Here is a 72,089-nt window from a genome sequence, read left to right on the forward strand (position 1 = left end):
ATGTAAGTGTCTGAGAACATATTTCATCTTATTTTTCCGTGCCCGGGCCTTTCATCACAACAAAAAGACTACAGGCCGCTTAGTGGGGGATAGATTCCTTAAACCACCCAAACGAACCGTACGAACATCTCGCTTAAATCTTACACATTTTACACTTCAATCTTACACCGATTAAGGTAACATCACGTTCACTGCAGAACGGGCTAAACAGACACAAGTGGAAAGAATCCTTCCAACTGTACATTGCGCCGCTGTCCAGATGCTCGCTCGCACACACAAACACACACACGCACAGACATATTTGCTGTGGCCCAAGACTCTTCGTACCAGGGTATGAATGTGGAACGACTAACGCATCGTTGCTGATGATGTTCAGGCAGAATATGTTTGCCTTGCGATTACTGCACATTCTTCCTGGCTGAATTTTATCTTCAGTCTTTCAAAACCTGGCACAACCGAGGCATTTATTTTTGGTTTTGTTTTTTTGTGGGTCGGGGGAGGTAAATACAGAAGCTTCTCAAGTCACTTTCCTTCCTCTGTGTTGGTCATCACACACCCACACCCACCCAGCCCTTTCCCTTCAACCTGCTCCAGAGGGCAAAGAAATGAAGTGGGCAGGCCCCATTCCCGACGCGTTGACAGGTGTGCTGCAGGGCCAATCGCGGCTGCCGAACCCTAGTGCCGGCCACCAATAGTATTTCCTCCAGCCTCGGGGCCAATGGGAGCCGGATCTGAGCCTTCAAGTGAGTAGAGTTTGGAGCTGAGGTGCTTACTATCTGCCGAGAGACATTTTGCTGTGCTTGGCCTGGGGGGCTGGTCCTCCGGTCTCGGCAGAGCCCCGGCGCTGGGAGTGGGAGTGGGAGGGGGGCGCAGACGCTCCACGGGGCGCTGTGGGGTCGGGCGGGGGCTGTTTGTTAGGCTTATTTTATAGACGAAGGGAGGTGTTTTTTTTTTTAGAAACAATCCGATGGAAAAATCCAAAAATTTCCGGATCGATGCTCTCCTAGCAGTCGACCCTCCCAAAGCCGCCGCCGCCGCCTCCGCGCAGACCTCACCGCTGGCCTTGGTCACCTCCCTCGCCAACACATCTGGCCACAGCAGCAGCAGCAGTAACAGCAGCAGCTGCAGCCCCCCGTCCCCCTCCGAGCGCCACAGCGGCGGCTCCTCGGACTGCCTGCGGACCGAGAGCCCTTCGCCGCCGCGGATCCTCGCCGCGCATTGCGGGCTGGTGCCCAAGCCCGGCTTCCTGACCAGCACCAGCAGCGCCAGCAGCCATCACCACCACCACCACTCCGCCGGGGGCATGGCCCTGGGACTGCACCAGGGGGGAGCGGGCATCCCCACCCAGGCCGCCCTCTACGGGCACCCCATGTACAGCTATTCGGCAGCCGCTCTGGCCGGGCAGCACCCCGCTTTGTCTTACTCCTACTCCCAGGTGCAAGGGGCTCACCCTTCTCACCCTGCCGCAGACCCCATCAAACTCAGTGCCGGGACTTTTCAGCTGGATCAGTGGTTACGAGCATCCACTGCGGGCATGATCCTCCCGAAAATGCCGGACTTTAACTGTGAGTATCTCCTGGCCAAGCCCCGGTCTTGGGGGCGCTGGGTTTGTTACGATCTGTCATTTTCCTTTGCGCGTATCCTCGCCGCTTCCCCACCTGCCCCTCGGCATTGCCCGAGCCAGGCTGTAGCGGTCCAGGGGCCTACGGCAAGGGTACGCTGATTCTCCCAGTCTTTCCTCGTTGTTAATGTCCCACGCCATTCAGCTAGCGCCTGACAGGATTCGGTCAAGACTTCAGCCGGCGGCGTGTGTAATAATATATACGTTTTATTTGGTAATATTAGCACGGGGGCGGAAATCGCGATTAACAATGGGAAGCTGGAATGTGTTGCAGCTCATTGTGGCCAGCACTTTAGCAGTAAGTAATAGACTGATCTTTCTTGGGAAGTGAAATGTAAAGGTGACAAATCATTCATTGCGTTCTAAGTTCTAATTCACACTGTTCCGTGGGGGGAGTCGTGCTAAATAATGAATGAGAACCAAATACCGGTGTATATGAAAATCTATAAAAACTGACGGTAATTTTTTTGTTTGCTTATTTTTCTTCTGGATGGCAGAGCGATCATGCTGATATTTGTTAATATTACGGTATAAAGAGTATGAGGTACAACTTTACAGGGCTCTGTCAATTTCACGCAGAATGATGCTTAGTCAGATCCTGTCATCCAGGCAAATTTCACAGACCTCTTCCTCAGGAAAGAGTTGATGGTAATCAGAGCACACTCCTCCCTTGGATGGTTCCAGTGAACATTCTTTGCTATAATTAAATGTTTATTTGGTGTCATTGAAATAAGGCAGCTAAATAATTGCAATCACCTATATTTGAGCATTTTAAAAAACCGCTTTAAATAACAGAAACACTGACCTGTCCTAACAGCAGCTGGGCCGCTAGGCCTCAATGGAGATGGGGACATTTCTTGCATCTTTGTATTAGGCAAAGATCATTTTCTTAGGTGTTAGCTCTCTGTGGGAATTACTGGCTTAACAATACGTTAGGTGTAGTTTTACTTAAATCATGCCAGAAAAGAATTAGGGGTTTGGGTTTTTTTTTCATACACTCCACACACATACAGACAAAAAAGTCCATTGTTTTCTCTTAAATAGGTTTGTTTAGACTAGGACATTCAAGAAGAAAAATAATTAGAAAAGCTGTCCGAATTCTTGCCCTTTCAAACAAAACGCACTAGTGAATAAATAGCCAAGAGAAAAGATAATAGAGGCCTGGAAAATCACACAGTAGTGAGAAAATCTCATCTGTGTTACTGTTTGTATGCCGGACACTGTCTTTTTTATTCAGGTCATTTTAGCAGGTTTGCTCCAAATGAGGTAGTAAAGGCAGGCTCCTCCTCCCCTCTCTTTTACAGGCTTTTTAGTTTCTAAAGCAAACAACAACAACAACAAAGATGAAAGAATGTCCAAGAAATCACAAATCGTATGTTATAATCACATTCAAAATGATTGTGTTGCCTCTTAGAAGGAGCATATATATCATCTGCAGCTACGGAGACTGAATTGGTTGTTTAAGAAGGATTTCAGCTCGCATGCTTCCAAATTGATGTTCTCATTTATGTGTCCATTAAATATGACGGCAATATTTTAGGAGAACAATCTCCCCATCAGTTCTCTTTACTTGTAACTCTCAACCGAGTAATTTTTGACGCAGTCCTGATCTTTGAATCCAGAAAACGTGCGGAGATTATAACATCGAATTTTATAGTTCGAAAACATTGTTGAAAATGGATATTTCCTATATATAGTTACCTCGCGCGAATACGGAACAGTATTTCACGTCATGTTTCATGTCACATTTGTCTCCCATTGTCTGCAAACATAATAGACTTGCCAGCTGAGATAATGAAATAAAATAAATACAAACAAATGGAACTGATTGGAGAGAAACCTTTTTCTCTAATCTGCCGGGGGGCGGGGGAGGGGACATTGCTTTGCCAAGCTTCCCACTGCACATTTCCCCAAAGTCACTTTGGAGTCTGTTTTAATTAAAGTTCTAATGTATGGTCAAGCTGGGAATTCGGGAGACTTGTTTAACTAAAGCAGGGGGCGTTAAAGTGAAATGAAGCAAATTGCTGGTCCCCTGAGAGACTGATATCATTTCACCGTGGTCCCGGGTTCCTTTTATTGTCTAGCACTTGTCAGGCTCTTGGGAAATCAAGAAGTCCCTCTTTGGCCATAAATTTCCCTGTGGTGAATCTATGTGAAATTATGTAAATAGAGACGTCCATCTCCTATTGCCATCAGGCGAGTCTTGAGGTGTCTAATTTAGGGAACGAGAATGTTTACTTTAAAGTGCCTTTAATGGTGCAATAGTAACAATGTGAGGACGGGAGGGTTTCCTTAAACCAGGTGAGCGGTCCGAGGGGCCGATCCAGCAGCTCTTTCCAAACAGCGGCCCAAGGACTGCACTATTATCAGATCACTCTACTCCACTGCAGAAAAATTCCCCAGGATGTTACTCCGAGGTGCCAGTACATTTGCCTTCGTTGTGAGGGCGGGCCCGACGGAGACTTGTCCCCGAGCAGGGCCGGCTCGGAGCTGTGTGTGTGATAGATACCGGTCTGAAGCCAGGAGTGCGGAGATGCGGTACTAATTGGAAGTGGTCACCGTTTGGGTAGTTTTTCATTGTGGCATGTAGAAAGGTCACCACTGGGGTTAGCTATCGGAAGAATGCATGCGGCGGGGAGCTTTTAATCACTTGTTCCTCTTCCCTTGTCTCCATTTTTTTAAATAGGAATTTCGCACTGATGTATTTTTTCTAACCCCTCGCCCCCATGCTGCCTCCCCTCTTCTCTCCCTCGCAGGGGACCAGCAGTTCTCTTCCTTTCCCATTGGGTCTAACTTGCCCCCATGGGGGCAGGTGGACGCAGCCAGGGACACTAGAAGGATCCTCTTTAACGCTGACGGGAGCTGGGCCCCGGCCGTCTCAGCTCCAGCCCGTGAGAGCCGGCTGCCTTGGGAGGGTGGCGGGGCTCAGGCTGCTCCCCTCCGGCTGCCCGCGTTGTGCTGATGCGCCGTTTTGTCTCCAGCCCAGGCGCAGTCCAACCTGCTGGGGAAGTGCCGGCGGCCCCGCACCGCCTTCACCAGCCAGCAGCTGCTGGAGCTGGAGCATCAGTTCAAACTGAACAAATACCTCTCCAGGCCCAAACGCTTCGAGGTGGCCACGTCCCTCATGCTCACGGAGACCCAGGTGGGTGGCGGCTGCAGCGGCCCCTCCGGGCTCCGGGGAAGGGGCCCGGCGCTTAGAACCAGCGGCCCGGGGCTCTGCGGGCTCAGGAAAGCAGGCTCGCTCCGCGCAGCCCCAGCCCGCCCCGGGCCACCAGGGTGGGCTTCCCAGCCCCCCCCGGGCTCCCCCCATGCGGCCGCAAAGCCTGCCCCCTCCCGGGCTCCCCCCGTGGCCGCAAAGCCTGCCCCCATGGCCCCTGGGCTCTGCCTGGCGACCCTCGGCGCGAGGAGGCTGCGGGCCGCTCGGCGTGTTTCCAGCCAGGGCCAGCTGCACCGGGGGGTCGCAGCCCCGTGTTACCCCGGAGCGGTGGGGTCCCTTCTAACCAGGCCAGTGGGGGGTGGAGGCTGGCTGGGGGCAGCGGGGGCTGCAGGCAGGAGGGGTGGCCTCGGTACGGCCGAGGTGTTGGGCAGCAGGTCCGGGGGCAGAGACGTGTGTGTGTGTGCGGAGTGGGGGTGGGGGGTGCAGCGTGAGACTGGTGTGTGTGTGTGTGTGTGTCCCTGGGCCTGCGATCCCCCCTCAGCCCCTCTCTCGCTCCGCAGGTGAAAATCTGGTTCCAGAACCGGCGCATGAAGTGGAAGCGGAGTAAAAAGGCCAAGGAGCAGGCGGCGCAGGAGGCGGAGAAGCAGAAGAGCGGGCTGGGCGGGGAGGACAAGGCGGACGAGGAGCTGCTGCTGCCGGCCCCGGAGAAGAGCAGCGGCCGCCGGCTGCGGGAGCTCAGGGACAGCGACCCAGAGGAGGAGGAAGCCGGACACTGCTGCCCCTACAACTCCTCCGACTGCTCCGAGGGTGACGAGGAGGAGACACAGCCCCACAGCAGGCACGCCTCCCCGCTGCAGCCGCCCCCCGGCCAGCCCCAGTGAGCCAGCAGGCGGGCTCCCCTTCTCCCTGCTGCTGCTATCCGGTCCCAGACCTTTTAGCCCTACACCAGCCTGCCCACCCCCACCCCAGCAACCCCAGACAGATCACTCTGCCCACCCCAGCCACCAGACTCCTCTGCCCACCCCTACCCCATACACCTCCAGACAGACCCCTCTGCCCACCCCAACCACCTCCAGACAAAGCCCTCTGCTCACCACTACCCCAGCCACCTCCAGACAGAGCCCTCTGCCCACCCCAACCACCTCCAGACAAAGCCCTCTGCTCACCACTACCCCAGCCACCTCCAGACAGAGCCCTCTGCCCACCCCATCCCAGCCACCTCCAGACAAACCCTTCTGTCCACCCCTACCCCAACACCTCCAGACAGACCCCTCTGCCGGTCCCTACCCCAGCCACCTTCCAGACAGACCCCTCTGCTCACCCCCACCCCAGCCACCTCCAGACAGACCCCTCTACCTCAGACACCTCCTGACAGCCCCCTCTGCCCACCCCTGCCCCAGCCACCTCCAGACAAACACACACTTCTCTGCCCACCCCCGCCCCAAACACCTCACACATCTCTACCCACCCCATCCTACCCTTCCCCAGACTGCTCACCTTTCCTCTCCACTCCTCCTCCCCTCTTTTCTCCACCATCCCTTACTCCCTTCCTAGTGACACACATCTGCCCACTGCCCCATACCACCATCAACAATACGTACTCCTCTGCCCCGACCCTACACATCTGCTTTTCCTCCATCTCTGCAGCCTTTGGTGTCAGTGAAATGAGTCCCAAATGCAGCCATCTTCCTGCACTGGAGGAGGAACAGCTAATCTTATACCAGTACCTTTTATTCCTACATGGGAAGTATTCGGTCTTCAGCTGCGCACAAGCCCAGATCCATCATTGCTCTTTGGTGTCAGCATTTCAGCTGTCATGTAACAAACAAACAAACAGAGAAACCAAGCAGGTAATATTAGAGGTGAGCAGCTTTTGGTAAGGTTTGGATTTTTTTTTTTTTGAGGTACATTGACAAAAGGATTCTTCTTCCTACACATGGTAGAGAAGATTTACAGTTCACCACAGTGTTAAGAGACATTTTAAAAACTTGAACCTTACCCATGGAAACCCTATTCTTTTGCTGAGTATTGGAAATGTTTTGTGCTTATTATATATCTGGAAACCTGTTTGCCATGAACGTTAAAACTGCTGGAAATCTCAAGACTGGACTGTCTTTATTTTTGTATATTGTATTTATAAAAAGGGGCACCTCTACTTATGCATGCTAAATTATTATTCAGCTTCTCCATCGGCCATGATGGTATGTAAAATAAACATTTTGTACTTGAGCCTTATGTACATTTTTTTTTTTTTTTTTTGTAAAGGAATAGGACTGGCTCCCAGGGTCTGGAGTTTATAACGCGCCGGGAATCATATAATCTGTCACTTTATTGTACACGTTAATATGCATATTTCATGGAAAAAACTGGAACGAAAGGATGTCTCTGAATCCATACACTACCTGATAGGGGCTGGAGGAAGGACCCCAGATGTATAGTTAAATAAATCCACTAGACGTTGTACAATTTCCCATGAAAGAGGCTTTTGCCAGATTGTTTTCCGAACTAAATTTAATTCAATCTAAATACTCTAACATTCTACTAAATCAACAGTTCTCAGAACATCGAGTGGTTTCCTCATACTTACACCTAAAAATACACTTATGAGGACAACTTCTATTGAAAAAATATCTATTTTCTTCCTCGTTTTTGCCTGTTGGGCCAGATTCAGATCTCGGTGTAAATCTGGGATAACTCCATTAAGGTCTGGACTGGATACTGGATTTACAGAAACCGCTCCAGTTTGTTTTTTTATTAAGCAGACAATAAGAGGAGAGGGATTCATGCAAGGCGACTGCTGCTGTGTTTTAAATAGAGTGGCTTTATGATCTCTCCCTAGCTGCATTGTGAATCCAACTCTGTTTCTGATTGCTTGATGCTAAATACTCTTCCCTTTTGACTTTGATTCCTCCCTGCCATGCAATTCAGCCGACTTGGCCCGGCCCTACGGCCAGTTGGTAATGGCTCTCTCGGATCTGTGCAAATGTACAGCCGAGCAAACATTAGAAGAGAGTCAAACTGCGGAAACATTTCACAGGAGAGCTGCAGTGGCTGTGGATTAATAAACCTCTGCAATGTGGCTCATCAATCAGCAAGCTGCAGAAACTGTGAGCATGTGCCCTACACATGGAGGAAGGAATCCTAAGGGCTGGGGACAGAGAGGACCGAGCAATCTTCTGCATATCCGGGGTAGCTTTTCACCCAAACGTGCTTAGGAGACATGCACCCTCCGGAGCAAATCTGCAGCGCAGGATCCTTGCTAGACTAAACTGGGGGATTTATACACCTACTGCTCAACGCAGCTATTGCATATTTTAAAAACGGGCACACAGGCAGGGCTGACAAACGTGCTGAACGAAACCTGCTGTTTTCATGGTCGCTTTTAAAACTTATTCTCTCTGCGACATGCATCATTTATGTGAATGGACGAAAGAGGCGAAATCTTCATTCCTTCAATGGAAACACTATTTATACTGGATAGTTAACTTTATTATACACCCCTGCATTATAAGCACGGTTTATATTGAGGAAATAAGGATGTTCACATAGACTTTAAAATGATAAATATTGACTATCGGGTGAGATGGAGAACAACCGTCCTTCGATCAACAGCTGACAATAATTTTGCTATGAAGCCATTTTGCTTTATCTTACCCTTCCCTCCCTTCACTATTTTAAATGCACACATCTAACCCAAATCCGGGCCCATATCTTATTTGCTCCATCCCATACCCAGCACATATAAATCAGCGCCGAATGACTCCCCTTCCCGGTATATTGCCACGTACAGTACAACACCAAGGCGTGGGAACGATAGCGAAAAGATGGAGATGCGGCCCTGCAGCGAGCCGGATTGAAGTACCAATTCCATTGTGAACTGCCCCCAGTTAAAAGGAAGCAATTGGGTTATTAGTGTTCAAGTGGGAAAAATTAAAACCCAACCGTTTGAAAGCCCCGGCGCAGGAAATTAGAAAGCGGTGCTAATTTACAGGCATTGTCTTAATTCAAGGACTAACAATGTGGAAAGTTGTTGTTAGCCCCGGCAAGCAAAGTGGAAAGGAATAAAATAACCGACCGAAACAGCCCTTTCAAGAGATTTCATTATGAAACTCATTCCCACTAAATTGTCTTTAACTATTGAATAATGAAAAAGGTAGAACGTTATTTGCTATTTAAGCTTCCCACTTAGAGCCCGCCTGTTAGAATAGTGCTGCGTTTGGGAGCCTCCCGGCAGATTTCTGGTGGAGTCAGCATAACTGTCCTCATTCACACTCCTTAATAGCGGCGGAATTTATCTCTCTCATAAATTTAATGATCAATTCGTTCTTGTCACCGCAGCTCTTCCCCAAATCAATTATAGCAAATTTAAATATAATCACTGGCTCATCCTAACTAACTCGGGGCCACATCTAACAATTCATTCCCACTAATGAATTACTGTGCGTCTCTTCCCTCTTTTTAGTCTGATACCATCCTCCACGGGCAGCTTAGAGATGCAAAAAGAATATTAGCACCTGAGCACGAGGAGTAGCGACCAGCGGATTACAGGAAGGTAACTAACTACCCTAGACTAGATTCTACATTTCCCATTAGGCCGAATCCTGCTCTCCGTCACCCTGCTTTACATCTGGAGTAACTCTGCCGAATTCAGTAGAGTAACTCCGAATTTTTACATTAGGGTACCGAAGAAGAGAATATGTCTAGGGAAGTTTTGTTTACCCAGGATCAGAGTAGAGTAAAAGTAGTTTTATGGATCCTGCTTGCTTTTCTCCCCATAGGACCCCGATTGTGGTCTCGTTTACACTGGTGTAACTCCACTGATTTTAATGTAGTTACTCCCGGTTTACACAGCTCAGAATCAAGCCCCGTGATTTCAGTAAGGTAAGGAGGACTGGCTCACCAGGTCTTTGTTCTTTCTGTTCAACACCTTCCCCCCCACCTTTCCCCAGGAATGGAAAAGACAAAACAGGTCGTCTGAGCAGCATTCATCCTATCATCTGGTGCCAGCAAACCCTGCTCAGGTGCACAGACCCTCCATCCTGAGGTTGCAGACAGAACTGCTCAGCAAAATGACATCTTGGCGATCTTGCTATTTTTTGCTTCTTACCCAGAGACTCGCACCATTGTAGAGTTTTTAACTGTATCTGAATATGTAAATTCGGTCACAAAATTATTACTCTCAAGTATATCCCAGGTTGCACGGAAGAATAATAGCCTATAAAATATGGAGTGTCCCCACTCCCGTACACCTTTTTAAAAGTGATTTTTTTTACAAACCTGTGTTAACCTTTCAAATGAAAACAATATGGCCCATATAAATTACTTCTATAAAGATTTGGCCATACAAGGCGTGTGAAATACAGTCTGATGCATGGATGAGGTTGTTACTAATGATAATAAGAAAAACAGTTTTAGGTCACCGAGCTCTTCAGGTGTTGCTAAGTCGAAATATAATCTATAAAGCATATCGTTCATGTATTAGCTGGGCACTCCAGCACCCTCGCTGCATTGGAGGGATATTAAATAAGTATTACACTCTGCCATATACACATAGCTCAATAAAACAGAAATCTGTTCAATGCACAACCTCCTTACATACAAATATGGAAGTATTTTAATAGGTTCCAGGATATAGAATATGACTCCAGTTTGCACACGTATTTTATAGCATTCTCTATGCTCCAGGCAGTGGGATTTACAGAATTTATAGACACACTGGATTTAGGAATATATTTCTTAATTTTATATACTCACCATATCAATATTTGTGTGTGCGTATGTATATGTGTGTGTGTCTGATTTTTACACTCCAGGAAGTCTATGAGGGTAGTCAAGACATAAATTAGCAGTAGAATTTGTCTTTATGTTTATAGATAAAAACCCAAACAAATACAAACTTTTCCAAAACACACATAACAGAATAATTCCAAAGAACGAACAACCGATGAGATGCATATGAAAGTTTCCATCCCCATGACGTTAATTTATAGTTAAATACGTGATAATTAAACAGGAAAATAAAACTGATTGAGGCAGAAATTTACTGTTTGCCTAAGAGGTGTGTGTCTAAATGTGTTTCAAGAGTATAAAAAATAGCCTAGCACGCTACAGGCAGCTATTCATGGACTATGTATCAAAGTCCTACTGGTGTATTGTGTCTTTCTCAATAAAACTAATCTCTTTAGTCTCTAAGGTGCCACAAGTACTCCTTTTCTTTGTAAAGCTCCAGCGTCTCACAAGAATACCTTCAGTGTTCCAGACTACAAGGGCAAATATGTTTTTCAGATTCTGTTTTTATGGACGGATTAAAGTTTATTTTCCATAATAGGGCACCTAATAAAACCCATAAAGCTCTGTCAGACTTACAGCTGGTGGCCTCATTTAACACTTTCACTTCGTAAATCATTTTACAGCTTTCCAGGTGTTTCCAAAACTGGACGTGGGGGGGAAGGGGGAGTTAAACCTACGTAAAATACGTATCGAAGGGTTTCGGTGGGTGTGTGAATTTGCACTGTCATTGGGAAGGGGTTCAGTGAACGTGTTGCTCCCAACAGGAGAGAAATGGCTTTTATTAAAGATTTCCCCGGCCTGGCTTCAGGGTAACAATCCTTATCCCCATGTGCGGTGTGATGAAAGCCTCCGAGCGATTAACAGTGAATCCATTAACAAATGCGCCACGCTCCGCTATCCTGGCCTTAAACGGTCCCGCTGGACCGAGCAGCCGCACGACGGGAGCCACCGGTGCCTAGGAAAGCAGCGGCGGCCCCAAATCGGGAAAGCGATCGGCAGCCTGGCCCGATGCTCATCCCAGCGAGCCCGGGGTGCCCGCCCGGCGTGGCGCGGGGCGCGGCCCGCTGCGCTGCACGCGTTCGGCGCGGCGGATTTGCGCGAGGCCCGGGCAGCGCCGGAGGCCTGGGCAGCGGACGCCCGTCTCCCGGCGGGGGCACACGGGGGAGCGCCGGCTCCGAACGGCTCTCGCGGGCGGGGACCGTGCAGCGCTGCTTGCACCGGTAGGGGGGGACCCGGCGCTTGCCCCGAGGCGCGGGGCGAGTTAGGGCTTGGGCGGCTGCAGCGGGCCGCGGCTGGTTTACCCAGCTGGGCCGCCGCAACGGCGCTGCCTGCGGCGTCTTGTCGCCGCAGCTCCCCCCTTGGCGGGTCAACGCGGGCCCAGAGAAGGGTTCCCAACTCCCCGAGGCGAGAGGGCCGGGCCCTGGCGGCAGCCGGCCTGCGTGACCTCCAGGGGCAGGGCCTGGGGCGGCCCCCGTGGGAGGAAGCCAGGCCGTAGCGCTAACGGGGACACCCGCCGCTGCGCTTCCTTTGCCTCCCGGCCTGGCCCTCCCCTGGGTGTTATTTTGACATTGCAACTGGAGTCTAGCCCCAGGCCCGGGCGGGCTCCAGCCCTGAGTCGCTACAGAGTGCGGGGAAGTTTGGCTCCAGGGTCTCGGTTTGGCGGTGCAGGGCCAGCTGGGAACTTCGCGCTTCCCCAAAGCCGGCGGGTTTCCACCGGGCTTGTGATTCAGGCCCACCTCTGGCTAGAGCTACAATCCCGCCGTGCACGCAGGGCCGGTGAGGTAGAGACACAGGCGGCCTCTAGTCCTACCCCTCTCTGGTTTTAATTTCATTTTTTGATCAGTCACCATCTAAGACAGGATAGGCAACACGACTCTTAACATTTTCATTGCTGTACTTGAATATGAACAAAGACCTTTCATGGACATTTGATTTTAAACAACACTGTTTAGGCATGGATGTCATTAACCAACAATTTCATACAAATTAAGTGCTATAACAAAACAGTGAAAATAGAATCCATATGTTCTAGGTAACCTTGCTAAAAGTCTTCCAAGTGGGAAATCATATATATAATCTATACCATCCTGCCATGAAACCTACATGAACAAAGTACTTTATCAGTTAAAGGAATATGGATTATTTCTGAAGTTTCAATTTTTATACTCCACCAAGACTGTAACAGTTTATTATCTATTTCTTGTTTTCACCTAGTTCTCAAAAAGACACTTTAAATATATTTAATCTTTTTTCTCTTATAACCCTTTCCCTTTAAGCTTAAGGGATCACAACATAGGTTCCATTCCTGCTTTTGGATTTGTGCAGGCCCTTGCACCCGGGTGGATTCCATTGAAGGACCACTTCCGTTAATTCAGTTGCTGGACTGGGGCCTTACTATGTGGAGGGGTTATGGATTAGATCATAGGTTCTCAATTTAGGGGTTGGTGTGACACTCAGTGGGTCACAGTCACCCTGCCTTTTCCATATTGCTAAATGGGGGAGGGGAAGTAGATCTCTTGTAGATGGGAATGGACTACCAGCGAGTCCTGGTATGTTAAAGGTTAAGAGACACTTGAACTGGGTGACCTAATAGGTCTTTCCCAACTCTGATTTCTATGATTGCATGATGAGCCAACTCTGTGAAGATAATGCTTGCAATGTCATCACCCAGCATTCACAGTAGCTATTATGAAATTCAAGATGTTAAATGTTTTATTAAAACTCAAAGGAAAACCAAAGTAAAAATGGAAACAAATCCATTTTTAATTCCCCAGTTGTGCATAGCTGTTGCTGCACATATGGTATCTCTTTGGACCACTTTTTGAATTCCAACAGTATTGTGTCACAGGCACAAGAACTAGTGCAAAGGATAAAGTTCCAGCCTTCAGTCACAATATTGTCTCTCTTAGGGTGGCTGGATTGTTCAGATGCATGGCAAGGGGATATGGAACCCTTCACCTCTGGGTCATTGCCTTAGTTCCAGCCACAGTTGACAGTGCAGGAATGTAGCTATTTGTTAGTTATTCAAAGGCTTATGTGAAATGAGTATGGTGGTTTTAGTCGTTTGTTTATTTTTAAAGCAAGTAGTGATATAGCAGGTAAGTGCTATTTTATAACTGTTAATGAGTAATTACATAAGGTTGTCCACAGTCACTAACCTTTTGCCAGGAATAGTCAAAACAGGAATCAAATAGGTTAAACCATATGAGAGCATCTCAGAGTGTGTCTTTCTCTGAAGTTCATATGAATCTGGATGGATTGGATCTGGAAGACTATCAAGAGGAGCGAGTTCCAGGTGCAGGACCCTCTGATGAGAATGCTCAAGTGCTGCTTGTGGTGTGATTCAAAATAGGAGTTGAAGACCCTCCAATCCAGTGGTTCTCAAACATTTTTTTTTTTGCGGACCACTTGAAAATTGCTGAGGGTCTCGGTGGACCACTTAATGCTCTTTCCAAATGTTGTTTGTACCATTAGCTAACTATTGTAAAGTGCTTTGGATAAAAGCGCTATATAAAAAACAAAATAATAATTAACTTCTTTTGTTCTATAAATAAAAGCACACAACTCACATTTTAATATCCGTAATCTTACCTCTCTAATGCGATAGATGTGATCTCTTCCCCCCCGCCACAGCAGCCCGCGAGCTGGAGCTGGGAAGGAGGACTGTCTCTCCTCGGTAGCTGCAGCTCTGGAGCTGGGGAAAGTCTCCTCTTTCTCTGACCGCCGCAGCCCTGCGCATCCCAAATTCCCCCACCCCCTCTTCTCACCCCATTGCCCCCTCCCACCTACCCTTTATTCCCACTAATTAGGTGGGTGGCCCTTCATTCTCTTGTGTCTGGCCACCCAGGAACACACCTTAGAGGAAACTATCCGTGGGCCACCTCAATGGAGCTTGTGGACCACAGTTTGAGATCCTCTGCTCTAATCTAATCTTTCTACCCAGGTATGAAAACTGTAATGGGGCACAGGTGTCACTCTCAGGCAGGGCCTGATCCAAAGTCCAGTGACTTCAGTGGGAATTGTGTCCGTGATGGGCCTGATATCACTACTCTCCCTCCTCTTCTGAAAGCGGAGAAAGCTCCCTTCTCTTCGTGGCTTGGCTGAGCAGCCTTTTCCCCATCATCCTCCTGTTCCTTGGTTGGTGTAGGGAGAGCTTCCCCTCCTGTTTCCATCTCCTTTAACCTCTGAAGCTCAGTGTTCCAAACCAATCAGGAATTTATAGATGATCACATAGATAAATATACCAACGGTGGAACCCAGCATTCCACTTGTGTCATTTAAAAGGGTGGGGGAAGGTATTGTAAGTTGTCCGGGGGTATTGTCCTGCACGACACTGTTTTGAAACAGCTGCCATTTGGTGCAATCTGGCCCATTTCAAAGGCAAAAGATATTGCTCTTCATAAGTGTGTGTATGAGTCCCAGGGATAACTCATCTCTGGCAGGGATGCCATAGCCCTTTTAGGCCAGGAGTGCCTATCAGTGCAGTCCAACCATCTCTTCAGTTTGGCGGCAGAATTTCAACCTGACATTCCAGGGACAAGAATCCCCTGTAGAACATGATTGCTTTTAATCCTGGTTCTTCTACATGGTTACTATGAGACTTTGAGCAAGTCATTTAACCTCTCTCTGTCTTGGTTTGCACTTCACAGTGGAGATAATACTTGTTCACCTATGTCTAGTGCTTTGAGAGCCTCAGATGAAGGCAATATAAGTACAAAGTGTTGTTGTTAATACTATTTAGTAGATAGAGTTGAAATAGAACTGATAAATGTGTAGTGTAACAATGTAGATACATATTTTGGCAATTGAAAAATGTGTATTTTCACCTGTATCTGTCTTTGAAGTCCATATTCAGACACTGCTTAATGTGGTGGAGGTTTGAAATGAAGGTCCATAACAGATCATTCACACACTGATGATTAGAGCGGAAGGAGGATTTTTGTGCTTAAGATGCTGGACTAGGACGCAGGACCTGTGTTGAATTCCTGGCTTTCCCACGTATTTCCTGTGTGATCTTGGGAAAGTTTCTTAAACTCTCCGTTCCCCCATCTATAAAATAGTGATAATAATACTCCCTTTGTCTGTTTTATCTGTTTAGCCTGTAAGTTCTTTAGGATAAGGACTGTCTCCTACTATTATTATCATTATTACAGTAGTGCTGAAGGCCCAGCCAAGAACAGGGCCCCATTGTGCCAGGTACTGTACAAACAGCATGGCAGACTGTTCCTGCTCCAAAGAGCTTACAATCTAAATAGTCAAGACAGACACACACAGTGGGAGAATGGGTAGAACACACAAGCAGAGTAAACCATGTGATGGCAGCAAATGGCATGTTAGTTCCATGATATTTTGGGAGGTGGGGAGATGAGGGGTTTACTTAGAAGAGGATCAGCTAAAGAAAGCTGGAAGTGGGGAGCACAGATTGTGGCAACGCCATTTCTATATTATAGACCAGCAGTTTATATCATCAGCTTTAGAAAACAAAGCTGGTTAGCAATTGAATAATTGAAAAAACACCTAAAAGTTATTTTCCCGATCTCCTAACTTTAGAACTGCTGAACTGACTTAAAATGCTGCAATTAACTTGTGGACTAGGACTTGTGGGCTAAGAATGTATAAATCAAGTTTTGGAATGGAGTGAATTTTTGCAGCAGAGTGATGGAAAATTGTCTTGGAAAAGCTGATGGACTCTAGCACAGGAATAATAGACCCCCATAGTATGAAAGGAGTGGAAAGGGTTCTATCTAATTATTATAGGTGAGCTGCAAAGCTAAATGTAAACCCAAGGAACCTGTGCTGCAACCGAGAACCGATGCAAAGAACATCCTTTACTAAAAGGGGTGTGGGGGGAATGCAGCAAAGACATAACAGATCTTTTCAATATTAAAATCCTTTTCTTTCTCCATGAATTTCTTTGTTTTGGTAAAGGTGTCCGAATCAGGGGTTCAAGTGTAGGGGAGTAGAGAGGACTGCAGCGGCTCCCCCTTCTCTGCTAAAAGCAGAGGGAAATCTCCGCTTCCCCTGCTTGGCTTGGGGTAAGCAGCCTTCCTTCAGAGCTCCCCATACTCTTTGGCTAATGGAGGGAGACCTACCCTTCCTGTTTCAATTTAATTTCTTTAACCACTGCCCAGAATGCATCTTTCTGTGGCATCACCAATACTAAAAGTCACTTGCAATCCTCCAGCCCCTTTGGTATAAACCGAGAAATGCCAGAGCATTCTGTGGAAGGAAGTGTTGATTTTGTTGTTTGGTTGTGAAAACATCAAATTCCCCACCCCCAAAACCAAGCTAAAGAGGCATCCAGCAATGAAATCTTGGACTTAGGTCCATTTTCAAAACTTACCTTTATTGTAACTACTGATTTGTCTGTTTCTATCAAGTCTGAGTAGGGTTACCGTAAACAGGCCACCACGTGGAGCCTGCCCCAGCCACTTGCCCGAGTCCCCTGCAGGGCTGGACCCAGCTGCTTGCCTGAGGTGCCCCGCCCCCCAGACTGTCACTGGTCACTCAAACCCTACTGGGCCTCCGCTCGAGGCTGTCACTGGTCACTCGAACCCTGCCACGGGCCCCCCACTCGAGGCTGTCACTACTCATTGGTCGTTGAAACCCTGCTGGTCCCTCACTTGAGGTTGTCGCTGGTCGCTTGAACCATGCCAGACCCCCATGCACTGGAACCCTTCCTCCAACCCCCCACCCCTTCAGCCCAGTCTCCCCTCTGCAGGGGGCTGGCATCTCCGCTTGCCCCCTGCATGTTGCTCCGCACTGCACCCCACTTTTTTGACAAAAGTGGGCATTTGTCCCATTTGCTCTTGCCAACTTGATCCATTGTGATCAGCTCCATCTTTGGTGGGGGCAATAAAGTGAATTTAGAAAGACTTAATATGAATGGATATAGATTTATAATGTGAAATGAGTAAATATAGGGAAAAATTCCTGTAAACCCTTTGGGGGAGTAATTTTCTCTTGTGTGTGTTTATTCATCACCTAGCATAGTAGGAACCCAGTCGTAACATAAATATTTAATTATAATAATAACAAAGTGTAAGTAGGAAAAGGCTAAATTTCTTCCAGGACTAACTTATGTACATGATATTGTGTATGAATAATGACAGAACCTCAGTTACGAACATCTAGGGAATGGAGGTTGTTCGTAACTCTGAACAAAACATTATGGTTGTTCTTTCAAAAGTTTACAACTGAACATTGACTTAATACAGCTTTGAAACTTTACTTTGCAGAAGAAAAATGCTGCTTTTAAGCATCTTAATTTAAACGAAACAAGCACAGAAACAGTTTCCTTCCCTTGTCAAATCTTTTTTTTAAATTTTCCCCTTATATTTTTAATAATTTACACTTAACACAGTACTGTCCTGTGTTTGCCTCAGCATGGCAAGTCTCCCCTCCAGTCTCCAGCCTCAGGAGCGAGCAGAAGGAGTTTATCTTCTCTGGTGGCTGCAGTCCAGCTGAGCTCCAGGACCCCCCCCTTTATACTTCCTGTCCTGCCTCTTAACTTCTAATGGGAGGGGTAAGCATGGCCTGGCTCCACCCACCTGGGTTCAGGAAATGATTCTTCCCCCTCTGGCTAATGGGAGGCCACTCCACCATTGCAGTGCCCTAACCCCTGGACTGTAGAATCATTTTCTTCCTTGCTTTCTTTCTCTGGACCAATGACTCAAGTATTATCCAAAGTGGAACAGCTTCAGCAGGAGACACTGAGGGAGACTCATGTTACGATATCCCATAGCTCAATGGTTAGAGCAGTCTCCTGAATGGTGGGAGACCCTTGTTTAAATCCTTTCTCACCCCCTCAGACAGAGGGGAATTGAATCTGGGTCTCCCACATCTCTGGGGAGTGCTAACGACTAGGCTAAAAGTTATAAGGTGGGCGGTGGCACCACCATCTTCCTCTCACCCTGCCAGATTTTGACTTGGATCCCATCTGGTGGTCTCTGAGCACCCTACCCAATTGGGTCCCATGGGTGAGATAGGCAGAGGAAAACCTACCTTCCCCCAATTTGTGGATTGCTCTGGGGCTCAGGGGGAGATAGGCACCTGGATGTCTAGAGTGAGGCAGTAGTGCACGTGATCTGAGGCAGAAACATGGAAGCCTGGAGAACTTTTATTACAAAAGCTGAGACACTAAAGGCTTGTCTACACTGTACCGCAGTTTGGACTCCAGGGGTGTAAATTACAGCATGCCCCAAAGTGTTGCGCTGTAACTCCCCCCTGTGGACACTGCAGGCACAAACTAAGAGGTTCCTAGTTCACATTAATGTAGTTCTCTTCAACAGGACAACACTAATGTGAACTAGGAACCTTTTTAGTTTGTGTATGCAGTATCCACATGGGGGTGGGTTATAGTGCAGCACTTTGGGGTAGACTGGTCTTAACACCCCTACAGAATAAGCTGTGGAGTATTGCAGACATAGCCTAAGTGAGGTGAGACACCCCCGGAGTTGGAGGGCTGCCAAGTGGGGTTTTCGGAGTGGCTAACTCTAGGGTTTAAGCGCCTAAGTATCTTTGTGGATCTGGGCCCAAGGTATCACTCAGTGTAAATATGGGTTTGCAAATCAGGCCTTTGTGCTCTTAAAAAGAGCACTTTAACTTGCAGACCTGGGGATAATTTTTGAAGGAAATATATAAGCAGGTAAATACACCATTTTTGTTGATGGCTTACAGGAGGTGAAATCCTGGCCCCACTGAAGGCAGTGGTACAACTCCAGTGTTGCTGTAGCTCCTTCTTTCTTGCTGGTTTCAAACCTCAGATAAAACAATTGAACCAAATACATAAATAGCGGCAGCTTTCAAGCCTGCTTGTCACGTTCAGCTTACTGAGTGGCAAGGAGTTTGCAAGGTTTTCTGAGCAGGCCACCAGTCTGAATCTTTGGTGAACAGCTCCCAGGAGCTCCACTCAAAAGCTTTTATCATTGTAGGCAATGCTTGGAACTCATGATTGAGTAAAAAGCAATCTCCTGCTTCCTAACCTTTGCTGCCTGGCTCCTGCACTCAAACTACCCCAGACCGCATTTAAAACCAAAACCAAATGACCCAATCACACCTGCCTACTCCGCTTCATAAAAACAAACCATTCAACTTGGGTAAGAGAGAAACAAAACTAAAATATAATAGGTGAACTGAACTACACACACAAAAATTAATCCAAAAATGCTGTAAAATTCTGAAGCAGGAGGAAATATGATCTTGTGATTAAAGCACAGGACTAGGATGTGGGAGATCTGTGCGCTCTTCCTTGCGCTGTGACTTTGGGTAAATGTCTTAACTTCTCTGGCTCCATCTACATTAGCCAAATGCACTGTTCCATCCAGCTAAGCCTTCCTACCACCATTGTCTCTGCAATGGTTCAATATGTTCATATCACAGCTCTGTAATGTTTTGTAGAATGGCTGTGATGTATTTTCACACACAGCACTTTTTCCAATTCTTGATGCAGCAGAACAACAAAGTACCTAAGCCACAGTTCCCCGTACACCCCTGCCCTCCAGAACAGGTGCATTAAAATATGGCATAGCAATAGGTGAAGATAATCCAGCAGAAAAATGTTGGTTTTATTATGAGTTTATAACATCTATTTTTTTAAATCTATAAAAATATTAGTGATGGCGTATCCAGAGGTGGGTGAGGGATGCAGACAGTCATTTTCAGAACCTTTTGGTAATGACAGTTGTACATAACTTTTTGGGGAAAAATCAATCATTACAATTTTCTCTCATTTCATATTTTGAAAATGTTTTTGGGTGCAAAATGGGATGAAATTTTCATTAAAATTGTCATGGACAATGCTGTGCTCCCCTCCCTCTTTTTGCAGGAAATTCAAATTAGCAATATCTACATTTGCCTTGTCCCAGTGGGCTGGGCCAGTGATGGGTTCCAGCTTGGCTAATGATCCACACATGCATCCTGAAAAGCTCCACTCTCACTTCAGAACGGCACAATGGTGAAAGAGGCAGGGAAACAGGAGGCTCCCTCCAACCTGCTGTCCCTGAGTAGAGTGCCCAGACTCTCATTATAATGGGTGCTGCTACAACTGTAGGGGAAGGAGGCTGCTCAAGGCTGTTCTTAACTTTTTGTGCGTGTGTGTGTAATTTGATTAAATGTTTGACCTTTTTAATATTACTCATTTTCCTAAATGGACTGACAGCTTCCTTCACTGTGTATTTCACACATGGATGGATAGAATTCTCTTTGTACACAAGGCCAGGTGGAACCTTGCCGTTGACAACAGGATCCAGGCCCTGGCTAAACTTCAGGGATCTCAATCTTTGTAGAAGCAGCAAAGCCTGAACTCAGGTTCTGGCATTTAGGTAAAAGAGGAAATAATTTTAAAATACCTGTTCATCAAAGGCATTTATTTGTGATTTTTAACACCTACCTTTTTGTTTCAGTCATGATTTAGGATCTCAGACAAGTTTTTAGTATTTACTATTTATTTACTTACTTAAGTTATACTGGTTGAAGCCCTTGAAACAGATTTAAATAAAGTTAGGAGTTTGACAATCCAAGGACAAAGGTCCTAATAAATATATTTAAAGTGCATAATAGGATTTGCTGTCAGCTACCCATTCTTAAACTCCTTGCCCTTGGGTGGTTGTTACATTTCTTTCTATAACTTAAATGAGCTTAAGGAAGCCAAGTAATACCAGACCCTGACTTGTGCATGAATCCATCAGTGGAAAGCTTCTGTAATTCACATATTTTTAAAGTAAGAATGCAGACTGCAACAGGTTTTAGGTACAGAACAGCTGTTTTATAGGGGCAGCTGTGATTTGTATGCCTCTAGGCCTTGAGGTAAACTAAGCTTTATTGGAGGGAAAGAGAAAGTTCCTTCAGGAGATGAATCACAAAAAGTGACACATGGTAGAAGTCAGATACCTCCATCTACAATTTCCTGATAGGTCAATGCAAAAAAACCCAAAAAACCCCCAGAAAAATAGACCTAGATTAAACTAGACCCAGTCTTTGGAAAACCTACCATAAAGATCAGATTATCTCATTAAAACAGAGGACTAGACTCCAGTCATCCCCAATATCAAAAGATCCCATATTGGTTTATATACACAAGGGATGTAGTCAGCCATTAAGCTATACTGCATTGCGTGCAATAAAATGTTAGAACAACAGTTGTCAGTTGTATATTTATTTAGCTTGAAAGCCCTGTCACAAAAGAAATGTATTTGGCCTACTTTTCCTCCCAGGCAGTAACCTTTAACATATGAAGTTCACTTGAAGAACAATACAAATCAAACCATGCCAGATGTGTTTTAAGTGGAGTATTGAGTTGCATACCTTTGCCAAAGACAGATACGACAGCCAGGCTTGTGATTTCAGAACAGAATTGATATCAGCTATCATCCCCCTTGCACATGACAATGGAAAAACAGAAAGTTGAAAAGCCTGCAGAAACTTGGGCCATTCAGGTATAGTGTTAAAACCTGCCAAAGGGATTTGCGGATGATTTATCAGTGCAACACTCCAGCCAAAGCGGGAAAACAGACTTTATTGCCCTGTTAATTTTGATACAAAAACCAGGAAAGGGTTTAAAACCGCATTGTCTACTAAAAAAAAGGGGGGGCCGGGCCCTGAAATCGTGATAATAGATCTGTGTGGACTGTACTACCTAGGTTGAAGGACTGAAATATTCTGCAATATATCTACCAGTGAAACATCATGCTTATGGTTCGACTCAATCTAAAGCAAATCTCACAGTATTTTCCATTAGTTTTTCAGATATAAGAGCCCGAATTACAATAGCTGTATGGTTTTCCAATATATTGTATTTTCCATTACTCTGAAAATCATATTATATTCATGGAATAATAAAAACCCTAGCCCCTCAGAAAGGATTTTTGCCATTTTATAAAAAAGCAATTTTGTTTCATTCAAATGAGCAGGAAACATGGTTCAGTTTTTACTCTGACTAGAGATGAAAAAAGGCCAGCAGGTGTTAAATATTGTAATATTTAAAAATGAGCAAAGCTGTATTCTGTGATGCACAAAGTGGAAGGAAAGTTCTGAAGGACGTGTAACTTCCATAGCAAACTCCTGCTGGTTTCCAGTTTTGGAGAAAGCCACTTTCTTTCTGCAGTAATACCACAGACAACCCTGTTAGGAAGAAGAGGTGCCTTGGCACAGTAAGCTTTACTGGGAAGAAAAAGGTGTTCAATTTATTGTTGTCCAATGTTTTCAAAATTTCATTCCATACTTGGGACAGTACCACAACACAGAATTGGCAGCATGCAGCAGGTAAATGAATGTGTACATTCCTCGAAATGCAAATAAGACATCCCCAAAGTTACTCACCCCCAGCAGGTCATACCAGTCTTGCCTTGGGGACCATGCAAAACCATCGTTTAAACTGCATGCAACACACTGAATGCATCCGCTGAAGTGAGCTGTAGCTCACGAAAGCTTATGCTCAAATACATTTTTTAGTCTCTAAGGTACCACAAGTCCTCCTTTTCTTTTTGCAGACACAGACTAACACAGCTGCTACTCTGAAACAGAATTTAAGATATCAGATCTATATCCTAGAACTTTCAATCTCAGTTAATCTCTTTCACCAGTTCAGCGTGTTTGGTCAAATTCTCTGAAAGCAACTTTTGTTGCTCTCTGAGCATTGCAATGTGGAACAGCACCATATTTCAGCAACTTCCCTTGCAAATTCATATTCTCAAAAGATTCTTAGAATATGCCACATCAATATGTTTTTTGACAAAAGTCATAGGCAAAGTTGATTCTTGCTGGAAACAGAAGCAGTAGCTATGTTGTATGTCAGAGGCAAACACAGCAGGAAAGGCAAGTCTCAGTTATAAAAAGAATAAAAACTGATTGTAACTTTAAACTGTAAGGTTAAAGCCAGCACCCTTAATTGCAGTAGTAACTGTGCCTCTGGCAACTGCAGCAAATTAATGTATTCAGAACCATAAAACGCTAGGCAGAATTTCCATTGGTAATAGAGGATATTCCCTTTTGACTACAAATGGAAGCAATTGGACAAGGAAGTAACAGCCTGTCACATTTTGATTATTTTGAAGGAGGACATTTTAATTTTCTTCAAGAACAAGGTTGTCCCTGCCTTTCTGGCAAACTCCAGCTGGAATAATGTGTGTTTACATGTCTTGATTCATTACATATTAAACCACAAATATGTTAAAATAGCATCCCGAAGTCTCACTTTCCTCTCAGCCCACCCCAAAAGCAAAGAAAGTAATAGGCAATTGCTGTGGCCTAAATTGAGTGCTTTTGTACTTAGCTCGGTTCCATTCATTTCACAGCAGCCTGAATCTCTATACAGTTACAGCAGGTTTATGTCAGTGTAACTCCAGCTGCAGGAATGCGGATTTGAGGCTTGGCACAGTTACTCCCCAGGGAACTATCTGCATCCCAGCATTTGACAGTGTGGCTGTGTTAAAGGGGTGCCCTCAGCTTGAAATCAAGTAAACAAGTAGGTTAAGGTACTTCAGTGGCTCAAAGTTTCCCTGACAATTTTGTGGCTTCAGTTACATCTTCCTGGTTTAACATTTTTTTCCTCTCTCATCTGTTATTGCGTGAAAGACGCACACTAACAAAAGAGGAAATGGACTGATTATACAGGAAATCTCTATACAAAGTACTGCCAATAGCCTAAAGTAAACTGAAGAAAGCAAAAACATTTCTCTCTTTCTCCGATGGTAGGTGTTACCTGTCACAATACTAACTACAATATTTTCAGTTAGAGCTGAGAATTTTAAGTTGATTGTGTCTTATTTTCTTTGTCCACTGCTCCATGCATCTTGCCCTTCCCAAACGAAGGCAATAACAACCTCACTTATGGCCCCAATGGCCATTCTGGGTGGCATCACTTTTGCTGGGCCTGAATGCTACTGTTCAGTTGAGCTGGGGAGAATTTCTTCCAAATTTTTTTTTTAATTTTATTTTTCAACAAGACTGACAAACAATGAAAAAAAGAAATTCACCATTTTCTTGTTTTCAACCATTTCTACTGTCCAATGAATTGAGACTTTATTGGGAACTGACTGCAATGAAACATCTATTGCTGGGTTCTTAGCTAGAAACAAATTCTTTGGACAGAGGCAAATTTGAGGGAGCCTCACACACTGATATCAAAACACAGAAATCAAAGTGACTAAGCAATAACTAAAATATTGTGTCATGGATCCCAAAGCACTTTATCAAGCACCAAAGAAACAACTAAGTTTGTATTTCCAGGAGAGCTGGAAAAAAGTGCATTTTTTATGAGTAGGCCCAGTCCTTCCAAAAAAAGGGCTATGGGATCTTTTAACATCCATAGAGTAGAGAGAGTGCACCTTCAAACACCATCACCCTCTATGTACCTGAAATGGTCTGTTGGTGTATTTAGACAGTAGGCTCCTTGGGGGCAGGGACTGTCTCCTTATAGCACCAGGCACTATTGGTATTCAGAATAATTAATCAACAATATAAATGTCATAATGCATTCTTTGTTTACACCTGTAGGAAGATGAGTTAGGTTACCCCGCTGGGATTTATTGCGTATGCATTGGTATGGCATCTGGGGGCATGAACCTATGGTTTCAAGGAGAGTATTTCAAATGTATGTTTAGATCACTAAGCCATTGATGTGGCCTAATGATATCAGAATAATCTTTGTTTTTTGGCAAAAACAATGAAGAAATTTACTACAGGTGGCAAAAACAATCATGAAACTATGGTTTTATCCAATATAAGCGAGACAAGGTGGGTCAGGTAATATTTTTATTGGACCAGCTTCTGCTGGTGAAAGAGACAAGCTTTCGAGCTACACAGAGCTCTTTTCAGTGTCACAGCTAACCACAAGATAGAACAGATTGTTTATCATAAATAATTAATACATATTGTGAGAGATCATTCCAGGTGAAGTCGCCAGTTAACACCTTTGCAGTGATAGGACAAAAAAGGGAGTTGGGGGTTACAGATTGTTGTAATAAACCATAAATCCAGTGTCTTAATATTAAGACCATGATTTTTTGTGTCTAGCAAATTTATGAATTTAAGCTCCTACGCTCATCTTTTCAAAGTGTTGTGCAGGTTTCCTTTGACAAGAAGGACTGAGAGGTCAGATAAAGAGTGATCGTTTTGTGAAAAGTGTTCAGCAAGTGGTAGGATGTTTTTGTCTTATTTTTCTGAGAATTCATTTGAGAGCATAGTAATTGTCTGGTTTCACCCACATACTTGTCATTGGAGCATTTGCTGCACTGGATAAGGTAAACTACACGTTGTGATAGGCATGTGTAGGACCCATGGATATTGAAAGGTGTATTGGGGGGGTGGTATTGATCATTGTAGCAGCTGAGATATGTCTGTTGGTTTTGCATCTGTTATGGCAGGGTCTGATGACACTGAGTTGGTGGGTCCTGGTCTGTTCTACTTTGTATTTAGCTCTGAGTACCCTTCTCAGACCTGAAGAAGGGTTCTGTGTAGTTTGAAAGCTTTACTGGAACAACATAAGTTGGTCCATTAAAATATATTAGCTCACCATCTTGTCTCTCTAGTATCCTGGGACCAACATGGGTATAACATTGCAAACGAACAACATATAAATAACTGACTTCACCCAGTCCACAAGAGATGAGCTACTATGCAAAGAAAATTATAGGGACCTTCAAACAGCTGGATGGATATTAGAGTAGGTATTAACTGAAGTATTCTCTTTTGGAAGATAGCCTGATACTGAACTGATGGCTTTCAAACTACCACTTGCTCTCTATTAATAGTAAAATCTGAATTTAAGAGTTTCATTACATCTCAAACAGTAAACAGCTGGCAAAATTTTAAAACTAGAAGGCAGCAAAACAAGCACAATAAAATTGCACTAGGCAATTAGGTTAAAGTATTAGCATAAATTATGCTGTGATATTTAAACCCAATATAACTGAGGAAGTTAGGCCTTTAGTCAGTCCACCAAGGTTTATAATGGAAACATCAAAAGATCTTTTTCTGATAGAGATGCAGGTGAACAAGGCACAGAGTTAATCAATATATCTCTTCCAACCCATATCTTCTATGATTCAATTTTATTTAAAATTGGGGAGTAGTTACAAGACTTACTCCGCAATGACTGCACCATCTAGTGACCTGTTTTACAAGAGATAATACGATTATGTTATTAAAAAGTTTTCACATTAAACTCATAGACCATAATATAGCACAGAAACAAAATTCGATTTTATTTATTCTGTAAAAAAGTGAACAGGTCTGAATATCAAACCCAATCTTACGCCATGATCTTACAGGAATTAGGAAGGCTAGAACCTTGGGGTTGCTGAACACTACCACTTGCTGACTGATTCAGTGGTATTAACTAAACTTTAAAGGAAACTCAGTTATCTTGCCTGATGATAACTGGCAACATGAGGTATACAAAGTGGAGGTGGATGGGGGACGACAATACTTTTTAAAGCAATGAACAACGTATAAAGATATATACTTTTTTCCTTCTTCAGTATTCTATGTTTCTATTTTCCCCCAAAGTTGAAACCGTTTTTTAGGAGTGTACAATCCTACATCATCTCAAAACATGGGGTCCTTTGCAGCATTACAATCCTGCTCAGCATCTCAAGTCTTTGGTCTGTGAAAAACATTGCCAAGATCAGCTTTGTGCTTTCATGAAGTCCTTATTTTCCATGCAAGCTTATTTGAAAATAAAACTACAGTTTTAATCTGGATTCTCTGGCTTGCAAAGTCCTGCTTACTAGTTCAACTCTTTCTTTTATTAAGCTGGCTTCTTCAGCACTTTTGTGTGCTTGTACATTCTTCAGGAAAAAGTGGGAAAGGAAAAGCTTCAAACCTTCACGCAACATTCCTAATTTTGGGTTGTCAGTTAACCTGAAAAAGACAGACACACAAATCAGAAATAATTCCAGTTTCCTACTTTCCTACAATGTTATAAAGTCTCTTTTGCTATGCTGTCGGGTTTTGAGAAAAACCAAACTGAACATTTATCAGGAAAATCCCAACTTTTTTTAAATTTAATATTAACAAGTACAGGCCTACACTGGTTTGGCAAACAGTTGAACATACTTCACATGCAATCTGTTTCTCAAAAGGTAGTTTGGAATTTTAAAGTATTTTTTAAGAGACTTGACTTAAAATATTAGTTAGGGCATAGTAAAAAATGTAAGCAACATGTGGCAAACCTCCCCCACATTTTAATGGATAGAATAGAATTTGAAAGACAGTACATGGCAATACAGACTTTCCACTTTATGTGTAGTTCTACCAGTGTAAACATTGTCTTTTATTACTTTAGTATTTTTGGCAGATCTAATTCCACAGAATAAACACTATTATCTCTTCCATTATTAAATATTTATATAGCACCATTTCCATGGCTCTTTAAAAACAAACTAAAAAAGCAAAGTTGCTTCATGGAATAGCTTACAAACTAAGGCCCTGACTGCAGTACAAATATACAACATGTCAGGAGACCAGATTACCTGTGACCCTTATTGAGCATTGTTCCAATACGTAGAGTGGATGAGATCTTAAAAGCATTCTGACTGTAACCAAATTAATGTCATAGACACTTGTATACCCACAATGGACGGCTGCGTGTAAGTGAAAGAATCAGGTCTAAATTTTAGCTGCTTCAGCGTGATTAAGACATTTCCTCTGATTACCTCTAAAAGGTGTTCACTTAATAACCCTTGCACCTTTAATATGAAGAATGGAGATTTCTAGATAAGATCTGCAATGCTAGAGAGTTAACTTTCCCCTGATAAATTCCATTATTTCCTTTCTACAACAGGGAAATGTTGTAGCAAGAACAACTCTGCTGTGTGACTGAATTCTAGTTCCACACAAAGATTTTTGGGGTGGTTGGTAGGTCTGCTTTGTGCATCAACAGTTTTATTATTCTTGCTTGATAGCGATAGTTGATGTACTGATTATTTCAAAATTTGTATTAATGTTGTGTGTAAAATTCCATAATATATTTATAATGCAGTAGCACCTACAGACCACAATTAAAACCAGGGCAGCATTGTGCCAGGTGCTGTATGAACGTATAAGAAGAGATGGACCTTTCACAAAAAAGCTTGCATTGTAAGACGTGAGGTGTCAAAGGCTTCGTGTAAGCAATGGATAAATAAAATAAGCAAATCCCTTTTGTGTGTCCAATCACTACTCACCAAATGTTCTCTGGGAAGATCAATGATCACTTACCTTCCAAAAATGCTGGTAAGTTCTTCCAAGTCTGTTTTTATTAATAGTATATATAATACTTGCCGCAAGAAGTGGACTTTGCGTTTATCTAGTTCACTGAATTCAACTACCTAGTTAACAGGACCAGGGATGATAAAAAATAAATTATAAATCAAAAAAATGTGCCTTGCATAATTTGACAGTTGAGAGAGGAAAAGCTAAGACTAATCATGACCTCACATAGATATTGAACAAGAGTGGCAACACAACAGAATCTTGTGGAATCTGGCATGAGAGTGCACTCTGATTGCATGGCAATTGTCCAACACTGCCTTCTAAAACCTCGCAGGAAGGAATGAAGCCACTGAAAAACAACCTGGTCACCTCTACCTGATATACTAAGGCAACCAGATACCAAGGAGATAGGTATCTTCAAAGTATTTAAGGCAGAGTGGCCCCAAAGGTGAATCCAAGACACACTTAACGCACAGCAGTATTTTTAAATATATTTATTTATAGACATTACAACACTATCACTGCCATATCTGAGTGCCCCCAAAGGCTGCGGACAGATGCACTAAAAATCAGCATAGGCACCACACTTCTGTCCATATTAAGAATATTAATGCAGTGGCTATACCATACCCAGACTGAATGAATTAGGAGCTTAGGGCTCGTCTACACAAAAGTTGGACTTCTTTAACTATATTGGTACAGTTAAAGTGGTACAACTCCCTTAGTGTGGATACTGTTATACCAGTATAAAAGCTTCTTTTTCCAGTAGAGTTTGTTCCTGTAAGGGAAGTGGAATAAGGGCTTGTCTACACTGGCACTTTACAGCGCTGCAACTTTCTTGCTCAGGGGTGTGAAAAAACACCCCCGAGCGCTGCAAGTTTCAGTGCTGTAACGTGCCAGTATGGACAGTGCACCAGCTCTGGGAGTTGTGCTCCCAGCGCTGGTAGCTATTTCCCCCGTGGAGGTGGTTTTTTTTTACTAGCACTGGGAGAGCTCTTTCCCAGCGCGATGCCACGACTACACACATTGCTAGTGAAGATGTGCCCTAAGTTACACCAGTTTAAGGCATCTTTATACCAGTAAAACTGCAACCATGCTAGGGGTTGCACTGGGATAGCTTTCAGAAAAACCATCACTCCCCTGCCCCCAGCTGACAGTCACACCACTACAAAAGCTGCATGTAGGCGAGGCTGATGAAATCACTGGAACCTAGGTTCCACCCACAGCCCTCCTCAAAACAGGAAGGTTCAAGATAAGGAAGTAATTATCAAGGTCATGAGTATCAAGTGATGGTTTTTGGAGCAAGGTCTTAACCACTGTTTAAATGGATTGGCATCTTGCCCCCCCCCCAAAGGAAAGCAACAACAATCCTTATCAGTAATAGCCCCAAACTTCACTGCTGGCTTTCAGCAGCAATAAGGAGCATGTGTCTGTCTGGTAGCAACTCCATCAGCACATCCAATACATGAAAGAGGCTGAAATGCCACCAGTAAAGATAGGAATGGGGGTGGGGGAAGATGTGTATTTCTTTAAACTCAGATTCTCTTTTAAAAAAGGAACAATAAATAATTTACTGTTGTCTGCAATAGCCCAAATTCTGTTTATCTTCTGGATAGCCATCTTAAGTACTTCTGTGACTCCCATTACCAGGGTACCTGAGCGCCTCACAATCTGTTTTAATTAACTTAACCTCACAACACCTCTGTGAGGCAGGGAAGTGCTACTATCCACATTGTACAGATGGAAACTGTAGGATAGAGAGATTAAGTGACTTGTCCAGGGTTGCACAGGAAATCCGTGACAGGGCAGGGAATTTAACCTGGGTGTTGCAAGTCCCAGACTAGCACCCTAACCACTGGGCCACAGTTCTTTTAAAAATAAATAAATAAAAAGTAAATTAATCTAATCTGTTTGGCCATTAAAACCACTTGTATGAAACTAAATCAGATCCCTACGTTTGGGGCAGTTTTAGAAAACAGGCAAATAAAGTTCACCTTAGCTAGGAAGTTTGGAATAATTTGTTTCAAAACTGAATAAGCAGCTGTAATACAGATTAGATAACAAGGAACACACACACACATTTACCACAAAACTAACAAATGAGGTAGAAGCGCACAAGTACTTTAATAGAGACGATGCTGACCTTGAAGACTGATAGGGAGAGCGATTTTGTCTTTAGCAAGTGGGCCAACAGAGAAACCAGGTTGGAGAAAGTGGTGGTTGACAGGTTTCCCAAATCTCGGATTTTGTCCCATATACTGAACTGGAATGTCATCTAGGTGTCAAAACAAAAACAAACACAAAATAAAAATGGAAGTCCAAGTCAAATAATTAATATGTTAGATCACAACAGGCTCTCAAAGCTACCTTGGCACCCTTTCCATTCAGCTATTAAGTACAAAACACATTATTAAGCTTATTTAATAAAGTTGTTTGATCATTTGCAATGCATTGGAAGCCAAAATGAAGGAGACATTACTTACCTTGTACAGTAACTGGAGTACTTTGAGATGTGTATCCTTCTGGGTCCTCTGCTGGGGGTGCGTACTTGCCTTCCATTGGAGATTTTTAGCAGCAGTGCCCTTTCAGTTTGCACATGCACCCTATGTATTCTTATGCTTCACACCAAGGATATATAGGGCTGCATGGGCAAACTGCCCTCAATTCTTTCTGCTCCTCAAAGCCCCAGGAAGATCAGATGGAGGGTAGGTTGTGGAGCACTGACAGGGGCAAACACCTTTAAGAATTCCAGTTATTGTACAAGGAAGTAACCTCTCATTCTTCGAGTAGTGTCCCTACGGGTGCTCTATGAGAAGTGACTCATTAGCAGTATCCCTAAAGAAGGTGGGGGCTTCAGAACTCAGTCTAAGGCTGTGTGTAGGACTGAAAAGCCAAAGGGAGCACCTGCCCAGGAAGGCTTCGTGCCTGGAGAAAGTGTGAATCAAAGCCCATGTATTAGCCTTGCTTTTTTCCATTAACAGACATCCTTTAGCATGGCTACAGACACAGTACGAACTCACGGAATGAGCAACAACCTTAGAGGGGTAGGGTCCATTAGCCACATAACAGGAGAGCATGCAACCAGAAACCCACTTAGAAAGCCTTTGGATAGTCCCTGGAACCCCTTTAGTTCTGTCCACCATAAAAACAACCAGTCTCAGGCCTAGTCCTGTCCTGATAATAAGCCAACACTCTCCTGATAGCCAAGTTATGAAGGACAGCTTCCTGTTTTGACTGATTGGGCTTGGGGTAGAATACCAGAAGATAAATGATAGATTGATATGAAAATCTGAATTAAGCTTGGGTAAAAAAGGTGGATGTGGTTGAAGAGAAAAACTTTATCTTTGAAAAAGACTGTATAAGGACAGTCAGTCATTAAAGCTTCCAGTTCTGCAACCCTTCAGGCAGAGGTAATAGCCATTAGGAATGCAGTTTTCATGGAGAGGCTCATAAGTGAGCAAGTTAACAGTTAAAAGTGTTGCTTCTTCAAAGCTCTGAGAACTAAATTAAAAGTTCCAAATGGGAATAGGGTGTCTAACATTAGGGAAGAGGTTTTACGGATCCTTTATATATCTCAGTGTTACAAGGGGAGCAAATACCTAGAAACCTTTTACTGGAGAATGGAATGCTGTGATGGCAGCTTGGTGAACTTTAACCGAACTGTGCTTTCTTCAAAGTAAGTAAGTATGCATTCTAACACCTCGGAGATAAGAGGCACTAGCAGACAAAACTATGGTGAGTATGCTAGTGGTAAAACCTTTTCCATTTCTAAAGATAAGTCTTTCTGGTAGAATCTTTTCTACCATTCAGCAGAACCTCCTGAACTGCTGTGGAGCAAGATTGTTCTAGCACTGAGAACCATGGGGGGCTAGGCCTTGAGCCGCAATGTAGTCAGATTGGGCTAAGGACATTCCCTGAGTCCTGTGTGAGAAGACTGGGTGTCAGTGGAAGATCAATGGCCAGTCAAAAAGAAAGATTTGCCAGGTTGGTGCAATCAAGATGACCGTGGCTTTGTCCTGCTTGACTTTGTTTAGGATCTTGAGGATCAGCGAGTGCAAGGGAAATGTGTATAGGAGATTCTTCGCCCAGGAGATGAGAAAAGCATCCCACCAGAGAAGTGGCAACCCAAGCCTCCCCTTGAACAGAAATGTGTGTGTTTCCAATCATCTGTGGTGACGAAAAGATCTGCTTTTGGATATCCCCAGTTTAAGAATTGTTTGAGTACAGATTTGTCTAGTTCTCACTCATGATTTTGAGCGAAGCGTCTGCTGAAGCTGTTAGCTATGGTGTTTTGGAGACTGGGTAGGTAGATTGCCAAGATCAGGATATTGTGGGCTATGCACCAGTTCATGGCCTCTGCAGAGAGGGAAAGGGCTCTTGCTACCCTTTGCCAATTTATATAATACATACTGGCCCTATTTTCTGTCGTTAAGTGAAATGATTGTCCTTGAATCCTGGATAGGAAGTGCAGACAGGCATGTCTGACAGCTCTGCGTTCCAGAACATTGATGTGTAAGGTGGACTCCTGGGCAGACCATCTGCCCTGGAAATTATGGTCCTGAAGATGAGCTCCCCATCTGAGGAGGGACATGTCGGAAACTAAAATGTAAATGGGTTGGGGGTGGTTGAAGGGGACCTCTGGGAATATGCTTTGTCTGGATTCTTTCACCATTCGAGGGAAACTAGAATATGACAGGGGATAAAGAGCAGTTTGTTTAGACTGTCCCTGTTGGGTGTATAAACTGACCTGAAGCAGGCTTGGAAGCAATGCAGGCGCAGCTGAACATGAAGCATGAGAAGGGTACCCTCTGTCATGTGCCCGAGAAGTTGCAGGCATGATCTGGCAGTGACTTGAGGACTGATCTGAACTTGCCCAATCAGATGTGACAGTGCAAGGAACCTCTGGCCGATAACCTCTGGCTGTGGTAGCATCTAGAATGGCCCCATAAACTTTATCCTTTTTGAAGGTAGGACAACAGGACGGAGGACAACGTGAATCTGAGCTGGAGACTGAGACTGACCACTGCTAATTAGACACTTGTGTAAGAATGTTCCTTGAGGAGCCAGTCATTGAGGTAAAGGAAAACAATTAACTTCCCTTGATGAAGTTATGCAATTTCCACGACTGTTGTGAACACCCTGGGAACAGTGGCTAGCTCAAAGGGAAGGACCCACCAAAAAGAATAGAAATTTCTTGTGAGAAGGGTGTACTGTGATATGAAAATACACATCCTGAAGGTTAAGGGTTGTAAAGTAGTAGATCTAGAGAAAGAACAGTGTCACTATCTTAAATTTCTGTACCTTGACGAAGGTATTCAGCATCCATAGATCTAGAACTGGTTTCCATCCACCCTTCTTTAAGGGGAACCAAAACGTATTTGGAATAAAACCCTCTTGTGTTGAGTGGGAACTGGATCCACTGCTCCAAAATGGAAAAGGCACTGAACCTCTTACTTCAAAACAGATTCATCAGAGGGGTCCATGAAATGGAATGGGGGGGATAGAGTAGAACTGAATGGAGTACATCAAAATTATAACCTCCAAAGCCCATCTGTTGGAGATAATCTGCATCCATGAGGTTTGAAAATGGGAGAGACGATCACCAAAAAGTAGAAAATTGAGTGAGGTAAGATGGTGCAGCAGCAGGTCTGGATCAGAGAAATGTTCATGGCTCTCAACTGAGGAGTCAAAAGGAACGTTTGGCCATCATAGGCTGCTGATCAAAGTTGCTGTAGCAGTTTAAAATTTTCCCTTTTGAAATGTGGGTTTTTTTCTAGGTGGCTCTGGTGGTCTGTGGAAAATGGAGAATTGGGAAGGCATAATCTCTGCACCATCTGAGACTGACTAAACCTCTTTTTATTTGCAGGCGTATATATGCCCAGCGAATGAAGGATCACTCTGGAGTCCTTTAAGCATGCAGCAAATCATCCGTAGTGTCACCGAATAACTTTAGACCATTGAAAGTGAGGTCCTCTACTGTGTTCTGGACTTCACAGGGAAATCCTGAGGACTGAAGCCAGGATGCCCTGTGTCACAGATCCACAGGATCTGTGCTATGTCCCAGCTTTTAAACAGAGGAACTCCTTCACTGTGCCAGATGTCCAAGAGGTTCCATTCTTTCTTACAGGTAGCCCACCCAGCCTCAGTGAATCCAACAGTTAGCCTCTGGGATCCAGCACTCCTGCTTCACACTGTGAGCTCTGCCCAGCAAGTCCACCTGAGATAAATTCCTAGGTCTGAGACTTTTACACTCTTCAGGGACCTCTGCACCTTAGCAAGTATTTGCAGTGACACCAGGGAGCCTTTTCAAAACAGAGTGGGATTTATTAGTCAGTTGAACACAGACGATAAAGAAGAGCTTACATTAGCACAGATCAGTGGTTCTCAACCTGCAGGCTACATGCGGGCTGCAGCTCAGTTGTATGCTTAAAAAAAAATTCAAAATGCGCAGCTCTGGTCTGGCAGGGGGCGGGGCCGGCTGAGGGAGAGACAGCGTGTGACAGCCCTGCTGGAGTGCTTCTGCCAGCAAGGGGCTGGTGAGTACTACAGGGGGGCAGGATTAGGGGTTTCCGCGGGTGCTACAGCACCCCCATGGTTTATGTGGGGCTCTGCTCCTGGCCCCATGCCTGGGGTCCTAGCTGCCCAACCCGGCAGGGTCCGGCTGCTCATGCCCGGCTCAACTTCTGGCCCTGCTCTGCAGAGGGGTCTCTGGGTGGGGTGCTGTGGTTCTCAACCTGCAGCCCACATAACACATTGTGGGCCTCAAATAGGTTGGGAACCACTGGCATAGAGAAACAAAGATTAATACATACTTCATTCTGGCCAAGCCAGTGTTCCACCCAGCCAAGCTGCCATGGAATCATTTTCTGCCTCTAGTTCTCCATTTCTCTCCGTCAGTCCCAGGTGAGAGCTGCTGACTCACTACCATAAGCCAACTTTTATTTTAGTATCCCGACACCTTTCGGTCCATTGATCTTGAGCTGGGGCCTTTGCTCTGTTCCCTGCTGAGAGGTGGGGGAAAATCTCCTTCCTCTTGATTATTGGTTGCTAGGTGTGAATGTCCTGGCCCCCTGGGGTTCCCACTGTCTTTCAGAATTCTTCATTGATATGGGTCAGTTTTAGCCAGTCCTTTTAACAACCCATGGATTCCACCCCAGACAGTTATAGAACACAGCACCTCATGTCTCTTGCTCTGCCCCAAGAGTAGATTTAACTGTTCTGCAACCACTGGGTAATGATGAAAAGTACAGAGGGAAACTGAGGCACACATAATCATAAAAATATTACAAAAATGTCTCACTTTGTCACATCCTGTACATGACTACGGTTGTAGCAATGGAATGAGCTGCCCTATCAGCTGAATCCGGAGAAGTTTGCAGGGTTGTTCTAGCCAAGAGCTGCCCTTCTGCAATGATGGCTTGAAACGGTTCTTTGTGCTTTTGTGGTAGATGTTCAATAAAAGAGCCAAACTTCATATTAATGTGATTGTATTTTTTCAGAATCTCCTGACAGTTAGCAGTTGGGAACTGTAGGGTCACAGAGGAACAACTCTTGATCCCCAAAAGATCCAAGAGCTTGTGCTCCTTGTAAAGGGGCATAGGCTTTGAATGATGTTGACTATGATACTCATTTACTCTAGTCATGGACGCAGAATTTGGTGTGGGGTGGGAAAATAAAAAGCTCTGAGCCCCTAGTTGGGACATAATACTTTTTATCTGGTCTTTTTGCTGGGAGGGAGGGCAGCAGTAGGAGTCTGCCAAATGGACTTGCCAGACTCTAATAGTCCTTCATTTATAGGAAGAGCAACTCGTGCTGATGACGGTGTGTGCACAATGTCAAGCAATTGGTGCTCTGTCTCCTGCACTTCTTTTAATTGGATCTGAAGGGTGTCTGTCACCCTCTTCATCAGATCTTGAAACTTTGAAATCATCAATGTGAGACGGGGGGATGATAGCTTCATCTGGAGAGGAAGAAGAAATATTAGACTGTGGCTTAGCCGCCTCATCAGCTCTCCTTTCCTGGTCCTTGAATGTATCCTCCTGCCTTAAAGATTGCTGTGGAGGAAAAGAAGGAGCTGAAGAATGTCATCAAGGGATGATTTACATGAGTACTGAGCATTTCAGAAAACTCTTGTTGGTAAGCAGCCAAGGATCCCAGTATGTCCACTGGAAGGATCACACAGGAATGGAGGGGGCATGCAGGGTTGATTATAACGGGTGGGATGTTTGGCAGGCTTTGATGGTAGAAGCCTGGAAATGTCCCTCAACAGTGCAGGTTCCAGTTACTCAACATAGGCAGATGGTCAGCAGAGCACTGCACATAAACCTGGGAGTCTGAAGAACTCTCCTCTTCATAGCCTGGTGGAGGGGCAGATGGTGATTGAGTTTCAGGAGCTCAAGCTTAACAAAGAGAAGGTTAAGGGATGACCTGATTACAGTCTATAAGTGTCAACACGGGGAACAAATAAAATGGGCTCTTCAATCAAACAGAGAACGGTATAACATGATCCAACTTCTGGAAGCTGAAACTAGACAAATTCAGACTGGACATAAGGTGTAACTTTTTAACAGTGAGAGTAATTAATTATTGGAACAACTTACCAAAGGTTGTGATGGATTCTCCATCACTGACAATTTTTAAACCAAGATAGGATGTTTTTTTCTAAAAGAAATGCTCTAGGAATTATTTTGGGGATATTCTCTGGCCTGTGTTATACAAGAGGTCAGACTAGATGATCAGAATGGTCCCTTCTGTCCTTGGAATCTATGAAGGAGTAACTGGCCATCTTTCAGAACATGTTGGTACTGGCAAAAGGTGGGATACCACAGATAATACTGCTTGTGGTACTGGGAGTCCCAAACTCAACAGAGGAGACTCAGGCTCCTTGGAAACAAGCAGATTCTTTGAGAACCTGAACTCTTGCAGTACCGAGTGAGGTTGTGTGAAGACCTGGTGAGACCCAGTCGTAGAAATACTGAGGGTTGTACTTACGGTTCTGGTACTTGCTCTACTGATGATCTAGGTACCAGTGAGGCAGTGAAAGATGAGGAGTGCACTGTCTTCTTCGTAGAGTGCATAGTTTTGGTAGTCTCTTGCCCAAGTTTCAATGGTACCAAGGCTTCGGTATCATGGACAGTGGAAGCAAAGACTTAGGCATAGAGAATTCCTCAGTACAGAGACCTCTGCAGACGCTTTTGCAGAGTGGAGGATCTCCGGCAGGGTAAACCTTTTTGAATGATCTTTCTGAGGAGACCTGGCACTCATCTTGGAGGCAGGTTTTTCAGATTCACTTGCAGATCTGTCCCTAGAGGACCTGGGAGTGAGCAAGCCACAGAAGCTGATGGGGCACTGTGGTCATTCAGAGGCGTGTGTGTGTGTGTGTGTGTGGTTCTGAGCCCTGATCTGATGTAGGATGAACAGAGCACTCCATCATAAGGAGCTGGAGCTTTTTCTGTGTACTTCTTTGAGCAGCTCTTGAAGCTAGTGCAAATTTTTCACTTAGATGATACATGCGTGTCCCTGAGGCAGCGGATACAGTACAAATGGCTGTCACTCACTGGGGAGGGTTCCTGGCAAGTCAGGCAATGTTTTGAAGCCTGGGGATCTAGATATAGCCCACAAAAAAAAAAAAAAAAAAAAAAAAAAGAGGATTCCTAAGGAAGGACTTTGCTGAGGACGAGGGGTAGGCAAGCCCAAACCCAGCAAAAACAAAAAAGGAATATCCCCACTCAAAAAACCAGGAACAAAATAATGTAAAATAACTAAAGAATAATAAAATAAAGTAAGCAATGGTCTAAAATTGACAAGAAAGGTAGAAGCTGCACTTAGGTAGGCACAACGAATTGCTCCATCTCAGGCTGAGGCAGCTGAAAAAGAATGGAGGGCGGTTCATCAGCAGAGCCCTATACATCTTCAAGTATGGGGCATGAAGATCCAGAGGGTGCATGTGTAAGTTGAATGGGCACTGCTACTGAAAAATCTTGGCTTGAAGGCACATGCACACCTCAAGTGCAAGTAGGGACACTACTCAAAGCAGCAGCAAACTTAGAAGTTGCTCTGTAGCTTGAAGATGATACAGGTAGTGTTTAGCAATCACAGAATTAAAATATATGTAAATCGAAAAGAAAAACATGCAAGTGGTCGAACCAGTTTACATAAAAGCCTACTGAAAATGAAGTACACTTAACATATGCATTTTATTATTTTTTTCATTGTTGTGAAAACACTTCCAAACCTCTTATATATAACTCCTCCACACCACAAGCAACATGTTTTGGAAGACACCAAGATAGACATGCTAGCTGCAATAGATAATTTATCCTATTTACACAAATTCCATGGACAAATACCTGCTTAAGCCCTTACTTAAACGGGGCTCTGTGTGGATACAGGGGTCTACTCCCAGTCCCTCAGGATAGGGGTCTTCACTTGATTTATATATATTAGGGATTAGGCCCATTTTAGGTTTTAAGATTTTAAGGCTCATTTTTCTGACTACCATGTCCACAAAGGCAATACAAACTGCAGCAGTTACATATTTTGTTAATCTAGTCACATTTGATGCATTAAAGTATGTCTCTAACACTAAACTCTTGCAAAACTAGTACATTTTATTGGTTAAACAAACATTTTGTAACTTTATACATATAAAACAGGATATTTTTGCTGAAAAAGCAAACATGCACAAGAATATTCACCAGTGTTATTTTCTTCCTATGTTCTTTGTCAAAATACCAAAAGGCCCTACTCTGTGTAACAGATATTTATAGTGACACTTTTGATTCATGCTTTTTTTCCATTAAGAATAATAGCAGTCTTGTAACTGCAACAGAAAGAGAGAAGCACTTTTGAATGGTTCAGTTTTTACAATCCTACCACTGAAATGCAGCAGGGGTTTATTCTGGGTGCAAGGGATTTTTTTTTCAGGATATTTACACCTTTCTTTTCCATCACGCAGTTTCCTTACTTTAGATCCTTCCCAAAGGCCCATTGTAACATACCTACCTATCCTCCTGTCAGGGGCGTAGACACAGGTGGGCCACAGCTCCCCTGATTAACACCCAGTCCCACCCAAATCTGATTTAAAAAAAAAAAAAAGATGGAACCAGATTGCTAAGAGGTGCAGTCTTTTAGTAAAGCTGCTGCTGTCTCATATTGCTCCGTTCGGCTCTGCTTCCTCATCAACACAGGCTCAGATTTCACCCCCACCCCCGTTACTGGTTCCCACTAGCTCTCAGTTCCAAAACTAACAGCCAATCAGGTTCTGGCCAGCACTCACCCCCAGCGTAGAAGGCATACCTCTGGCAATGGGAAGGAAGTAACCAGAGCTGAGTGGTGTGGGATGGAGACGGAGCTTGCGTTGATGGGGAACGGAGCAAAGCCCAGGACTGGGAGCAGAAGGCCGTATGTCAGGTCGCAATGCCACTTCTTGGCCCTACCACCTCTTGGTCACTCACTCAGGGGATGGGCTCTGGTTACAGGGGAGGGGCTCCCAAGTGCCTCTGGTTACTGCCTCTGCATTGGCAGAGATGCAACATGCCTTTCCCCTAGACATGGAGGGATGGGTGGCCGTAGTCAAATACGCAATATAATAATATACAATATAAATGAATTGCTGTGATGTCAGACCTTTGTTCACTGCCCACCACCACAAGCTGGGGCCCAACCAAATTTCCACTGCTAGCTAAACCACTACCTTCTGGCCAGAAGTGGCTCAAAAAGCTTCCTTAAGTGATGAGCTAGTCACCAGATTTTAATTTATTTATTTATAATGGTTGTGTAGGCAGAGAGACTTTTTCTGTGGTATTATGTGATGGAATAAATCTGTACAACCACAGTGACAAACCTCTAATAATAGAAATCCCAAGAGAGTCTCAACTTAAACAGTACCACAATGAGGTAGGAACAGATCCTGGTTTACCTGAAATCTTCTATCGTATTCACAAAACTTGTTAGCCAAATATGCATAGAAGGGGTTATATGTCTTCTCCTGTAGGCAACAGTCAACGAGAACATGAACAATCTCTCTCTCTTGCTGATCTTTAAGTCCAAGCCTGCAATATCAATAACAGTAAAAAATAATTAACTGAGTTTAAACAAAATCTAACTGCCTTAAAGTAAGAGCCACCGGTAATTTCTCTAAACTAAGACGACCATCCTATTGCAACTGAAATGGAATCCTTAAAGGTTTAAATTGAAATAAGTTGTCAGCAGTATAGGACAGCAGTTTTGTCATGGAGAATAACATTATGTATGCAGCATGACCGAGTGACCCAAACAATCCTGGGCAAGAGGAGAATGAGACATTCTGTCAGCTTCTGTGGAGCAAAATGAAGGTGACTTTCCATATTTGCACTTCCTGTCAGAAAGTGATAAGCAGTGGCACTGCAATCATGGATAGCTAGTCTGTCCTCCCATCTTCGGGAGGAGTCGTATTACTGTGGCAAGAGCTGAGGCCTGGAGAACTGAGATGAACTGTATAGGGAAGAAGATAAGGAATGAGCTAAAAGCCTTGGGATCCCCACTCAGATTGGCTAATATTCTTTACTATGATTTTGGGAGGAAATGGCTGCTTTTATATACATCCTTGCCAGGGTTAATGGGAACAGACAGGACCCGGAGCCCTTAAATTCTAGGAAAAAGCTATGACTGAGAAAGAATACATCTTTAAAACCTTTTTTGGTTGATGATATGAACTTTTTTATCTCTTGGTCACCAAATCAAATCTACTCCAGATAGTGAATTGAAAATAGTGATTAGCTGGTGGCTGGGTTATCTAAGTGAAATGAGTTTGGTGGGTTCAGTCCAGTTCCTAATAGAAAATGTCTACTTTAAGAATACCAACAATAATTCCAAAAACACAATCTGCACTTATTGGCACACTCATTGGCTGCCTCAGTAGAAAGACCAATGACTGAATTGCCTTCTCGCTCGTACAGCTGGCCCAACTAAAAGAGGATTCAGACCCACTGGCAAATAACAGTACTTTGTGCTGCACCTGTTCTGCAAATAAATATGATTTAGTCCTGAGTGCTGTCAAACATTTGGCAGCACTAAAACCAATTTAAAAGAAAAATGCTTAGTGTTACAATATAAAGAGTGTCAGTCACAAAAATTATTTGTATCACTTTGAAATTGGACTTTCATCTGGCATTCATGTGACTGAACTGTCCTGTCTGCCTAATTTTAGAATATAAGCTCCGCTGGGTCTTCCACACAGTGCACAATACAGTGCAACCAAATTTTAGTTAGTAAGGATCTAAGTAATCTTAGATGGTTGTGTACTTCTCAAGAGATCTGCCACTGTGGAGGACAGGATGAGAAATCAAAATGAACTTGACAAATTGGAGAACTGGTCTGAAATTAACAAGATGAAATTCAATAAAGACAAGTGCAAAGTACTTCACTAAGGAAGAAAATCAACTGCACAGCTACAAAATGGGGAATAACTGGCTGGGCAGTAGTACTGCTGAAAAGGATCTAGGAGTAATAGCAATCGCAAAATGAATGAGAGTGAACAATATGATTCAGCTGCAAAAAAGGCTAATATCATTCTGGGGTGTATTAACACAACTGCAGTATGTAAGACATGAGAGGTAATTGTCCCACTTTTCTCAGTACTGAAGAGGCCTCAGCTGGAGTACCGTATCCAGTTTTGGGGCCACACTTTTAGAAACAATAGACAAATTGGAGAGCAACCAAAATGATAAGAACGTGACCTATAAGGAAAGGTTTAAAAAACTGGGCATTTTACGTCTTAAGAAAAGAAGACTGAGAGGGGACCTGACAACAGTATTCAAGTGTATTAAAGGCTGTTATAAAGAAGACACTGACCAATAGGTCTCCATGTACACTTAGGACAATAAGTAGTGGGCTTAATCTGCAGCAAGGAAGATTTAGGTTACATAGTAGGAAAAACTTTCTAATGATAAGGTAGTTAAGCATTGGAATGGGCTTCCAAGAAAGGCTGTGGAATCCCCATCACTGGAAGTTTTTAATAAGAGGTCAAACAAACGCCAGTCAGGGATGGTTTAGGTATGCTTGGATCTGCCTCAGTGCAGGGGGCTGAACTAGATGACCTCTCAAAGTCCCTTTCACCCCTATATTTCTATGATTCCACCATAGAAACCTAGAGTCCTGGGAAGATACTGCTGAAGTAGCTCACAATTAGCAGCAGCAAAAGCTTGATATTAACTCCCAAAAGGCATTAGCAAATAGTAAACAAAATTTGAAAAAATTTGAAAATATATTTCAAAATAAATTCAAACTTTTAAAAGACAAGGATGGTCTTTTTTGATATTCAGAACTACGAGACTAAAGTTGTGATTAATGCAGTGCACAACAACATGATACTTTATCTAAGTGGTGTGCAGGCCAAGTTTAAAACAGCCTATATTCACTGCTGCTTCACCTAAATTCTGGCCAGAAAGTTTCTGAGTCATATTACAGTAAAAGCCGTGTTATCTGGCATGTTGGGGAAATCAGGGTTGCTGGTTAGGCAAAAAGTATGGATAACTAAGAGGGCTCAAGACTGGCGGTCTGGGTGTGGGACACAGACTCTGGGAGGAAGTTTGGGTGAGGAAGGGGGCTCGGGGCAGGGGCACGGGAGAAGTTTTGGGGAGGCGGATCTGGGCAGTGCTCACCTCGTGCGGCTTCCCGCAAGCGGCGACATGTCCCTGCTGCTCCTAGGTGGAGGCGCGGCCAGGTTGGTCCACGCGTTGACCCCACACTGCCCCAAGCGCTGGCTCTGCAGCTCCCATTGGCTGGGGACCATGGCCAATTCGAGCTGTGGGGCTGGTGCCTGCAGGTGGAGGCAGTGCGCAGAAACGCCTGGCCACGCCTCCGCCTAGGAGCAGCAGGGACAGGTCGCTGGTTGTGCCAAGGTGAGCGCTGCCTTGATCCAGCACCCCAAAATGCCAGTTTCTAGAGTTTTTTGGTTTATAAAGTGCTAGAAAACACAGCTTTTACTGTACCTTGAGTATCACAATTCCTAAAAATGTTTTAATTTTCTATGTGACAGCATCAGAAAGTCTACTATGTCAAAGAGAGCTAGAACTTTTCCATCCTGCACAAATCTATTGTACACCCATGGTAGTCTAGCTGATGGATCTGTTAGTGGCTCTATCAGCAAGCATGATAATAAGCACAGCTTTCTGTATGGATTTCTCAGACACTTCCCTAAAAGACTGACCAACAAGGAAATTTAGATTTCTATAATTCTGGAAAACATGTTTATGTTTATCATAATCCTTATTTTAGCATATTCTTCTATGCCACATTCTTTCTGATTACAAGGGCCTTCAGTTGGTATTAACACATACCTCTGCAAAAAAAAAAAAAACCAAAAAACACACACACACCAAACAGGCTACTGTAATGTATTCTAGGTATTTTTCAAATAGTTTTTACATCATCCAAGTCTGTGTGTACATCACTTTGTACACACGTGTTTAAATAGCCAGTACTAAGTCAAGGACTGATTTCCAAATAAAACTGCCAGACCTCTGCTATGGTAACAGCTAAGTTTTTGCAATAGAAAAGGCTGTACCAAAGTACCAAAAAGACTCCATCTCAGTCTAAAAATAAAGTTGTATTTTACAGAAACAGCGTAATGGAATTATAGTTGACTTTACCAAAAAGCTTATTTTGATTTGATTTGCAAATTAAGCTGTTGCTTGCCATTCTGGCAAAGGTTACTCCCTTTGATTTATATAACAGTCGCAACAAAGCCCAGACCCAATCTCTCCCTTACCAGTCACCACAGACCTCTATCAGAGCTGTAACAGACGACACATTCAAAATGAGGTTCAGTTTTAACTTCTCCCTGATTGCACTGCTTTCTTCCATGGCATCATTCCTATGGCTGACAACATCTTGGCCCATTCTCCCCCATCTGATTAGCAGCTCAGTTCTGCTGCACTGCTTGGCCCCTTCTCCACTCCTTACTCCTGAGCCAGATCAGTTTTCTTTGCTCCATTCTCACTTAGTCCCTCTGGGCACCTTCCCATCTGGCGAGACTAGCAGTTCTATGCTGCTCTGCCTGACGTCACTTACCCTGTTCACAACTTCCCCTGCTCTCCCTGAGTGGCAACCAGGCAACCTGAAAAGTTTCCAACCCAGATAGCACTTCTATTTGTCCCTGGATTTCAACAGGATCCTGGTGTGTACTTACTTCAAAAGTTTTTCAAATGCATCCAAAAAGTCTTCACTAGTCATCAAGACACAAAATATATTTCTCCTGATGTCCGTGTTCATTCGCTGCTTACGAGCAAGCTCCAGTATCTTTGAACTCATCTGAAAAGAAACACGTTTAAAGAAACATTTACTAACGATAACATTTACTTGCTATAGGAAACCTATTTCAGTGAAACTTTTCTGATATGATTATATATACATACCTGGAATGAGTTGTGAAGCAACAGTCCAAAGACCTAGTGACCTTACCACTGGAGATGAACATAAGGAGTATCAGGACTTGGCCTCCATGCAGTGAGATCAGATAACTGACCAGCAAAACTGGACTGGAAGTGATGAAATGAGCAGTCCTTTTCTAAGTGGCCATGCCCTTCTCACCATGTTTCTATGCACTTTTAAAAACAGTTCACCCATATGATTTCTAGGGGTACAGCTGGCCCTACCTATAAGGCTACAGACTGTGGAATCCATTTCCAATTTGAGTCTGCCTTTTCCATTTCACATGACAGTGCACCACAAAGTCGTTTACAAATCCGCAAGGTGGAAGAGACAATTTCAGGGCCAGGGCAAGCGTAAGTCCAAATAATAACCGCAGTATCACAAGGATATTTGTTCATGTTTCTCAAAGACAAAATTGCCTTGGCACTTTCAATAATTAATAGCAATCTTCACATTTACCTTTCCAACAGGCAATTTGTGCTGAGTTTTGCTGCTAGTACCATCAATCATTGGTGCTCCACTCCAAGATGACCCTACTATCCACCAACGGCCAACCTGGTCAGCATTGAGGAGAGATTCCAATGACACACGAAGTTGAGTCTCTCTTCCAGAGCCACTGTTGTGAACCTTTTATAACAATAAAATGTTTTCAGTTTCAAAGAGACTTATTTTCCCCTAACAAAGGGTTTAGATCATGGCATAATTTAACACATTTCCCGACTATGCTCTCAGATTTTCTCCCCACAACCTCTCTCTCCAAACAAGATCTGCCAAAATCAACATACTCTCATTTATTTTGATTTACAACACAAGAGCGTGCCTAAATCCAGGAGCTCGTGGCATTTAAAAAAGAAAAATGAATTCCAACCAAAAAGACAAAGCCAGTGGGTTATCTCCATCCACAAACTCAACAACTTTGTTCAAATTCTAATCTAGAGTTGTAAATTAAAAATAAACTGTAATGTCCGATTTTCTAATGGACATTTTTGTTCACATAAAATCACCAAAAGTTCTGTACAGTTAATACTTGATCAAGAAACGAGTGGAAGGGAAGAGATGTTACAAGTGCACTAGCAGAGCTGTGTAAAAGGTTCTATAGCACCTGCCTGCAACATGTCTGGCTCTAGCTTACTGTATTAAATTCCTGACATCTGTGTTCTGTATTTACACAAATTTCAGAAAAAAAAGCCCAACAGTGAACCAGAAGAGTGACTTAATGGTGTAAGCCTCATATCTAAGATACATGGACTCTCTAGAACCAAAGTAAAATCCTGAGGAGAATAGCAGCTTCTCAATCTGCAGAGGTACATATTTTATTGTGTGGGGTTTTTCAGGTAAGATCTTAAAAATGAATGGCCTGATTCTCAAAGGCTGAGCATTCACAAATCCTGCTGAAGTCAATGGGAGCTGCAGGAACTCAACACCAGGGATGATATCTTGGTCTGCTCTACACAAACATCAAAAGATCCCACAAGACTGCCTGTAAGCACAGGGATTTGTCTCAGTGTCCTTGGATAAAAAAAATGTCTTTCTCTAAATGTTTTGCACTGTGATGGGTGCTGACTAACATCCAGAGATGGCTGCATTTCAGTGGTGTTCTCTGTATACAGTCCGTAAAGTCATTTGAAATTCTTGGGGACAAAAGGCACTTTTCACAATGTATTGTTCAACCTGCGCTGTTACACAAATTCCAAAGTAATATTAGCAAGTCATCTGGTCTACAGTATTTTACTAGTAGCTTAAAAAAGGATCTTGCAATTACTTCCAAAAGTATGATTTAGGAGAAGTAACAGCGCCCACTAACATACTAAAAAACGTTTTTACCAGTGTTCTCTGCAGCTTGCGCAACTTCTCAACTGGCTCAGGGTCATAACCTGGGATTTTCCGCATGTCATTGTTTTTTAGTGCCAGCATCGTCTCTAGCATAAAGCGAATCTATGGGTAAAAGAAACAACAGTATGGCAGACGTGCTGGAAAAAAATGTTATTTAACAAGTGGAAAATGTATCTTGAACGTATTACTGCGCATTCATAAGCATCTCACCTAGCAATACATTCTGGAATCTAGATTATGACCTCACAAATAAAGAATACTAGCTAAAAACCAATATTCATTTTAATTCCCACTACATGTATTTGTGCTAAGTTTAAATTCAAATCTAATTTTGCTAAACAATACTACAGCTGTTGAATTATTTTGGACTTTTAAGTGTACAAACTGTATTATTCCATGAAGTAGATGCATCATCATTTGCATAACACACAAAGCAGACAACTGTTTCAGGGCATGCTGGTGTCTATGCTCTGAGAACAAACTTTTAAGTGCTCATTATTTTCTATATGTTAAGTAAGCTAATGCAACAATAATCTAATTGGATGCTAACACTATCTTAAGGTCTAATCAGACTATCGCATGAAACAATTTTAATAGATAAACTTAAATACAAAAATTAAACAATTTGGCAAATTAACAGATTCAACCAAGTCCCTGATGAATTCTGTTCACGCTGGGAAGTTTGTGCCCAAACGTATTCAAAATGCATACATACTCTAGACTGGTCCTGAAATTTCTTCCCCACAGCATTTGCTTTGTTCTGGGACTCACTAATCAGATCCTTCAGGGCCAAAGCATCATCTTTTCTCAAGGAAAAGCCCACATTTTTCAGAAGGAGCAGAATCAGTTCAATGTCCTTTTCTGTAAAAGTGCTAACAAGTGTCTTGAGAATATCAAAGATCAGCAGCGAATGCACTACGTGAAAGTTATACAGATGGCCAATCAAGGCAAACAGGTTATCGCATTCTTTCCCTTCAGTGTCACTTTTGTAAAATTCATCAGATTTCCTCACCACAGCCTCCAAAAAGTGAGCACCAACCTGGCAACAGTTGTATGAAAAGAAAAAGAATATTAGAAACCAATTAAGCATTTTGCATATGTAGACCCCCCCACCCCCGCAATTTTACCTGCAAAAAGCATAAGCAATGGGAAACAAACAAAAATTAGATTATAGGAAAACTGTTGTTCCCATCAGCCAACATTGATTTTCTATATGAACTCTAAGCTATCAGTTCCATACATATTTTTTAAGAAACATTATTTGCCTGGTATCCATTTCACTTTACTTGAAATTATGTATTTACATATATAATCCAGTTATCTTTTTATACCTTTATTTGGTAGTAAAAGTAGGCTTGATGAAATCAAGCTAATGACTTACTAGAAAAGATTTGTTTAGACAACGAAAACTGGAAACATTTCTCAATGCAACATAGATTGCCATGCTCCCAGCTGCCAGACTAATGCTACTCATTATCACTACGTTCAGGCTACGTTTTAGTCATGGGTATTTTTAGTAAAAGTCACAGACAGGTCACGGGCAGTAAACAAAAATTCACAGCCTCTGACCTGTCCATGACATTTACCATATACCCCTGACTAAAACTTGGGGGGTGGGAAAGAAGATAATTTGCCCGGAAACCCGCTGGTGCTGGGGGAGGGTGGCGGCATGTGGCCCCGGAAACCCGCTGGTGCTGGGGGGGCGCAGGCAGCAGTGCGTGGCGGAGGATCTCTGCTGGTGCTAGGGGGGTTGGTGGGGCCAGCAGGCTCCCTACCTGGCTCTGCGCCTCCTCCCCCGCAGCAGCAGAGTTTGGGTGTGGGAAAGGGGTTGGGGCCTGGGACGAGGTGAGGAGGGCTCTGGTTGGTGCTTACCTGGGGGGCTCCCTGGAAGCGGCGACATCCCCCTCGCTCAGCTGCTAGGCGGAAGCATGGACAGGCAGCTCTGCGTGGTGCCTCCTCCTGGAGGCACCGCCCCTAAAGCTCCCATTGGCCGTGTCCCAGCCAACCCCCTGCCCCCTCCCACACCCAAACTCTGTTGCTGCGGGGGTGGGGGTGAGGGGAGGAAAAGGGGGCGCAGTGGCCCGAGACTGCCCCAGCACAGACCGCTGCAGAAGTCATGGAAAGTTACGGAATACGTGACTTCCGTGACAAACTTGCAGCCTTACTCAGTCATTTTCATACTAGGAAACATCTTATGCGCCATACAAAAATAAACCATATATGGGTAAAGATTCACTTTTTAGATTAAAAACATTATTGGCCAGGAAAAGCCTGATAACAAGAAAAGCACTTTTTTCCAGCTCCTGGTTATACTTAGCACTTAGTACTTAGCACGACTGCTTGTCTTCCTACTGGAGATAAGAGTCAGAGTCAACTTGCCAAACAGATACAATATGGGAAAAATTACCCAGAAAATGACAGACCTCTTTATATTTATTTACAGAAAACTGAGCCTACAAAAAAGTGTGCCAAAAATATACATTTAAATTGTGGACTGATCACCTGTCAAATATTCATTTTTTAAAATTGAGTTACACAATTAAAAAAATTGTTATAATGTTAATGTTGCAGCTAAAATCAGTCAGGAAATGTGTAAAAGTTAAGGTTTCAACAGCAATGCTGACTTGGTTGCATTACACTGCCAGAATGGTTTAAGGCGTACATTTTATGGCACACTGATATGTCAAGCTGCATGTTCAACAAGAATGAACAGGAGTATTATGTACATGCTGCATAGCATACAAACATTGCTACAAGACCTTAATTTTTGCATTTTCTGAATCAATTTTAACTGCAACCTTAATGTTACCTTATCACAGTTTTGTGCATTTAATATCCTGTATCTTTTTCAAAGAACAAACTTGAGTGCTTAATAATGCATTCAAGTAGTCCCAATTAGCTTCTGAAGTCTACATCACAACTAAGTCAATGGTCTACGTGAGAGTCTAGAAACTGGTTGACTACATTTAATAATTTTAAAAACTTATAAAAAGATGGGGGTTACTATGAAAACAGTGCCAAAATTTTCAAGTCAAATGTGGGTTAAGAACCACCCTTTAAAGGAACAAAAGGAGTAAAAATAAATTTACTATAATGCAAAGGTTGCACATAGAAAAGTTAACATGATTGTGCCCCTCTGATATTTAGTTTGTTTTTTAAAACAGCTAATACAGAAATATTTCCAGCTCATCAAGGTCAACACATTACAGACGTAAGAACTACTTGAATATATCTTTTATATGAGTTCTTTCAATTATGTTTCTGCATTACAGAATCAGAATAAAGCTTTATGGGAACAGCATCCTGAAACAGCTCATTGTCTCTTGGCAAAAGTTTCAGTGAAATTATCTAAACTCCTGCAATAACTTCCCTTTGACATTACCTGTTCCAACATGTCCTTCATATTAGCAGACAAAGATTAAGTTTATTTTGACCTGATATTGTCAAGCCTGAAAATACAACCAATCCTCAAAAAGTTGCTTGGTGTGTGTCAAATGCCCTGATCCTGCAAACACTTATAGCTGCAAGCCAACCCACTGACTTCAGTGGGACTACTCACATGCATGCGTAAGTGTATGTAGGATCGGGCTTTAGTGGGGTTCCTCAGATGCAGGTGGATTTTTTTACTCTAAAATGGTTTTAATGAATTCTGTAGTTGGATATATAGGACTCAAGAATGATGTTCTAAAGTAGCCATAGAACAGGACTGGATAATTGTAGTTAAAGATAGAAAAAATAGTAGCTTTAAGAAATTTTTCAACATACAGATAGATGCAGGTAGGAATATATGGCACTAATGGTCTCAATGAGATATGTTACACTTTATAAAGGTGACCAATAATTTATAGAAGAAATTACTCATTCAGATGCAGTAACAAGCATACGTGCTTGTCACTTGCGAGAGCCTACTAAACCATAACTGCAACCACAAGTCAGCCCATATTGCTATATAGTGAGGTGTAATTTCAGAGACACCATATACTTACGTTCTAACAATTTCAGAAACCACACATTCAAAAAAGAACCTGGATAAAGCACCATAGAAAGTACTGTGCAACGTGATTAGAAAATAAAACAAGCCCAGGCAAAAAGTTACCTCAATTCCCACAGTATGATGAAGAATGCTGACCAAAAGGACATGCTCCATCATCAATCTAACTGGCATTACGGCTGCAGTAACACAAGCATTCATAAGAACATCTGTTAGAGTTTCATTCATGTCCTTTCTACTGTTAGTCATGTATAGCTCTTCCAACTGTCCACTTATGGAGGCCAAATTTGGTTCACTCAACCTATTGGGAAATAAAATTCAGTGTTTGCTTTAGCTTTCCATTTCTTCTTTCTGAGTATATATCCCCACTTTTTTTTCAATTTAATATTGCTTTTAATCCAAAACAACAAATGTTTTATTTTTAATGTTTTAATCTTTTATTCAACTAGTAGCTCAAAAAGAAAAAAGGGACAAATATTTGAAACAGATTTTGGACCTTTCCTGTTCATCAGAATAATTCAGATACCCAAATATTTAGTTCACATCTTCTCAGGAGATACTGTATATAAAAATGAAGTAGTAGTATTCGCAAAAAGTTGATGATGCTAAGCGGTGATGAGCAAAAGACTGTCAGATGCACAAAAGACCGTAACATACCATATCTAAAATCCAAAAGTACTCATCCTCATGTTTGTAATATATTCAGTGTAGTTATAATGAATTCTTATTCTGCATACCAATGGATCATAGCCTGCGTACCAGCCGGAGAACCACAGGCACAGACTAAAATTAATGTCAACTGAATGTTTTTATATAAAAGCCACAAATAAATATATGGTAATGCACAATTATTGCTATAAACCTATTCTTCAGTAGTATAAGATACACACTTCTCCTGAGATTCAAGGCTCAGCAATTTTAATAGTATTTTTTTTAATGCTCTTACTTCTTTCATGTGCAGATTGTACAAATTAAGGGCCTGATTCTACAATTTTTTTTTAAACCACACATAGTCCCACTGATGTCCATGGAATTATGTTTGGCCTACAACATCTAATAGTATTTGTGGAATTCAACTCAAAGTTTTAAATTCACTTATCAATCAATACATATCTTCTTTAATAGATTTTTCAACTTCTATAAATGTACTTTCTCCAAAATAATTGAGAATAAAAAAAGATACTGTCAAAGATGGCATGCACAAAATTTGACTTTTATTTTAAAAAATCAGTTTGCAAGAAAGAACTCATACCCACTCCCCTCTCTGGCTTCAGCAGTGGCTGCTGTAAACACAGCCTAATAATTAAACAACTTTCATGTGTTATATTACCTGTTAATTAGTCCTTTCACGGTTTTCTTCAGTCTTCCCAGTTCTTCCCTCTTTTTGTCATCCATTGTCTCATCAACTCTTCTCGCTGGAGGGGGAACATACATCATAGCTCTATGGCAAAGACTCTTATCAAAAGAGAAAAACAAGAAAATAGGGCAGCGTGTTACAAAAAAAAAATCTTATTTAAAAATAAATTCATATTCATTTGAAAGTATCTTTTAATTAAATATAAGAAATGGGGTTATTAAGTATACCATAGGTTTATTTCTAATCACTATGAAGCTTTTTTAATTGTAATTCAACACCCGTAGTACAAAATTATGCTAAAGGAGCTAACTTGAACAGCATCCAAAAAAGAAACATGCACCAGCTTATCACTTAGGATCAACTCAAATCAAGGTCCCAATTCGCCAAGAACTCAATGGGAATTATGCAAGCCTTCCAAAAAGTGTGCTTGGGCCCCAAATGTACCATCTGTGTTCACAAATGCACAATTCAATACTGTATCTGATACATCCTCCGTCAGCAATGGGATAAATGGTCTGATAGGTCTTTTCCATTGCTAGCTTCTGTAGGCCTACTGGTATGCTGAAACTATGACAGCAAAATCATAACAAGAACCTCCATATACATTTCAAGGTTTATCAATGTTCATGCTTCAGGGCACTGCCCTATCCCCATAGCGTCAGGAAACGTCACCCTGTAATACATAGCATAAAATTGTCCTCAGTTCATCAGTCTACTGAACATAGCATGTCTTCGTCAGGACAATTTCCAATCCCTTACAAAACTCAGATCCGAAGTGAAACTTCATGAGAAGGGTGCAAAATTGTATTTGAAAAGCCTGAAGCTATTTGATGCAAAACCTGCCCCCAACGTACCTGCTCTTCTCTGGAGGTCTTGGCTTTGCAGGGTTTATGGTCGCCACAATCCTCTAGAGACATGGGCAACTTTCTGCTTCCTTTCCGCTCATCCTCCCAGTTTCCTTCCATATCGACCTCCCCTGAGGTTTCTAAAGTGTCCTCCATCCTCCCCTCCTCTTCTTCCTCCTCCCCATCTAGCTCCCCCTCCTGATCACCATCTAGGGACTCCAGGTCTAGATCCTCCTTATCAACTTCATCCTTCCCCTCATCCAGATCTAGGGGCCCCTCATCAGCCGCCTCCTCCTCCTCGCTGCTCTCCTCATACAGGCCGCAGAGGGTGGCCTCGGGCTCCAGGGCCCCCAGCACGTAGCCCAGCCCATCCCGGGCGAAGCTCTGCGGCAGGGAGGAGGCTCCCGCCTTCCTGCGCTTGCTGAGCCCCAGGCGCCGCTCCAGCCGCCGGATCTCCTTCTCCTCCTCCTCGTTGGCCGCCAGCAAGGCCCGTTTCCGCGCAGAGGCCGCCGCGGCGGCGCTGGCTCCCTTCTGGGGCAGCCGCTTCGCTGCCTCGCGGGGGCGCGGCCGGCGCTGGTGTCCCCGGGGCGGCGAGGCCGGGGCCGCGCCGGGGAGGGGGCATTGCCCCACGCCCTGCGTCTGCCCGCCCCGGCCAGCCCCTGACTCGCCCGGCCCCTCACCGACGACCGGCTCCTGGTGGTGCAGGCGGCGGCGGCTGCGCTTGAGCCTGCGCTTCTCCTTCCTCAGCTCGCGGCGGCTCCTCCTGCCCCGGCCCCCCGCGGGCTGGACCCCGGGCTGAGGAGGGGAGAGGCCCCCGGCCGCCTGTACGAACTCCCGCACCGCCAGCCGCAGCTTCTGCAGCCTGCCCGGCTGCCGGCTTCCGCCGCGGCCACCTCGGGCCCCTGCCGCCCGCGCCATGCTCCCCGCGGCCGGGCCGACCGTCAGGCTCCGCGCCGCCCGGGCGCCGCCATCTCGGCCAGGCGGCCGCCGCCCGCTTCCGGCGCGCTGGGCCGCGGCCTGGGGCAGCAGCGCCACCTGCTGGGGCGGCCCGGGAGGGGGCAGCGGGGCGGGACTGTCGCGCGGGGCTCGTGGCCCTTATCGCGGCTGGGGCAGGCCGCAACAGCCTTGTAGCATTCTGTACCCCCCTTTTTAAATGGGTTGAATAGTAGTGAAAGGCACAGCTTGGACAGACCAGAAGAATGAAGGTCTCTAATAACAGAAGAGGTAGTGCAAACTTGAGGTTGGAGCCTAGAGGATTATGTGGGGGAGATGGAGCGGTAGGGTATCCTGAATGAGGATTCACTCCCGCAGACCCTGCCTTCTGTTTTACCCAGCTGTTCCTTCCTGAGCCTCTGTCTCCGAGCCTTCTGGCTGCTTTCTCCAGGCTTACAGGGCTCCAGCAAAGAACTGACATTGGGGGAAGAGAGACAATTATCTTTGCATTTGGTTCCAACACACAGCAGCCCCAGTAGTTGGGTGGAATCGCTGCAGGGAAAACCCTGCTGCTTTTTGTTAGTTACCTTATTAAGTTAGAACTGATTCAGGCACGCAAGAAATCTTTTACAGAAATCTTGCATTTTCTGTTTTCAAGGTTATAAATAAAAAAAGGTGGGAGAGGAATTTCAGGTTCCATCTAGACATTATCTAACCCCACATGTGGGGCCTGTTCTTCTAATTTGAGAGAGCCTGAGAATAAAAGAGGAGTTCACTATCCATGCCCTTGGTGCCACTGCTGAGACTGCCAACAAGAAGACCAATTGCCAGCTTTGTATTATTTTTATCCCTTGCAAGTATCCTGCAAGTGGACTCTTTGTACCCGGGCTCCTGGCTCATCTCTATAAGGTCTTGTCCAGGCGAGTGCTGAATGAATATTTGTATCCAGTTCTGGCTGAAACTTTAATGTCTCATTAATTTCCAGAAGATGATTTTTGTCCCTTCTGTGCATTTTCCCGTTTTTAGTCATTACATCATACGTCCTACGTGACACTTGCTTCAGAACGCAGCGCTCTTGTTCCAAGATTGAAAGGCCTTTATGCATAATACATTTCTCCTTCAGTGGCACAAGATGTTCTGTTGATTTGTCAAGCATTTCCTTTGTTATATTTTAAACTATATTTTTATGCGCAAATTCATTCTTATTCTGCTCATGCATGCAAAACTCCTATGCGATTTGCATCCTATTAGTAGCTTTGCTGGCAATAATCTGTATTCCAGAAGCCTGGGATGCTAGACAAATATAGCTGATAAGGAATGAGTAAACATTTGATGCCTTTTCCAGCCATCTCTTTAAAATTTGTACCCTCCTTCTGTCTTGTCGTGCTTTGGCATTCAGGGGCTAGTAATGACTCAAAATTGTGATCATACAGTCTGTCCTTCTGTATAACAGAGACCATAGAACTTTCCCAGAATAATTCCTCGGGCATATCTTTTAGAAACAAATCTAACCTTGATTTAAAAATTGTCAGTGATGGAGAATTCTCCACGACCCTCGGTAAAGTGTTCCAATGAATAGTTACTCTCACAGATTACACCATCTCTCAAAAGAGTCTCAGAGAAAGCCAAACTACTCAATATTTGAGTTCTTTCCTTACTTCATATTTCAATACAAAGTCTGGAAGGCATATTTTGACTGAATGATATGTTACATTCAGAAATTTGAATGAAAATGGGCATTTAGCTTTGGCAATGTATATATATAAAAATAAAAAATGGAATTATGTTTGTAAAACTAAAATAGCCACCTTGTCAGAATTTAAAAAAAAGCAAAATTTCAAACAAATTCAAACATCAACAACAATTAAGTTTAACATTGCATAAAACAAAGTAATATTTTTTTCATGAACTAATTCACTAGTTTTGCACAACTCTGACAGCATTCTTGAACTAATAAATTGATGCACATATTTCAAATACTTTGCTAAAATGCTGTGGATCATTGTTTTATGACTATTGTTGATGAACTTCTATTGCTAGTGAATATAGATTTCACAGTGCATTAGGGTATGGACAATATGGCAGTCCCTTGCAAATTGAACTACTAGTGATTAAAAATTCCCTTGTGCTTAGTAGTTTCACTACCCTTTCTAACTTTCTTGCCATGCATAAGCACCCATCATATTTTCTAACCATCATGCTCAGATTAGCAACCAGAGCAGCATTACAAATTGTGGGAGCATTTTTGGGGGTGGACTTCATATGGATAGTGACACAAGCAACAGACAGCAAGTAGCAGAGACATGATGACATGATTCATTGGAAAGGACTTCAAACAGATGTGTTGTTCTTGTGTATTTGTGCTTGCTATGGAGATCTTCTTCATCAGTAAACTTTCTCTGAAACTTTTTCTGGATTTTGTTTTTTTAGATTGATCTCTAGAAAAGGAGAGTTTTCCTTTTACCTTGGCTTCTGCTACTCTCTCCTGACTACCATACCAGATGGCATGGTGATGGTGCCATGTAATTACCTAAGATAGGTAGATGTTGGCTCTTTTTTTAGTTTGTCATTGTGAACCTCTTAATATTTCTAACCATAGGAAAAGGCTCAAGCAGTGTTAGTGGAGGAAAAGGGCTGCTTCTTCCTAAATATGCATGAGTACCAATTTGTCTGAGTAACTACAGTATTTAAGTTGAAGGATTTGTGCCAGAATGAAATTATCTAAATAGCCAGAGCTTCTCATAGCAGCATATATTATCAATGGGATCCACAATAGCTGCCTAGCTTGCTACCTGCATTCTCAAGAGGTTGCATCTGTCCCTGTGTCATGCTCTCAGAGCATTCTGTGTAAGAGCCCCTTTCTTTTGGAATGCTCTCCCCAAATAAAGTGTCAAAACAGGCTCAATTTGTTGACCTATACGTGCTATGAACGCTGTCTGTTTCAGTGGGCAGTGATGGGAAAGTGTGATGGGGGTTTTAAACTGGGTCACATGACTGGAGATTAAATGATGTATGGTAGGGTAGAAGGAAAGAGAAGTGTGGCTGCTTTGAATGGTTCTGTTTTGTAACTTTTATTCCTGACAACAGTTAGGCTGTCTGTGTGTTGAGACCACTGCCTATCAGGCTGACTCCTTGCACTGCCCCATCTGTGTGCATCCATCTGTAGTCTCTTGTCTTATACTTAGATTGTAAGATCCTTGGGGTGGGAACCGTCTTTTTATTCTGTTTGTACAGTGCCTAGCACAATGGGACTCTGGCCCACGACTGGGGCACCTAGGTGCTACAGTAATATAACATATTTTAAATGTATGTCAAGGTTGCCCGGAACTTTGGATTTCAGAGGCTGGATGCTCAGCACTTCCTGAAAAACAGGTCTCTCTAGTCAGATAAGTGAAAACTGAGGTACTCAAAACTGATTGTCACTCTGGAAAATCTTAGCCCTGGCCTTATTCCCAGCCCTGCCACATGCTGCCTATGCAGCCTCGGAGAAGTGATCTAACTTTTCTGTGCTGCAGTTTCCTCCTGTGTAAAAAAGGGATAATGCACTTTACCTACCGCATGAGGTACATTATGAATCTAAATTCATTAATCTTTATAAAACTGTTTTATTTCATTGGAAGGAAGGAGCCATAGAAATGCACAGTATTATTATGAATAGTTAGAAGACAGACAAAAATCGTAAATATGTTGGAGGAAGGTAGGAACCCACTTCCCCAATCCACTACAATTTCTATTTTATTATGCCCCAAACTATAAATAGATCATCTAATATGTGACATGGGGCAACTGGAAAAGTATAATCAGAATTACTTTCCTTTATTAAGAGAAATTATGTAGGAATAGTAAGGTTGTACCTAAAAACTAGCTTTTAAATTAGCTGATTTTTAAATATCACAGTTCAAAAACACACAACAGTAAATCAGGATAGCCTCATTAATCAGAATCTCACATTATGGGACTTTGCATTTCCTTTATGAAATTTATATAATTAATGTGTACGTGCCAAGAACTATAATTCTTCCCTCTCTGGGAGACTTAACTCTAAGCTGAAAGTTGACCTACCCCTGGGAACACTTATCATATTATTTTGTCACTTATAGTGTGGTTTTCATAAGAGCTCAAGTGGTAAATATTTAACAAGGGACATTTCCTTTTCCCTCTGTCCTCTCTCCATATTTGTAAAACATATTTATTTTAACATAGGATATGTCATTCTCTGCCCCAATTTCACCCTCAGTGTCAGTCCTTATTTTCATTAAACTATAACTATGGCTGTAATTTTGACATGGCAGTTTTTAGTGGGGGAGGAAGCAAACTCAAGAATAAACAGAAATGAATACATTAATTAAATAAATGAAAACCAGTAACAGTCACTGTTATCTAATGAATATAACCCTTCTAACTGTTTTTAAAATGAAAATAAGAAAAACACATATAAGGGTAAGTATCATGCTACCAGCATAGGAGTGACTATGCAAATAAGAATGGAGCTGGCTGTTTATGCTTATGTTTAAGCCTATGTTTCTTATGCCCAGTGTGAACTACGTATTCCCAGAAAGCCTGAGCAGACTCAGACTGAGTGGAGTGTTCATGCCATTAATAAAAATGCTGTGCCCTTTCTCCAATCAACTTGACTCCAGAATCTTGATTAAATCGTACAGTACGTGGGTCTGATCCAAAGCCCACTGAAGTCAACAGGGATCCTTCCCTTGAGAAAAGAAATGGAAGAAAAAGACATAAAGAATATAAATAATTTAAAATGTTAAAATGGGGTCTAAGAAGTGAATAAATAATAAATAAAATAAGGAGTGCTCCTCTACATGTCAGCCGTACAAAGATCAAAGAGGTATTTTAACATTCCCATGCCCATAATTAATGCGGAGTTCTACATGTGAGTTATTCCAGCTTTCAGGTGGAATAACTTTCATCAGTCAGATGTAATATTCCTGCATACTTGAGAGGTCTGCATATGTATGGACATTTATGTCTGTATGCTTTACACACATTTGTTTGTATAGCAGAAGGTGGCCACAAGTGATAAAGGTTATCTGTCCAGGGGTGAACTATATAGATACAGAACTCATTTCCTTTCTTAGGCATCCACACAAATAGAACAAAACACAGAATTTGGTTCAGTGTTAGTTAAAGCTGCTGTGTTAATTCATCATGGTTTCCTCCCATTTCCACTGCAATATTGATAGAAGTTTGGTCTAGTAGCCTGAGCACAGGACCAGGAACACTTGAATCCTAATCCTGACTCTATTACTGGCTTGCTGTGTGCAAGTCACTTAACCTCCTTGGTTCAATTTCCTCCTGTGTAAAATAGTTATAATAGCATTTACCTACCTCATAGCAATATTGCAAGGATTGATTAGACAATCTTTGCAAAGCACCGTGAAGATGAAAAGTGCTGTGCAAGAATTATTATTATTAGAGAGGTCTGAGATGAAAGGTTCAGATACTGAACTTGATCGTAACTTCTTCAGAGTTGGTAGTGGTGAAGTGGTGTTAGACGCTAAGAGTTTAGTACAAGCACATCTCTATTACCGTCAATTCAGAGAAGGATGCAAAATTTTCCTACTCCACTTTCCTAATGTTGCATACCTGAGCTCAATTTCTCCCATCCTTCAGCAAGAATTTCAGCGAGAAAGTCACTCTCTTGAAGAGACAAATAACAACATAGTTGTCAGGTTTGATTTGCATATTTAAATATGTAAATAAACTTGCTTCTAATTTTTCTTTAGAAGTGTTGGCCTGAGTGCAAATGGAAATTATCCTAGTTCATGCTAAAAGTGAATTTTGATACAACATATCTGATTGGATGTCATGAGTATCTGACACCCTATATTTGTGTGGGATTCTGATGCCAGACAAAAAGACTGGCTAAATTTCAAAAGAATGTAAAACTAGGACTCAGCCTACTAGCTTCCAGACTTCAGGAAGAAATAGAAGTGATTAAGCAGAATGATTAGATTTCTTCAAAGCCAACATGAAACATTATTCTATGGACCAGTGTTTAAGATTGATGTGACCAGCACCCTTCGGATGCAGACTGGGAATGTAGCCATGGAACGATCCCAACCAACACTAATGAGGAAACTGAGAAATTCAAGGTCACTTCTAAACCTAAATGCCTCATACAGCACATTGCAATGCCTGCTTAGATGCTAGACTGACCATAGGTTAATATATTAATGAGGGCCATGATTGTTCTTCTTATATTAAGTAATGTCTGAACAATTATGGTATGAGAATAATCTTGCCCTTATTTCCGATGTTGGATCCTGAGATTGATAATATATTATTATTCTGAAAATAGAACTCAAACACATTACAAGGTTTTATTCTTCGGCAACCTGGGTGAATCAGTATTCATTTCAAAATTACTACATAGCACCTTGAAAAATAATTGGGGGATAAAAAATTGTAATACATCATCATCTTAATTACAGTGAAAATGTACACTGGTGTTTTGTCACTAACCTGCTTAAATCCTGGCATCTTTGTGCCATCTATTACTTCATTTTAATAAAAGCTATGAGCCCCAAATCCTGAAGTTCTTACTACATTTTTATGTAGTCAAAACTCCAGTTTTGCCAGAGTAAGGACTCAGTAATGATGGAGTAAAAACTTCAGCATTTGGCTCTATACTTGTATTAGTATGGTAGACTAGGTATAACTCTCCAATACATATGTGTAGTTTCCAACAAGTATCTTTATATGGAGACAAAAATATAAAGATGCCTCAGTTAGTCTATATCCCAGATGTACATATAAACATAATTTTTCAGTTGTAATGACTTACTTTAGATAACCAATTCTCATGATTCATTCAACCACCAGTCTTAAATGTCTCACCTAGGCTGAGAGAAGTGGTTTCTTTTTGGAGGAGATGCCTAAGTCTGTCCAAAAACTCTTTCTTATATATACAGATAGACAGATTTTTTTTTGTTTTGGGTCCATCTTTTTATGTGTTTATATAATGCCTGGCAATATGGGGCCCAAATCCATGACTGGGATTCTTAGGCATCATCACAATGCTAAGAACTGAATAAATAATAAATTATTACAATAATAAATAAAATAAGGACTGCTTCTTTACATATTAGCCATACAAAGCTCAAAGAGTCCCCATAGCCTGCTGTGTTATGTCTTGTATATATTGTGACAAAGCTCTGTCCTTGCCGCCGTGGGTCCCACATTTCCTGGCGGATTTCGCTAGCCTCAGAGGCTCACCATGACCCTGCATGTAACCCTTCTGTCTCTAGAGACAAGGGTCACTGTCTACTGAGCCATTTTCATCATAAGCCAGTGAGGGAGGTGAGGTGAAGTTATCCTTCCTTGCACAGTCTCTGTTGTCTCTCAGTCTCAGTGATTAATCAGGGGGCAAAGGTGGGGGGGAGGGAGCCCGGGCCCACCCTCTACTCCGAGCTCCAGCCCAGGGACCCTAATAGTATCAGCTATGGTAGCTGACCTCTTAGAAACATGACATGTACAATTCCCTGGGCTACTTCCCCCACAGCAGCCCTCACTTCCTCAAGCTCCACTTCACCCTTACCTCAGGGCCTCCTTTCTTGTGCCTGATATGGTGTGTACTACTCAGCCTCTCCAACAGAGCAACTTCCTCCCACAGCTCCTGACATGCATCCACCTGACTAACTGGGAGGCTTTTAACTAGTTTCAGCCAGCCCCTGATTGGCTTCAGGTGTCCCAATCAACCTAGCCTTCTCCCTGCCTTCTGGAAAGTTCTTAATTGGCCCCAGGTGTCTTAATTGACCTGGAGCAGCTGCCATTTCACTTATCCTGGTACCAGGGATTTGTTTAGCCTGGAGCTAATATATTTCCCACTACTTTTCTATAGCCATCTGGCCTTGCCCCGTCATAATATATATCAAGCTATAACACAGTAGGCAGTGGGGACAGCCTAATAATAATTAAACTTCAACTCTCTCTTCTTTATAAAGCCCCAATCTTGATCCCACTGAAGTAAACTGAAGTTTTGCCACAGAGTTCAATGGTAGCAGAACTGAGCCTAAATATGAAGAAAAAGAGCAATAATACATTAATATGAAAAAAAAATTTTTTAAAATATAAAAATGTGTGCCAAATATGCACAATATCTGCCCCACTGAACTGTAAGTATATTTTAGTCCATAAAATAGGGACGGAGAAATTTCTTTGAAATTGTGGATTATATTTGCTCCTGATGCATGAACACAACTTTCATCAGGATTGTGTGCACACAGATTGAAAGAAGAGTGCATCTTCTAGAGTGTTACACTATTCTATTTTAAATTGCATACACCAGACACTGGGAAAATATATGTTTTGCTGCTTTTGAGTTTACACAGCTTAAATCCTTCTAGGCAAGTGGTACCAAATCAGTGCTTCTGTTACAAAAATAGTAGAATGAATTAGCGCTCAAGTTTTCTGAAACTATCTTGAAAGAGATTGTTATACTGCCGTTATTAAAAAATAACTTGGATGTTGAGGGTTTAATTGCATGGTGTTTTCCATAGGATTGCTTTACAACATCCAAATTACATTGTAATAAAAATAATCTCAGTTTTTCCAGATATTTTTCAAAATATTTCTTGATTAATTATTCAGTAAACGAGGTGGGTATCTTGAAGGAGAATTCTGATGCCTCCTTCATAGTTCTGGGATAGGTGAATGTTTAAGGAGCTCCAAAGGGCGAGAGAAGGGATATAGAGCTCTGTAGGCGGGGAGGCCTGACAGAGATACTCTGAACAAACAGAAGGCAGGGATTACAAAGGTCTCCAGATAGGGAGGCCTGTGAGGATGAGTCTACACGGCAAGCAGAAAACTGCAGCAGCAAGTCTCAGAGGCCAGGTTATAGACTCCTGGGTCTCCCAAGAGCTCTAAAAATAGCCATGTAGACATTCAGGCTTGGACTCTGAAGCCCAGGGAGGGGGTGGGCTTCAGAGCCTGAGCTCCTGCCCAAGCCACAGCATCTGCACAACTGGTTTTAGTGCTGTATGGCAAGCACCATGAGCCTGAGTCTGTAGACCTGGGCTCGGAAACTTGCTGTGGCTGGTTTCTGCTTGCTCTGTAAATGTATCCAAGAGACCCTGACTAAGCCTGAGTCCTTACACAAGAAGGAGCTGTTGCTGCAACTCAGAGAGGTTTTTGTTTAGGGGCTTCTAAATATAGCCTGGGCTCTGAGGTAAGAGCCTGCAAACTGTTGTTTAAGTACTTTTCCAGAAGGCACCATTAAAGAGATGCTGATGCAGAGTGTTTGGGTTCTCTCTGTAGGCTGTTAAAGTGAACATATTGCTACCTCACTGAGAGGGTAACAAAGGCAGGGTGCTGCAGAGCCACCCCTGGCCTTGATGGGGCACTCAGGAGGCGGCTGCTCTGCTATAGTGACCTGCTTAAAAGAGTTAATTTGTTACTAGTTGCTCCCACAAGCAGTTAAATAGAGTATCATGATTCAAAATGTGATCAGCCAACAGGAGTTTGTTCAGCTGAGGAATGTAAGGGTTCTCTCTTCCAGCTTGTTCCTGCCACTTCAGTTAAACTTAGCATAATTAATCTTTCTCTTAATAATTATTACCTTTTTAATTCACTTTTGGACTCTTCATTAATTATTACTACAAATACACAACAATAGAAATATATGTTGGTTTAGTCCTGACTCCAATGTCAAATACAAATACTGTATACACAAAATATTAGCACACGATATTTGTTAGATTGATGTCAGCAGCATTCCTGCTTTTGCAAGCACTAATTTTTGTTCTGTAATTTGAATAAGGAACTGTCTGTATTGCTAATCAGTTGGATTAAAGAAGTTCTGCCAGCTGTGCTAATGGAGAAGATATACTATATACTAGATTTTCTTTGAATTTATTTAATTTATTATTTATTTAATTTGATTTTATTGAGTATATTTTATACAGATCTTTTTGTGCTCAAGGTATTCCAAAATGTTTTACAATGAGTTAGAATCTATCTTGGATCTGGTTTTAGATTTTGATAAAAAGCTAAGAAGTACATCCTTGCCTTTGGCAAATTTACCAGGAATGTTGACAAAGGCTGACCTTTTATAATGGGCCACAATACAAAATTTGTTGCATTAATACACAAGTAGGAGGATATGACTGTGTCAGCAAACCTTGTCAGCTTTAAAAAATATTTTGTATCAAGCCTTTCAGTTTAAATGGGCGATTACTCACAGAATGGAATGATCTAGAAACAAGAGACCATCTGTCTGTCACTATGTCCTTCAAGGTACCAATAGTGAAAAAGGAAGCCACTGTACGTTTATTAGTAAACATATTGTGGAGAGGAGGCCTAATGGGAACACAAACAAAGGATTACTGTATTATTTTTTCATGTAGGAGCAGAGACAATTCACTGTGGCCGATATGAATGGAGTTCTTTAATATCAATATGGCTTAAATGTATATATATTAAGAATAATTCCTAATATGACCTAATATGGTTTTAAGGGCCTAAAATTAAGTAGAATAAGTATTAGAACAATAACATACCTATGGGAAGATGGAAGCATTTTAAAGAAGTGGGTGAAGCCACAACCTTATCATCCATCGAAAGAATATGCCCTCTAATCATAATGGTGGTGTCCAGTTTTAGGTTTTCCAAATAGTCTCAGGAGCCAGAAATTCCTTTTTCTATTTTTCTTTGCAGTGTTGTTGTAGCTGTGTTGGTCACAGGATATGAGAGACAAGGTGGGTGAGGTGATATCTTTTAAAGGACCAACTTCTGTTGGTGAAAGAGAGAAGCTTCTGAGCTCCAGAGAGCTCTTCTTCAGGTCAGGTCTTTACTGTCTTTGGTAGGTTTGCAGGCTGTCCCTCTTCCTAGCACAATACACTGTACCTCGGTAAGGAAGTTAAGGCCTCAAGGAAGGGTCAATCTTCAGTGAGCAGTGGCATGGCTTCTTGGTAAGACAGAACAACCATCAAGTGTGCAAAATTGCACCTGCAAAAATTGAGGCCAGTGTTTAAAAATCTGACTATAATCATTGTCCCCTGTTACAATAGAAATGCTCTCTTTTTATAATGTTTTCATTTTCCAGATAAACTACTTGGCATAACTGAAGGTGTTCTGTGGAGTTTCCCATTCAAATACTGATCCAGTCAGGCATTGTTTATCTTATGACATTTGGTGGGATCACAAAATAAGGTTATCATGGACTACATGGTCACAATAGTCCCTTCTGGCCTTATAATCAATGAATAAGCATATATATTATACATGAGGGGTAAAGAGAAACCTATCGTGGCAATTAACAAATATATTAAAAGTGTAGTTTATATATGAATATTCCAAGGAGAACAGGAGTAACCAAAAATCCATAGAATTTATTTGGAGTGACCTTGAGCAACATTGAATACTCAAGATTAGGTACTGTCCATGAGCAAACCTATTCATTTTTGTTAATGAGACAGAAAAGAAAGATAAAGATTTAAAAAATGCTGGGCATCATGTTTTATTAGTCACCCAATATAATTATTGACAGGGATCAAGGATATTAAGGTCCAAAAAAGGACTACTTATTATCTTAACACTCTTGAGAGGTATTAAACACATTTGAATTTAATTAGAAAGGAACATCCATGATTTAAGAATAAATCTTGCCTCTATTAATTGTAATAATTAAGATGATTTATTTCCTTAAATATTTCTAGCATTTTGGATAAAAGTCCTTCATAAAAAGTGCACTACTTATTGTCAAAGGCAACATTACACAATGTGATTATGTAAACCCAGCTGAAAAAAAGTTTTAGGTTATTGCTAGATGGATTTGTGAAATGCCTTCCCTGAGATATTTAACAGTGTAATTGCCTCAGTCACAATGATTCAGATACTAAATTTAAAGGGAGAAAAATAAATTAGTTAATAATAACTAAAAGGGTTTTCTACTGTTTGGCAGTGCAATATGTATATTTTTATGTTCTCAAATTTTTCTTTTTACTGTCAGATTAACTCCTCAAAGATGTGAAACTGATGAGAAAAATCTTGGAGCAGTTCAGGATGATCACATATGATTCAACAAATTATCTCCCTCTATTTCTTCACTGGACAATAAGGTTAGTAATGCTAGGGAAGTCAGGCTTTGGTAATATGGGCTGGATGTTTGCACTCTCATCATTCATGGTCCAGCTAATGCAGTGAACAAGCATACAGCTCCCGAATCAGCAGTGGAGTGGCAGAGTTGAACACTTTTTGCAAGAAGAGGGGTCTTCTAATACGTGCGTGGAAGATGCTGGATGGCTTACAAGTTAGGGGAAAAGAATATCCAGTTAAGACAAAAACAGTCAAGATCACTGTTTCAGAGAAAGCACAAACATGATGACAGGTGAGGCTATGTATCTTTTACAGCACATTACACCTAAATTATGTAGCGGGGACCCTGGGTATTTTACAAATGTACAGTTTTAGATGCTTTAATGAGGGGACTGGGGGCCAGGTATATGGGAGCTAGGAGAGAGGCATGTCCACCAGGGATGACTGTGCAGCACAGAGACACATTCCAATATGAGAGACGGCTGTACAAATGGACAATGTGCACAAGAGTAGGAGGGCTAATCTCTTTCGTTGGAGACTCACTGGAGCAGCCAGGAGAGCATTAAACAATGTAAAGGGAGCATGCTAAGAAAGCAAATGTGGTTCAAACTCAACATATTGAAAACAAATTGAACCAATGTGACAGATTGTGAAGAAAATTTTTGATGCTAGGAGTCTGGATAAGAAGCAAGAAGAACTGGAAAATCGAATAAATTTGAATAAATTACTGAAACCTGGTGGGATGATTCACATGATTGGAATGTTAAAATCACTGCCTATAACCTGTTCTGGAAGTATATGGTGAATAAAAGAGATGGGGGTGGCACTCTACATTATATACCTCATTACCTGTTTTAAAGTTACTAATAGCTCAGAAGTGCAGGATCTTGAATGTATATGGATCGGTGTACTAACTAGCAAAGCCAAGGAGGGGGTACTTACAGACCACTGAATCAAACCAGAGGACAGGATGGTTTACCTGTCAGTAATGTGTGGAAAGGAAAACCATGGAGGCCTTCAATATGGGAGACATGCTGGTGGTCTCATGCAGCTAGTACTACAACATCACTGAAGTTTATAAAAATTACAAATGTTAATTTTCTAACAAAATATATTGTACCCAAGAAAAGGCAACTCTCTTTTGGACCTCATTAGGATGAATAAAGATAAATTGATTGCTGGGCTAGAAGTTAGTGGTTGCTTAACAACCAGTGATCATGACCTCATTATATTCAATATAAGCAAAAATGGCACTCCCAACCAATAGTATATATACTTGGTGCTTCAAAAGGGCTAATTTCCCACACTTCAAAACAGATGTCGAAAAAATTGGAGAGGGTGCAGAAAAGAGCTACAAAATCATATGGGGGTTGGAGAAAATGTCTTACCATGAGAAACTTAGAGCCCAATCTGTTTAGCTTAGTCAAAAAAGAGAGGGAGAAAGAAAGAGGTGACTTGATTATAATGTGTAAGTGCCATTATGGGGAGAAATTCTGGGCACCAAAGGGCTCTTGAACATAGTGGAGAAAGGCATAACATGGAAGAACCAATGGCTGTACATTGAAGCCAGATAAATTAAAATTAGACACACATTTTTAATAGTGAGAGTGATTAACCACTGGAACAAACTACCGAGGGAAGTGACATATTCTCCACTTTAAATCAAAACTGGATGTCTTTCTGAAAGATATGCTTTAGCCAAACAAGTTATGTTTTAGACAAGTGCAAGTTATTGGGCTCAATATAGGGGTAACTGGGTGAAATGTAATGGCCGTTGGTATACAGGAAGTCAGACTAGAAGATCCAATTGTCCTTTCTGGCCTTAAACTCTGTGAAGTCTGTATTGGCAGAACTAAATGAGCTCTGCAGGTAAAGCATCTACTTTACCTTAATGGCACATAAGCCATTGATAGAGATCAACAAGCAGGAATTTGTGTACATTACAACATTTTATTGTGTTCAAATGAGACTGAGGAGTCAAGTTAGCTGACATGATGCTGACCACAACTGACTAGTTAGTGAGTGTAGATTGGGGCAAATAGTGTCAGCTAATCATGATTAAGCCTTCAAAGTATAGTAGGCACTGGGCCTGCAGATTCCTAAGGAATTAAACCTTTATTAGCTGACATGATGCTGAACATGATTTGCCCTGTTCTATTTTGACAAAAAGGCTTAACATTTTGCTAATACACCTTGTTCCTGTAGTGCATTCTCCTCTGGCTCCTGGCCTCTACTTGCTAGCTTTCACGCCCCCAGTTAAGAGTTGCCTGGTCACCCACCCCCTCAAGACCTGTGGCTGATGCATATGTAAGATAGATGAACTCTGAACTGTATAGGGTAGTTTTCTGCTCTTTAAACACTATGGGTATATTCTGTGTTCTGCCTCTTGAGAGGTTGCAGCACAGAAGGCACAGCCTGGTGTGCAGGGTGGCGCAAGGGTGTCTTTACGTCATGTTTGTGCCCTCTGGTTTTGGACTGTAGCTGCTCTAACTTACAGCTGCCTCACCTGGGCTGCTTATGGGCTGTTCAGCGGCCCAGATTTCCTGTAGCGCTCAGCACTATGGGTATATACCCTCCTTGCCCTACACCAGGGCTATTGAGGGTAGAGTACAGTGCTTGTCAGCTCTATGCTGATTCTGTGCAAGGGGAATTCTTCTCTGGCCTCTTGCAGCTTCTGTATGACCTCTGTGCACTGCCACAATAGTGTATAGGGGCCAGAGCGGTGAGCAGAACTGGCCTCTTGCAATTTTGCAGATATAAACTTATACCTTCTTGTGCAAGCCTCCCTCATTGTTGCAGACCTCAGTAGCTTCTCCCTGGCTCCCACTCTTCCAATTCAGGACTGCCTGGTTCCCCACTTACCTAAGATCTATGGATGATGTGAAGCTAAGTTAGGTGCTGGTCCTGTGATGCTCACTAAACTCCATCAGGGCTGGCACCTTCTCCTGGATGCCTCTCTAGACTCCAGTGGCTCCTAGCTACATGGAATCCATTCCCATTCTGACAAAGAAGATAAAAACAGAAGGGAGCATATTTGGTATTATATTGGTTATATCATTGATTTGTGTGGCAACTTTAAAAAGAGAATTATGTGGCAAGTTGCATGCCCACATAATGGCATAGCACAGGTGAGAGAATATGTACACTGCTTCTTTAAAATCATAGCAGAAAGCCAAGGAGGAATGAGATGGGGAAGGTTCAAGGCAAAAACTCTCCAGTGAAGAGGAGAGACAGTAAATTTAGGGATCAAAGTTTTCTTTTTCAAATAAAGCTGTTTGTTTGGTTTTAGAGGAAAATGACTCTTTCTGTGAATCTTCACCATTGTTACATGATAAATGAATGTGATGATACGCTACCAGGCCTTTGAGACATTAATTCAAGGGTGTTTATGAGAACAGGATGACTGTAGATGCATAGCAGTCAGTTGTCCTGTGGTGGCTGGCAACCCTGCCGGATAGCTTCAGGTGCCTGTTGCTGCATTATGATCTCCCTTGGTCTGTGGGGTTGCCTCTGAGGGAAAAAGTGAAGCCATGTATTTAGAGTCTTCGCACTCTAATGAAGAACAAAGGAAACATATGCTGCCTTACCTTTTCCAGAAAGGTATACAGTTTATGGTTTAATGTAGCATTTTGCTGCACAGTTGTAGCTAGCAGATTACCACAACAGAGCGACCCAGGCTGAAAACATTTGGGATTACATGATTCACACATGTCAAAAAACTGAAAGGAAGATGGGCACTGATATGAATGAAATGCCATTTACAAATATTCTTGTTGAATCTAGACCGGAGATTGATTGATCTGTCTTTCTCAAGTTAAAATGCAATTACTGTAATGGCTTCAGCCCACTAAATGAGACTTTGAAATGATCACCCTATAAATAATGTTAATATGTGTAATAGTGTTGAATAACTGGATTATGATTTGATATAAATTTAAATGTTGCCATTTGTTTTTCATCTCCCACAATTAGGGTTTGATTCTGTAAGATGCTGGGAATCACCTGTGAGCTGCTGAATAGCCTAATTCCCATTAACATCAGTGGGAGCATTTAGCAGCTCACAGGACTGGGCTCTTAGGCCCCACTCTTGTGAACATTTAAGCATGTGCTGGATTTAAGCAGGTCAAAAGTCACATTAACCATGTGAGTAGTCCCACATTTGTTGTTCAGCACCCACAGTTTGGTGTAGTAAAGGATAGAAAGGAAGACATGATCCACAAACAGACACTAGTCACATCTAGAATTTTAAGAATGTTTCCTTCTCTGAGAGGTTTGCAGTTAAGAGGCGGATCTGACCGAAATCAGTGGGAGCACTTTCCAACTTGAGTAGTGTCAGCTTTTTTTAGTAGTATCAACTGTAAGCATGTGCAGCCCCTATTACACCAGTTAAGGATTTGTCTCAGAGTTTTCTTGGGCTCTAATCCTTGCATGTATGTAATTCAATCTTACATGGGAGTTTAGGATGCTGGACATGTTTGAAGGGGCATCTTGGTGCTGAGAAGTTGTTTTAACACTTATTCTTTCCCAAATAAAATGGAAATGAACAAAATTTTAAAATTCTGTTCCATTTTAACAACTGTGCAAGCAGCACAGACTTCTGCCCATGAGCAGGTTGCTGCCCATAAAAATAGTATGGCAGCCACCACCATGGCTGGGTGTCTTTCCCAATCTCCCACTTCCCATGCATGTGCATGACCACCTGTGACACAGAGGCTCCTTGGTAATTCACTAGTGTATGTCAGCTACTCATGTCAAGTCTGCACCTAACACACTGTTGTAATAATCTGCATCTCAAAGATGTCATGTAAGGTATCATATACAAATTGGTAACGTGATGGTCCCAAAAATCGTTGTGTGGTTTATGTATGGGGTGTGTACAAAGAGTTATAAATATGTGCTCGAATTATGTTCTTAAAATGTGTTTGACAAGCAGCGCATAAGCCCAGTCTGCCCCAGTTAAAGGAATGTGTGTTTGCTTGTCTGACCAGTCTGCTCGTCAGGCAGAGACAATGAAAGTACATTTTCATAAAAGGTAAGCAAAGTCATCAATCTAGAGCAGTGGTGGGCAACCTGTGGCCTGGGGGCTGCACGTAGCCCGTCAGGGTAATCCGCTGGCAGGCCGCCAGATAGTTTGTCTACATTGACTGTCCACAGGCACAGCTGCCTGCAGCTCCCAGTGGCTGCAGTTTGCCATTCCCGGCTAATGGGAGCTGCGGGAATTGGCACGGGCCACAGTGATGTTCTGGCTGCCGCTTCCCACAGCTCCCATTGGCTGGGAAGGTGAACCGCGGCCACTGGGAGCTGTGGGCAACCATGCCTGCGGACAGTCAATGTAAACAAACTCTCTCGCAGCCCACCAGTGGATTACCCTGATGGGCTGCGTGCAGGCTGTAGGTTGCCCACCACTGATCTGGGGGGGGTATGATGGGGTGTTCACTCCAACAGTGGCACTGATGGGGTTAAGGTGGCAAGAGTGGCTGTTTAGCCATAGGCTGCACCTCCTGGGGAGCTACGGGACAATGAGAATGAAGCTCAGCTGGGGAGAAACAGCTGGAGCTTCTATGAAACCTGGGAATTGAGGATAAAAAGGGGCTGCAGTGAGGTGAGCCTGTAGTCACACTCCCTGATACCAGCGGGAGAGTAGGAGCCTGACAAGGCAGTGTAGGAAACAGCCAAGGAAAGGAGCAATAAAGTCTGACAGAGTATAGACCTGAACTGCTGATTTGAGGGTCTCTGGATTGGATCCTGGAGAAGAGGGCAGGCCTGGGCTCCCCTACCAGCCACTGTGGGAGTGGCACAGTCAGTGCAGTGCATATGGAGAGTGCCTGAGACTGTGTGGAAAGCGACTCTGATGATACCCCGACAGGGGAGGACAATTGTGAGATGGCTGGAGGGCTAAGCTA

General features: G+C 42.9%; 2 protein-coding genes across 3 annotated transcripts; one reads left to right on the top strand and one right to left on the bottom strand.

Annotated features, from left to right (window-relative positions):
- Positions 1 to 967: 967 nt before the first annotated feature.
- On the top strand, positions 968 to 5,659 carry MNX1 (motor neuron and pancreas homeobox 1). The gene is made up of 3 exons (XM_077809487.1): positions 968 to 1,565; positions 4,603 to 4,763; positions 5,339 to 5,659. Exons 1-3 carry the CDS (start codon positions 968 to 970, stop codon positions 5,657 to 5,659), a joined length of 1,080 nt encoding a protein of 359 aa, XP_077665613.1.
- Positions 5,660 to 26,744: 21,085 nt separating this feature from the next.
- Positions 26,745 to 54,173, bottom strand: NOM1 (nucleolar protein with MIF4G domain 1). Of its 2 annotated transcripts, XM_077808369.1 has the most exons (11): positions 53,209 to 54,173; positions 52,328 to 52,452; positions 51,103 to 51,298; positions 47,722 to 48,045; positions 46,998 to 47,108; positions 45,633 to 45,800; positions 44,932 to 45,053; positions 40,681 to 40,813; positions 30,904 to 31,035; positions 28,767 to 28,876; positions 26,745 to 27,428 (listed from the first exon to the last, which is right to left on the bottom strand). In XM_077808369.1, the coding sequence occupies exons 1-11, from the start codon at positions 54,115 to 54,117 to the stop codon at positions 27,251 to 27,253; spliced, it is 2,508 nt and encodes an 835-aa protein (XP_077664495.1). In that variant the 5' UTR covers positions 54,118 to 54,173; the 3' UTR covers positions 26,745 to 27,250. The 2 variants fall into 2 exon arrangements, with proteins under 2 accessions (XP_077664495.1, XP_077664496.1); XM_077808370.1 differs by lacking the exons at positions 26,745 to 27,428; positions 28,767 to 28,876; positions 30,904 to 31,035 and adding an exon at positions 38,938 to 40,306.
- Between the last annotated feature and the right edge of the window lie 17,916 nt (positions 54,174 to 72,089).

The sequence above is a fragment of the Eretmochelys imbricata genome, chromosome 2, assembly GCF_965152235.1.
Source record: "Eretmochelys imbricata isolate rEreImb1 chromosome 2, rEreImb1.hap1, whole genome shotgun sequence".
NCBI classification, from domain to species: domain Eukaryota; kingdom Metazoa; phylum Chordata; order Testudines; family Cheloniidae; genus Eretmochelys; species Eretmochelys imbricata.

Bases quoted from the DNA above. Each gene is read 5' to 3' on its own strand.
- NOM1 (XM_077808369.1), bottom strand. From the start codon at position 54,117: ATGGCGCGGGCGGCAGGGGCCCGAGGTGGCCGCGGCGGAAGCCGGCAG. The intron at 52,453-53,208 runs GTACGTTGGGGG...TCTTTTGATAAG, and splicing joins AGACCTCCAGAGAAGAGCAG to AGTCTTTGCCATAGAGCTAT. The intron at 28,877-30,903 runs GTCAGCATCGTC...CCTGTTAACTAG, and splicing joins TCTCCCTATCAGTCTTCAAG to GTAGTTGAATTCAGTGAACT.
- MNX1 (XM_077809487.1), top strand. From the start codon at position 968: ATGGAAAAATCCAAAAATTTCCGGATCGATGCTCTCCTAGCAGTCGAC. The intron at 1,566-4,602 runs GTGAGTATCTCC...TTTTGTCTCCAG, and splicing joins GAAAATGCCGGACTTTAACT to CCCAGGCGCAGTCCAACCTG. The intron at 4,764-5,338 runs GTGGGTGGCGGC...CTCGCTCCGCAG, and splicing joins TCATGCTCACGGAGACCCAG to GTGAAAATCTGGTTCCAGAA.